This window comes from Somniosus microcephalus, chromosome 1, assembly GCF_052327205.1.
Source record: "Somniosus microcephalus isolate GS21.2 chromosome 1, FLI_Smic_1.0, whole genome shotgun sequence".
NCBI lineage: Eukaryota > Metazoa > Chordata > Chondrichthyes > Squaliformes > Somniosidae > Somniosus > Somniosus microcephalus.
In genome coordinates, this window is record NC_140987.1 from 309,263,209 (window position 1) to 309,335,297 (window position 72,089).

The following is a 72,089-nucleotide window of genomic DNA, read 5'->3' on the forward strand; positions in this document are numbered from 1 at the left end:
ACACCAAACACTCCTAAAAACACTCCAAACACTCCTCCAAACACTCCAAACACTACAAACACTCCAAACACTACTCCAAACACTCCTCAAAACACTCCTCCAAACCCTCCAAACATTCTTCCAAACACTCAACACACTACTTCGAACACTCCAAACACTCCTCCAAACACTCCTCCAAACACTCCTCCAAACACTCCAAACACTCCTCCAAACACACCTCCAAACACTCCTCCAAACACTCCTCCAAACACTCCTCCAAACACTATTCCAAACACTCCAAACAGTCCTCCAAAAACTCCAAACACTCCGCCAAACACTCCTCCAAACACTACTCCAAACACTACTCCATACATTCAAAACACTCCTGCAAACACTCCAAACACTCCTCCAAACACTCCTCCAAGCACTCCTCCAAACACTCCAAGCACTCCTCCAAACACTATTCCAAACAATCCAAACACTCCTCCAAACATGCCTCCAAACACTCCAAAAACTCCTCCAAACACTATTCCAAACACTCCAAACACTCCTCCAAACACTCCAAACACTCTTCCAAACACTACTCCAAAAACTACTCCATACATTCCAAACACTGCTGCAAACACTACAAACACTCCTCCAAACACTCCTCCAAACACTCCAAACATTCCAAACACTACTCCAAACACTCCTCCAAACACTCCTCCTAACAATCCTCCAAACACTCCAAACACTCCTCCAAACACTCCTTCAAACATTCCAAACACGCCAAACACACCTGCAAACACTCCAAACACTCCAAACACACCAAACACACCTCCAAACACTCCAAACACTCCTTCAAACACTCCAAACACTCCTCCAAACACTCCAAACATGCCAAACACTACGCCAAACACTCCTCGAAACACTCCTCCAAACCCTCCAAACACTCCTCCAAACACTATTCCGAACACTCCACATACTACTTCGAACACTCCAAACACTCCTCCAAACACTCGAAACACTCCTCCAAACACTCCAAACAGTCTTCCAAACACTCCTCCAAACACTCCAAACATTCCAAACACTCCTCCAAACATTCCTCCAAAAACTCCTCCAAACACTACTACAACCACTCCTCGAAACACTCCACCAAACACTCCTCCAAACACACGAAACACTCCTGCAAACACTCCTCCAAACACTCCAAACAATCCTCCAAACACTACTCCATACATTCCAAACACTCCGGCAAACACTCCAAACACTCCTCCAAACACTCCTCCAAACACGCCAAACACTACTCCAAACACGCCTCCAAACACTCCTCCAAGCACTCCTCCAAACACTCCTCCAAACACTATTCCAAACAATCCAAACACTCCTCCAAACATGCCTCCAAACACTCCAAAAACTCCTCTAAACACTCCTCCAAACACTATTCCAAAAACTACTCCATACATTCCAAACACTGCTGCAAACACTCCAAACACTCCTCCAAACACTCCTCCAAACACTACTCCAAACACTCCTCCAAACACTCCTCCAAACACTCCTCCAAACACTCCTCCAAACACTCCGCCTAACAATCCTCCAAACACTCCTCCAAACACTCCTCCAAACACTCCAAACACTCCTCCAAACACGCCAAACACACCTGCAAACAGTCCAAACACTCCAAATACACCAAACACTCCTGCAAACACTCCAAACACTCCTTCAAACACTCCAAACACTCCTCCAAACACTCCAAACACCACTCCAAACACCACTCCAAGCACTCCAAACAGACCTCCAAACACTCCAAACACTCCTGCAAACACTCCAAACACACCAAACACTCCTCCATACACTCCAAACACTCCTCCAAACACTACTCCAAACACTCCAAACACTACTCCAAACACTCCTCTAAACACTTCTCCAAACCCTCCAAACACTCCTCCAAACACTATTCCAAACACTCCACACACTACTTCGAAAACTCCAATTACTCCTCCAAACACTCCTCCAAACACTCCAAACACTCCTCCAAACACTCCTCCAAACACTCCTCCAAACACTCCTCCAAACACTCCAAACACTCCTCCAAACACTCCTCCAAACACTCCAAACACTCCAAGCACTACTCCAAACACTCCTCGAAACACTCCACCAAACACTCCTCCAAACATACGAAACAGTCCTGCAAACACTCCTCCAAACAATCCTCCAAACACTCCAAACAATCCTCCAAACACTCCAAAAACTCCAAACACTCCTCCAAACACTATTCCAAACACTCCAAACAGTCCTCCAAACAGTCCTCCAAACACTCCTCCAAACACTACTCCAAACACTACTCCATACATTCCAAACACTCCTCCAAACACTCCTCCAAGCACTCCTCCAAACACTCCAAGCACTCCTCCAAACACTATTCCAAACAATCCAAACACTCCTCCAAACATGCCTCCAAACACTCCAAAAACTCCTCCAAACACTCCTCCAAACACGCCAAACACTACTCCAAACACGCCTCCAAACACTCCTCCAAGCACTCCTCCAAACACTCCTCCAAACACTATTCCAAACAATCCAAACACTCCTCCAAACATGCCTCCAAACACTCCAAAAACTCCTCTAAACACTCCTCCAAACACTATTCCAAAAACTACTCCATACATTCCAAACACTGCTGCAAACACTCCAAACACTCCTCCAAACACTCCTCCAAACACTACTCCAAACACTCCTCCAAACACTCCAAACACTCCTCCAAACACTCCTCCAAACACTCCTCCAAACACTCCGCCTAACAATCCTCCAAACACTCCTCCAAACACTCCTCCAAACACTCCAAACACTCCTCCAAACACGCCAAACACACCTGCAAACAGTCCAAACACTCCAAATACACCAAACACTCCTGCAAACACTCCAAACACTCCTTCAAACACTCCAAACACTCCTCCAAACACTCCAAACACCACTCCAAACACCACTCCAAGCACTCCAAACAGACCTCCAAACACTCCAAACACTCCTGCAAACACTCCAAACACACCAAACACTCCTCCATACACTCCAAACACTCCTCCAAACACTACTCCAAACACTCCAAACACTACTCCAAACACTCCTCTAAACACTTCTCCAAACCCTCCAAACACTCCTCCAAACACTATTCCAAACACTCCACACACTACTTCGAAAACTCCAATTACTCCTCCAAACACTCCTCCAAACACTCCAAACACTCCTCCAAACACTCCTCCAAACACTCCTCCAAACACTCCTCCAAACACTCCAAACACTCCTCCAAACACTCCTCCAAACACTCCAAACACTCCAAGCACTACTCCAAACACTCCTCGAAACACTCCACCAAACACTCCTCCAAACATACGAAACAGTCCTGCAAACACTCCTCCAAACAATCCTCCAAACACTCCAAACAATCCTCCAAACACTCCAAAAACTCCAAACACTCCTCCAAACACTATTCCAAACACTCCAAACAGTCCTCCAAACAGTCCTCCAAACACTCCTCCAAACACTACTCCAAACACTACTCCATACATTCCAAACACTCCTCCAAACACTCCTCCAAGCACTCCTCCAAACACTCCAAGCACTCCTCCAAACACTATTCCAAACAATCCAAACACTCCTCCAAACATGCCTCCAAACACTCCAAAAACTCCTCCAAACACTATTCCAAACACTCCAAACACTCCTCCAAACACTCCAAACACTCTTCCAAACACTACTCCAAAAACTACTCCATACATTCCAAACACTGCTGCAAACACTACAAACACTCCTCCAAACACTCCTCCAAACACTCCAAACACTCCTTCAAACACTCCAAACACTCCTCCAAACACTCCAAACATGCCAAACACTACGCCAAACACTCCTCGAAACACTCCTCCAAACCCTCCAAACACTCCTCCAAACACTATTCCGAACACTCCACATACTACTTCGAACACTCCAAACACTCCTCCAAACACTCGAAACACTCCTCCAAACACTCCAAACAGTCTTCCAAACACTCCTCCAAACACTCCAAACATTCCAAACACTCCTCCAAACATTCCTCCAAAAACTCCTCCAAACACTACTACAACCACTCCTCGAAACACTCCACCAAACACTCCTCCAAACACACGAAACACTCCTGCAAACACTCCTGCAAACAATCCAAACACTCCTTCAAACACTCCAAACGCTCCTCCAAACACTCCAAACACTCCTTCAAACACTCCAAACACTCCTCCAAACACTCCAAACACCACTCCAAACACCAATCCAAACAGACCTCCAAACACTACAAACACTCCTCTAAACACTCCAAACACTCCTGCAAACACTCCAAACACACCAAACACTCCTAAAAACACTCCAAACACTCCTCCAAACACTCCAAACACTACAAACACTCCAAACACTACTCCAAACACTCCTCAAAACACTCCTCCAAACCCTCCAAACATTCTTCCAAACACTCAACACACTACTTCGAACACTCCAAACACTCCTCCAAACACTCCTCCAAACACTCCTCCAAACACTCCAAACACTCCTCCAAACACACCTCCAAACACTCCTCCAAACACTCCTCCAAACACTCCTCCAAACACTATTCCAAACACTCCAAACAGTCCTCCAAAAACTCCAAACACTCCGCCAAACACTCCTCCAAACACTACTCCAAACACTACTCCATACATTCAAAACACTCCTGCAAACACTCCAAACACTCCTCCAAACACTCCTCCAAGCACTCCTCCAAACACTCCAAGCACTCCTCCAAACACTATTCCAAACAATCCAAACACTCCTCCAAACATGCCTCCAAACACTCCAAAAACTCCTCCAAACACTATTCCAAACACTCCAAACACTCCTCCAAACACTCCAAACACTCTTCCAAACACTACTCCAAAAACTACTCCATACATTCCAAACACTGCTGCAAACACTACAAACACTCCTCCAAACACTCCTCCAAACACTCCAAACATTCCAAACACTACTCCAAACACTCCTCCAAACACTCCTCCTAACAATCCTCCAAACACTCCAAACACTCCTCCAAACACTCCTTCAAACATTCCAAACACGCCAAACACACCTGCAAACACTCCAAACACTCCAAACACACCAAACACACCTCCAAACACTCCAAACACTCCTTCAAACACTCCAAACACTCCTCCAAACACTCCAAACATGCCAAACACTACGCCAAACACTCCTCGAAACACTCCTCCAAACCCTCCAAACACTCCTCCAAACACTATTCCGAACACTCCACATACTACTTCGAACACTCCAAACACTCCTCCAAACACTCGAAACACTCCTCCAAACACTCCAAACAGTCTTCCAAACACTCCTCCAAACACTCCAAACATTCCAAACACTCCTCCAAACATTCCTCCAAAAACTCCTCCAAACACTACTACAACCACTCCTCGAAACACTCCACCAAACACTCCTCCAAACACACGAAACACTCCTGCAAACACTCCTCCAAACACTCCAAACAATCCTCCAAACACTACTCCATACATTCCAAACACTCCGGCAAACACTCCAAACACTCCTCCAAACACTCCTCCAAACACGCCAAACACTACTCCAAACACGCCTCCAAACACTCCTCCAAGCACTCCTCCAAACACTCCTCCAAACACTATTCCAAACAATCCAAACACTCCTCCAAACATGCCTCCAAACACTCCAAAAACTCCTCTAAACACTCCTCCAAACACTATTCCAAAAACTACTCCATACATTCCAAACACTGCTGCAAACACTCCAAACACTCCTCCAAACACTCCTCCAAACACTACTCCAAACACTCCTCCAAACACTCCAAACACTCCTCCAAACACTCCTCCAAACACTCCTCCAAACACTCCGCCTAACAATCCTCCAAACACTCCTCCAAACACTCCTCCAAACACTCCAAACACTCCTCCAAACACGCCAAACACACCTGCAAACAGTCCAAACACTCCAAATACACCAAACACTCCTGCAAACACTCCAAACACTCCTTCAAACACTCCAAACACTCCTCCAAGCACTCCAAACACCACTCCAAACACCACTCCAAGCACTCCAAACAGACCTCCAAACACTCCAAACACTCCTGCAAACACTCCAAACACACCAAACACTCCTCCATACACTCCAAACACTCCTCCAAACACTACTCCAAACACTCCAAACACTACTCCAAACACTCCTCTAAACACTTCTCCAAACCCTCCAAACACTCCTCCAAACACTATTCCAAACACTCCACACACTACTTCGAAAACTCCAATTACTCCTCCAAACACTCCTCCAAACACTCCAAACACTCCTCCAAACACTCCTCCAAACACTCCTCCAAACACTCCTCCAAACACTCCAAACACTCCTCCAAACACTCCTCCAAACACTCCAAACACTCCAAGCACTACTCCAAACACTCCTCGAAACACTCCACCAAACACTCCTCCAAACATACGAAACAGTCCTGCAAACACTCCTCCAAACAATCCTCCAAACACTCCAAACAATCCTCCAAACACTCCAAAAACTCCAAACACTCCTCCAAACACTATTCCAAACACTCCAAACAGTCCTCCAAACAGTCCTCCAAACACTCCTCCAAACACTACTCCAAACACTACTCCATACATTCCAAACACTCCTCCAAACACTCCTCCAAGCACTCCTCCAAACACTCCAAGCACTCCTCCAAACACTATTCCAAACAATCCAAACACTCCTCCAAACATGCCTCCAAACACTCCAAAAACTCCTCCAAACACTATTCCAAACACTCCAAACACTCCTCCAAACACTCCAAACACTCTTCCAAACACTACTCCCAAAAACTACTCCATACATTCCAAACACTGCTGCAAACACTACAAACACTCCTCCAAACACTCCTCCAAACACTCCAAACATTCCAAACACTACTCCAAACACTCCTCCAAACACTCCTCCTAACAATCCTCCAAACACTCCAAACACTCCTCCAAACACTCCTTCAAACATTCCAAACACGCCAAACACACCTGCAAAACACTCCAAACACTCCAAACACACCAAACACACCTCCAAACACTCCAAACACTCCTTCAAAACACTCCAAACACTCCTGCAAACACTCCAAACACACCAAACACTCCTAAAAACACTCCAAACACTCCTCCAAACACTCCAAACACTACAAACACTCCAAACACTACTCCAAACACTCCTCAAAACACTCCTCCAAACCCTCCAAACATTCTTCCAAACACTCAACACACTACTTCGAACACTCCAAACACTCCTCCAAACACTCCTCCAAAACACTCCTCCAAACACTACTCCAAACGACTCCTCCAAACACACCTCCAAACACTCCTCCAAACACTCCTCCAAACACTCCTCCAAACACTATTCCAAACACTCCAAACAGTCCTCCAAAAACTCCAAACACTCCGCCAAACACTCCTCCAAACACTACTCCAAACACTACTCCATACATTCAAAACACTCCTGCAAACACTCCAAACACTCCTCCAAACACTCCTCCAAGCACTCCTCCAAACACTCCAAGCACTCCTCCAAAACACTATTCCAAAACAATCCAAACACTCCTCCAAACATGCCTCCAAACACTCACAAAAACTCCTCCAAACACTATTCCAAACACTCCAAACACTCCTCCAAACACTCCAAACACATCTTCCAAACACTACTCCAAAAACTACTCCATACATTCCAAACACTGCTGCAAACACTACAAACACTCCTCCAAACACCTCCTCCAAACACATCAAAACATTCCAAACACTACTCCAAACACTCCTCCAAACACTCCTCCTTAACAATCCTCCAAACACTCCAAACACTCCTCCAAACACTCCTTCAAACATTCCAAACCACGCCAAACACACCTGCAAACCACTCCAAACACTCCAAACACACCCAAACACACCTCCAAACACTCCAAACACTCCCTCCAAACACTCCTCCAAACACTCCAAACATGCCAAACACTACGCCAAACACTCCTCGAAACACTCCTCCAAACCCTCCAAACACTCCTCCAAACACTATTCCGAACACTCCACATACTACTTCGAACACTCCAAACACTCCTCCAAACACTCGAAACACTCCTCCAAACACTCCAAACAGTCTTGCAAACACTCCTCCAAACACTCCAAACATTCCAAACACTCCTCCAAACATTCCTCCAAAAACTCCTCCAAACACTACTACAACCACTCCTCGAAACACTCCACCAAACACTCCTCCAAACACACGAAACACTCCTGCAAACACTCCTCCAAACACTCCAAACAATCCTCCAAACACTACTCCATACATTCCAAACACTCCGGCAAACACTCCAAACACTCCTCCAAACACTCCTCCAAACACGCCAAACACTACTCCAAACACGCCTCCAAACACTCCTCCAAGCACTCCTCCAAACACTCCTCCAAACACTATTCCAAACAATCCAAACACTCCTCCAAACATGCCTCCAAACACTCCAAAAACTCCTCTAAATACTCCTCCAAACACTATTCCAAAAACTACTCCATACATTCCAAACACTGCTGCAAACACTCCAAACACTCCTCCAAACACTCCTCCAAACACTACTCCAAACACTCCTCCAAACACTCCAAACACTCCTCCAAACACTCCTCCAAACACTCCTCCAAACACTCCGCCTAACAATCCTCCAAACACTCCTCCAAACACTCCTCCAAACACTCCAAACACTCCTCCAAACACGCCAAACACACCTGCAAACAGTCCAAACACTCCAAATACACCAAACACTCCTGCAAACACTCCAAACACTCCTTCAAACACTCCAAACACTCCTCCAAACACTCCAAACACCACTCCAAACACCACTCCAAGCACTCCAAACAGACCTCCAAACACTCCAAACACTCCTGCAAACACTCCAAACACACCAAACACTCCTCCATACACTCCAAACACTCCTCCAAACACTACTCCAAACACTCCAAACACTACTCCAAACACTCCTCTAAACACTTCTCCAAACCCTCCAAACACTCCTCCAAACACTATTCCAAACACTCCACACACTACTTCGAAAACTCCAATTACTCCTCCAAACACTCCTCCAAACACTCCTCCAAACACTCCAAACACTCCTCCAAACACTCCTCCAAACACTCCTCCAAACACTCCTCCAAACACTCCAAACACTCCTCCAAACACTCCTCCAAACACTCCAAACACTCCAAGCACTACTCCAAACACTCCTCGAAACACTCCACCAAACACTCCTCCAAACATACGAAACAGTCCTGCAAACACTCCTCCAAACAATCCTCCAAACACTCCAAACAATCCTCCAAACACTCCAAAAACTCCAAACACTCCTCCAAACACTATTCCAAACACTCCAAACAGTCCTCCAAACAGTCCTCCAAACACTCCTCCAAACACTACTCCAAACACTACTCCATACATTCCAAACACTCCTCCAAACACTCCTCCAAGCACTCCTCCAAACACTCCAAGCACTCCTCCAAACACTATTCCAAACAATCCAAACACTCCTCCAAACATGCCTCCAAACACTCCAAAAACTCCTCCAAACACTATTCCAAACACTCCAAACACTCCTCCAAACACTCCAAACACTCTTCCAAACACTACTCCAAAAACTACTCCATACATTCCAAACACTGCTGCAAACACTACAAACACTCCTCCAAACACTCCTCCAAACACTCCAAAGATTCCAAACACTACTCCAAACACTCCTCCAAACACTCCTCCTAACAATCCTCCAAACACTCCAAACACTCCTCCAAACACTCCTTCAAACATTCCAAACACGCCAAACACACCTGCAAACACTCCAAACACTCCAAACACACCAAACACACCTCCAAACACTCCAAACACTCCTTCAAACACTCCAAACACTCCTCCAAACACTCCAAACATGCCAAACACTACGCCAAACACTCCAAACACTCCTCCAAACACTCCAAACACTACAAACACTCCAAACACTACTCCAAACACTCCTCAAAACACTCCTCCAAACCCTCCAAACATTCTTCCAAACACTCAACACACTACTTCGAACACTCCAAACACTCCTCCAAACACTCCTCCAAACACTCCTCCAAACACTCCAAACACTCCTCCAAACACACCTCCAAACACTCCTCCAAACACTCCTCCAAACACTCCTCCAAACACTATTCCAAACACTCCAAACAGTCCTCCAAAAACTCCAAACACTCCGCCAAACACTCCTCCAAACACTACTCCAAACACTACTCCATACATTCAAAACACTCCTGCAAACACTCCAAACAGTCCTCCAAACACTCCTCCAAACACTACTCCAAACACTACTCCATACATTCCAAACACTCCTGCAAACACTCCAAACACTCCTCCAAACACTCCTCCAAGCACTCCTCCAAACACTCCAAGCACTCCTCCAAACACTATTCCAAACAATCCAAACACTCCTCCAAACATGCCTCCAAACACTCCAAAAACTCCTCCAAACACTATTCCAAACACTCCAAACACTCCTCCAAACACTCCAAACACTCTTCCAAACACTACTCCAAAAACTACTCCATACATTCCAAACACTGCTGCAAACACTACAAACACTCCTCCAAACACTCCTCCAAACACTCCAAACATTCCAAACACTACTCCAAACACTCCTCCAAACACTCCTCCTAACAATCCTCCAAACACTCCAAACACTCCTCCAAACACTCCTTCAAACATTCCAAACACGCCAAACACACCTGCAAACACTCCAAACACTCCAAACACACCAAACACACCTCCAAACACTCCAAACACTCCTTCAAACACTCCAAACACTCCTCCAAACACTCCAAACATGCCAAACACTACGCCAAACACTCCTCGAAACACTCCTCCAAACCCTCCAAACACTCCTCCAAACACTATTCCGAACACTCCACATACTACTTCGAACACTCCAAACACTCCTCCAAACACTCGAAACACTCCTCCAAACACTCCAAACAGTCTTCCAAACACTCCTCCAAACACTCCAAACATTCCAAACACTCCTCCAAACATTCCTCCAAAAACTCCTCCAAACACTACTACAACCACTCCTCGAAACACTCCACCAAACACTCCTCCAAACACACGAAACACTCCTGCAAACACTCCTCCAAACACTCCTCAAAACACTCCTCCAAACCCTCCAAACATTCTTCCAAACACTCAACACACTACTTCGAACACTCCAAACACTCCTCCAAACACTCCAAACACTCCTCCAAACACTCCAAACATGCCAAACACTACGCCAAACACTCCTCGAAACACTCCTCCAAACCCTCCAAACACTCCTCCAAACACTATTCCGAACACTCCACATACTACTTCGAACACTCCAAACACTCCTCCAAACACTCGAAACACTCCTCCAAACACTCCAAACAGTCTTCCAAACACTCCTCCAAACACTCCAAACATTCCAAACACTCCTCCAAACATTCCTCCAAAAAGTCCTCCAAACACTCCTCCAAACACTACTACAACCACTCCTCGAAACACTCCACCAAACACTCCTCCAAACACACGAAACACTCCTGCAAACACTCCTGCAAACAATCCAAACACTCCTTCAAACACTCCAAACACTCCTCCAAACACTCCAAACACTCCTTCAAACACTCCAAACACTCCTCCAAACACTCCAAACACCACTCCAAACACCAATCCAAACAGACCTCCAAACACTACAAACACTCCTCTAAACACTCCAAACACTCCTGCAAACACTCCAAACACACCAAACACTCCTAAAATCACTCCAAACACTCCTCCAAACACTACAAACACTCCAAACACTACTCCAAACACTCCTCAAAACACTCCTCCAAACACTCCAAACATTCTTCCAAACACTCAACACACTACTTCGAACACTCCAAACACTCCTCCGAACACTCCTCCAAACACTCCTCCAAACACTCCAAACACTCCTCCAAACACACCTCCAAACACTCCTCCAAACACTCCTCCAAACACTCCTCCAAACACTATTCCAAACACTCCAAACAGTCCTCCAAAAACTCCAAACACTCCGCCAAACACTCCTCCAAACACTACTCCAAACACTACTCCATACATTCAAAACACTCCTGCAAACACTCCAAACACTCCTCCAAACACTCCTCCAAGCACTCCTCCAAACACTCCAAGCACTCCTCCAAACACTATTCCAAACAATCCAAACACTCCTCCAAACATGCCTCCAAACACTCCAAAAACTCCTCCAAACACTATTCCAAACACTCCAAACACTCCTCCAAACACTCCAAACACTCTTCCAAACAGTACTCCAAAAACTACTCCATACATTCCAAACACTGCTGCAAACACTACAAACACTCCTCCAAACACTCCTCCAAACACTCCAAACATTCCAAACACTACTCCAAACACTCCTCCAAACACTCCTCCTAACAATCCTCCAAACACTCCAAACACTCCTCCAAACATTCCAAACACGCCAAACACACCTGCAAACACTCCAAACACTCCAAACACACCAAACACACCTCCAAACACTCCAAACACTCCTTCAAACACTCCAAACACTCCTCCAAACACTCCAAACATGCCAAACACTACGCCAAACACTCCTCGAAACACTCCTCCAAACCCTCCAAACATTCCTCCAAACACTCCTCCAAACACTCCAAACAGTCTTCCAAACACTCCTCCAAACACTCCAAACATTCCAAACACTCCTCCAAACATTCCTCCAAAAACTCCTCCAAACACTACTACAACCACTCCTCGAAACACTCCACCAAACACTCCTCCAAACACACGAAACATTCCTGCAAACACTCCTCCAAACACTCCAAACAATCCTCCAAACACTACTCCATACATTCCAAACACTCCGGCAAACACTCCAAACACTCCTCCAAACACTCCTCCAAACACGCCAAACACTACTCCAAACACGCCTCCAAACACTCCTCCAAGCACTCCTCCAAACACTCCTCCAAACACTATTCCAAACAATCCAAACACTCCTCCAAACATGCCTCCAAACACTCCAAAAACTCCTCCAAACACTCCTCCAAACACTATTCCAAAAACTACTCCATACATTCCAAACACTGCTGCAAACACTCCAAACACTCCTCCAAACACTCCTCCAAACACTACTCCAAACACTCCTCCAAACACTCCAAACACTCCTCCAAACACTCCTCCAAACACTCCTCCAAACACTCCTCCAAACACTCCGCCTAACAATCCTCCAAACACTCCTCCAAACACTCCTCCAAACACTCCAAACACTCCTCCAAACACGCCAAACACACCTGCAAACAGTCCAAACACTCCAAATACACCAAACACTCCTGCAAACACTCCAAACACTCCTTCAAACACTCCAAACACTCCTCCAAACACTCCAAACACCACTCCAAACACCACTCCAAGCACTCCAAACAGACCTCCAAACACTCCAAACACTCCTGCAAACACTCCAAACACACCAAACACTCCTCCATACACTCCAAACACTCCTCCAAACACTACTCCAAACACTCCAAACACTACTCCAAACACTCCTCTAAACACTTCTCCAAACCCTCCAAACACTCCTCCAAACACTATTCCAAACACTCCACACACTACTTCGAAAACTCCAATTACTCCTCCAAACACTCCTCCAAACACTCCTCCAAACACTCCAAACACTCCTCCAAACACTCCTCCAAACACTCCTCCAAACACTCCAAACACTCCTCCAAACACTCCTCCAAACACTCCAAACACTCCAAGCACTACTCCAAACACTCCTCGAAACACTCCACCAAACACTCCTCCAAACATACGAAACAGTCCTGCAAACACTCCTCCAAACAATCCTCCAAACACCCCAAACAATCCTCCAAACACTCCAAAAACTCCAAACACTCCTCCAAACACTATTCCAAACACTCCAAACAGTCCTCCAAACAGTCCTCCAAACACTCCTCCAAACACTACTCCAAACACTACTCCATACATTCCAAACACTCCTGCAAACACTCCAAACACTCCTCCAAACACTCCTCCAAGCACTCCTCCAAACACGCCAAACACTCCTCCAAACACTATTCCAAACAATCCAAACACTCCTCCAAACATGCCTCCAAACACTCCAAAAACTCCTCCAAACACTCCAAACACTCCTCCAAGCACTCCTCCAAACACTCCAAACACTCCTCCAAACACTATTCCAAACACTCCAAACACTCCAAACACTCCTCCAAACACTACTCCAAACACTACTCCATACATTCCAAACACTGCTGCAAACACTCCTCCAAACACTCCTCCAAACACTCCAAACATTCCAAACACTCCTCCAAACACTCCTCCAAACACTCCTCCAAACACTCCGCCTAACAATCCTCCAAACACTCCTCCAAACACTCCAAACACTCCAAACACTCCTCCAAACACTCCTCCAAACACGCCAAACACACATGCAAACACTCCAAACACTCCAAACACACCAAACACTCCTCCAAACACTCCAAACACTCCTTCAAACACTACAAACACTCCTCCAAACATTCCAAACACCACTCCAAAGACCACTCCAAGCACTCAAAACAGACCTCCAAACACTCCAAACACACCAAACACTCCTCCAAACACTCCAAACACTACTCCAAATACACCAAACACTCCTCCAAACACTCCAAGCACTCCAAACACTCCTCCAAACACTCCAAACACTACTCCAAATACACCAAACACTCCTCCAAATACTCCAAACACTCCAAACACTCCTCCAAACACTCCTCCAAACACTCCTCCAAACACTCCTCCAAACACTCCTCCCTACACTCCTCCAAACAATCCTCCAAACACTCCAAACGCTCCAAACGCTCCTCCAAACACTCCTCCAAACACTCCAGACACTCCTCCAAACACTCCTCCAAACACTCCTCCAAACACGCCAAACACTACTACAAACACGCCCCCAAACACTCCTCCAAGCACTCCTCCAAACACTCCAAACACTCCTCCAAACACTATTCCAAACACTGCTCCAAACATGCCTCCAAACACTCCAAAAACTCCTCTAAACACTCCTCCAAACACTATTCCAAACACTCCTCCAAACACTCCAAACACTCCTCCAAACACTACTCCAAAAACTACTCCATACATTCCAAACACTGCTGCAAACACTCCAAACACTCCTCCAAACACTCCTCCAAACACTCCAAACACTACTCCAAACACTTCTCCAAACACTCCAAACACTACTCCATACATTCCAAACACTGCAGCAAATACTCCTCCAAACACTCCTCCAAACACTCCAATCATTCCAAACTCTCCTCCAAACACTCCTCCAAACACTCCTCCAAACACTACTCCAAACACTCCTCCAAACACTCCACTTAACAATCCTCCAAACACTCCTTGAAATACTCCTCCAAACACTCCAAACACTCCAAACACTCCTCCAAACACGCCAAACAAACCTGCAAACACTCCAAACACTCCAAACACACCAAACACTCCTCCAAACACTCCAAACACTCCTTCAAACACTCCAAACACTCCTCCAAACACTCCAAACACCACTCCAAGCACTCCAAACAGACCTCCAAACACTCCAAACACTCCAAACACTCCTGCAAATAGTCCAAACACACCAAACACTCCTCCAAACATTCCAAACACTCCTCCAAACACTCCTCCAAACACTCCTCCAAACCCTCCAAACACTCCAAACACTCCTCCAAACACTATTCCAAACACTCCACACACTACTTCGAAACTCCAAATACTCCTCCAAACACTCCTCCAAACACTCCTCCAAACACTCCTCCAAACACTCCAAACACTCCTCCAAACACTCCTCCATACACTCCAAACACTCCAAGCACTACTCCAAACACTCCTCGAAACACTCCACCAAACACTCCTCCAAACATACGAAACACTCCTGCAAACACTCCTCCAAACAATCCTCCAAACACTCCAAACATTTCTCCAAACACTCCAAAAACTCCAAACACTCCTCCAAACACTATTCCAAACATTCCAAACAGTCCTCCAAACAGTCCTCCAAACACTCCTCCAAACACTACTCCAAACACTACTCCATACATTCCAAACACTCCTGCAAACACTCCAAACACTCCTCCAAACACTCCTCCAAGCACTCCTCCAAACACGCCAAACACTCCTCCAAACACTATTCCAAACAATCCAAACACTCCTCCAAACATGCCTCCAAACACTCCAAAAACTCCTCCAAACACTCCAAACACTCCTCCAAGCACTCCTCCAAACACTCCAAACACTCCTCCAAACACTCCTCCAGACACTCCTCCAAACACTCCTCCAAACACTCCTCCAAACACTCCACTCCTCCAAACACTCCTCCAAACACTCCTTCAAACACTCCAAACATTCCAAACACTCCTCCAAACACTCCTCCAAACACTACTCCAAACACTCCTCCAAGCACTCCTCCAAACACTCCTCCTAACAATCCTCCAAACACTCCAAACACTCCTCCAAACACTCCTTCAAACACTCCAAAAACGCCAAACACATGCAAACAGTCCAAACACTCCAAACACACCAAACACTCCTTCAAACACTCCAAACACTCCTTCAAACACTCCAAACACTCCACCAAACACACCAAACACCACTCCAAGCACTCCAAACAGACCTCCAAACACTCCTGCAAACACTCCAAACACACCAAACACTAATAAAAACACTCCAAACACTCCTCCAAACACTCCAAACTCTCCTCCAAACACTACAAACACTCCAAACACTACTCCAAACACTCCTCAAAACACTCCTCCAAACCCTCCAAACATTCTTCCAAACACTATTCCAAACACTCCACACACTACTTCGAACATTCCAAACACTCCTCCAAACACTGCTCCAAACACTACGCCAAACATTACTCCATACATTCAAAACACTCCTGCAAACACTCCAAACACTCCTCCAAACACTATTCCAAACAATCCAAACACTCCTCCAAACATGCCTCCAAACACTCCAAAAACTCCTCCAAGCACTATAAACACTCCTCCAAGCACTCCTCCAAACTCTCCAAACACTCCTCCAAACACTATTCCAAACACTCCAAACAATCCTCCAAACACTCCAAACGCTCCAAACGCTCCTCCAAACACTCCTCCAAACACTCCAGACACTCCTCCAAACACTCCTCCAAACACTCCTCCAAACACGCCAAACACTACTACAAACACGCCCCCAAACACTCCTCCAAGCACTCCTCCAAACACTCCAAACACTCCTCCAAACACTATTCCAAACACTGCTCCAAACATGCCTCCAAACACTCCAAAAACTCCTCTAAACACTCCTCCAAACACTATTCCAAACACTCCTCCAAACACTCCAAACACTCCTCCAAACACTACTCCAAAAACTACTCCATACATTCCAAACACTGCTGCAAACACTCCAAACACTCCTCCAAACACTCCTCCAAACACTCCAAACACTACTCCAAACACTTCTCCAAACACTCCAAACACTACTCCATACATTCCAAACACTGCAGCAAATACTCCTCCAAACACTCCTCCAAACACTCCAATCATTCCAAACTCTCCTCCAAACACTCCTCCAAACACTCCTCCAAACACTACTCCAAACACTCCTCCAAACACTCCACTTAACAATCCTCCAAACACTCCTTGAAATACTCCTCCAAACACTCCAAACACTCCAAACACTCCTCCAAACACGCCAAACAAACCTGCAAACACTCCAAACACTCCAAACACACCAAACACTCCTCCAAACACTCCAAACACTCCTTCAAACACTCCAAACACTCCTCCAAACACTCCAAACACCACTCCAAGCACTCCAAACAGAACTCCAAACACTCCAAACACTCCAAACACTCCTGCAAATAGTCCAAACACACCAAACACTCCTCCAAACATTCCAAACACTCCTCCAAACACTCCTCCAAACATTCCTCCAAACCCTCCAAACACTCCAAACACTCCTCCAAACACTATTCCAAACACTCCACACACTACTTCGAAAACTCCAAATACTCCTCCAAACACTCCTCCAAACACTCCTCCAAACACTCCTCCAAACACTCCAAACACTCCTCCAAACACTCCTCCATACACTCCAAACACTCCAAGCACTACTCCAAACACTCCTCGAAACACTCCACCAAACACTCCTCCAAACATACGAAACACTCCTGCAAACACTCCTCCAAACAATCCTCCAAACACTCCAAACATTTCTCCAAACACTCCAAAAACTCCAAACACTCCTCCAAACACTATTCCAAACATTCCAAACAGTCCTCCAAACAGTCCTCCAAACACTCCTCCAAACACTACTCCAAACACTACTCCATACATTCCAAACACTCCTGCAAACACTCCAAACACTCCTCCAAACACTCCTCCAAGCACTCCTCCAAACACGCCAAACACTCCTCCAAACACTATTCCAAACAATCCAAACACTCCTCCAAACATGCCTCCAAACACTCCAAAAACTCCTCCAAACACTCCAAACACTCCTCCAAGCACTCCTCCAAACACTCCAAACACTCCTCCAAACACTCCTCCAGACACTCCTCCAAACACTCCTCCAAACACTCCTCCAAACACTCCACTCCTCCAAACACTCCTCCAAACACTCCTTCAAACACTCCAAACATTCCAAACACTCCTCCAAACACTCCTCCAAACACTACTCCAAACACTCCTCCAAGCACTCCTCCAAACACTCCTCCTAACAATCCTCCAAACACTCCAAACACTCCTCCAAACACTCCTTCAAACACTCCAAAAACGCCAAACACATGCAAACAGTCCAAACACTCCAAACACACCAAACACTCCTTCAAACACTCCAAACACTCCTTCAAACACTCCAAACACTCCACCAAACACACCAAACACCACTCCAAGCACTCCAAACAGACCTCCAAACACTCCTGCAAACACTCCAAACACACCAAACACTAATAAAAACACTCCAAACACTCCTCCAAACACTCCAAACTCTCCTCCAAACACTACAAACACTCCAAACACTACTCCAAACACTCCTCAAAACACTCCTCCAAACCCTCCAAACATTCTTCCAAACACTATTCCAAACACTCCACACACTACTTCGAACATTCCAAACACTCCTCCAAACACTGCTCCAAACACTACGCCAAACATTACTCCATACATTCAAAACACTCCTGCAAACACTCCAAACACTCCTCCAAACACTATTCCAAACAATCCAAACACTCCTCCAAACATGCCTCCAAACACTCCAAAAACTCCTCCAAGCACTATAAACACTCCTCCAAGCACTCCTCCAAACTCTCCAAACACTCCTCCAAACACTATTCCAAACACTCCAAACACTCCTCCAAACACTCCAAACACTCCTCCAAACACTACTCCAAAAACTACTCCATACATTCCAAACACTGCTGCAAACACTCCAAACACTCCTCCAAACACTCCAAACATTCCAAACACTCCTCCAAACACTCCTCCAAACATTCCTCCAAACACTACTCCAAACACTCCGCCTAACAATCCTTCAAACACTCCAAACACGCCAAACACACCTGCAAACACTCCAAACACTCCAAACACACCAAACACTCCTCCAAACACTCCAAACACTCCTTCAAACACTCCAAACACTCCTCCAAACACTCCAAACACTCCAAACACTACTCCAAACACTCCTCGAAACACTCCTCCAAACATTCCTCCAAACACTCCTCCAAACACTCCAAACACTCCTCCAAACACTCCTCCAAACACCCCTCCAAACACTACTCCAAACACTACCCCATACATTCCAAACACTCCTGCAAACACTCCAAACACTCCTCCAAACATTCCTCCAAGCACTCCTCCAAACACTCCAAACACTATCCCAAACAATCCAAACACTCCTCCAAACATGCCTCCAAACACTCCAAAAACTCCTCCAAACACTCCTCCAAGCACTCCTCCAAACACTCCAAACGCTCCTCCAAACACTCCTCCAAACACTATTCCAAACACTCCAAACACTCCTCGAAACACTCCTCGAAACACTACTCCAAACACTACTCCATACATTCCAAACAATGCTGCAAACACTCCTTCAAACACTCCTCCAAACACTCCAAACATTCCAAACACTCCTCCATACACTCCTCCATACACTCCTCCAAACACTACTCCAAACACTCCTCCAAACACTCCGCCTAACAATCCTCCAAACACTCCAAACACTCCTCCAAACACTCCTTCAAACACTCCAAACACGCCAAACACACCTGCAAACACTCCAAACACTCATTCAAACACTCCAAACACTCCTCCACACCCTCCAAACACCACTCCAAACACCACTCCATGCGCTCCAAACACTCCTCCAAACACTCCTCCAAACACTCCAAACACTCCAAACACTCCTCCAAACACTATTCCAAACACTCCACACACTACTTCGAACACTCCAAACACTCCTCCAAACACTCCTCCAAACACTCCTCCAAATATTCCTCCAAACACTCCAAACACTCCAAACACTCCTCCAAACACTCCAAACACTCCTCCAAACACTCCAAACACTCCAAGCACTACTCCAAACACTCCTCGAAACACTCCACCAAAAACTCCTCCAAACACACGTAACACTCCTGCAAACACTCCTCCAAACAATACAAACAATCCTCCAAACACTCCAAACAATCCTCCAAACACTCCAAAAACTCCAAACACTCCTCCAAACACTATTCCAAACAGTCCAAACAGTCCTCCAAACACTCCTTCAAACACTCCAAACATTCCAAACACTCCTCCAAACACTCCTCCAAACACTACTCCAAACACTCCTCCAAGCACTCCTCCAAACACTCCTCCTAACAATCCTCCAAACACTCCAAACACTCCTCCAAACACTCCTTCAAACACTCCAAAAACGCCAAACACATGCACAGTCCAAACACTCCAAAAACACCAAACACTCCTTCAAACACTCCAAACACTCCTCCAAACACACCAAACACCACTCCAAGCACTCCAAACAGACCTCCAAACACTCCTGCAAACACTCCAAACACACCAAACACTAATAAAAACACTCCAAACACTCCTCCAAACACTCCAAACTCTCCTCCAAACACTACAAACACTCCAAACACTACTCCAAACACTCCTCAAAACACTCCTCCAAACCCTCCAAACATTCTTCCAAACACTATTCCAAACACTCCACACACTACTTCGAACATTCCAAACACTCCTCCAAACACTGCTCCAAACACTCCTCCAAACACTCCTCCAAACACTCCAAACACTTCTCCAAACACTCCTCCAAACACTATTCCAAACACTCCAAACAGTCCTCCAAACACTCCAAACACTCCGCCAAACACTCCTCCAAACACTACGCCAAACACTACTCCATACATTCAAAACACTCCTGCAAACACTCCAAACACTCCTCCAAACACTCCTCCAAACACTATTCCAAACAATCCAAACACTCCTCCAAACATGCCTCCAAACACTCGAAAAACTCCTCCAAACACTATAAACACTCCTCCAAGCACTCCTCCAAACTCTCCAAACACTCCTCCAAACACTGTTCCAAACACTCCAAACACTCCTCCAAACACTCCAAACACTCCTCCAAACACTACTCCAAAAACTACTCCATACATTCCAAACACTCCTCCAAACACTCCTCCAAACACTCCAAACATTCCAAACACTCCTCCAAACACTCCTCCAAACATTCCTCCAAACACTACTCCAAACACTCCGCCTAACAATCCTTCAAACACTCCAAACACGCCAAACACACCTGCAAACACTCCAAACACTCCAAACAAACCAAACACTCCTCCAAACACTCCAAACACTCCTTCAAACACTCCAAACACTCCTCCAAACACTCCAAACACTCCTGCAAACACTCCTTCAAACACTCCAAACACTCCTCCAAACACTCCAAACACTCCAAACACTACTCCAAACACTCCTCGCAACACTCCTCCAAACATTCCTCCAAACACTCCTCCAAACACTCCAAACACTCCTCCAAACACTCCTCCAAACACTCCTCCAAATACCCCATACATTCCAAACACTCCTGCAAACACTCCAAACACTCCTCCAAACATTCCTCCAAGCACTCCTCCAAACACTCCAAACACTCCTCCAAACACTATTCCAAACAATCCAAACACTCCTGCAAACATGCCTCCAAACACTCCAAAAACTCCTCCAAACACTCCTCCAAGCACTCCTCCAAACACTCCAAACACTCCTCCAAACACTCCTCCAAACTCTATTCCAAACACTCCAAACACTCCTCGAAACACTCCTCCAAACACTACTCCAAACACTACTCCATACATTCCAAACAATGCTGCAAACACTCCTCCAAACACTCCTCCAAACACTCCAAACATTCCAAACACTCCTCCATACACTCCTCCATACACACCTCCAAACACTACTCCAAACACTCCTCCAAACACGCCGCCTAACAATCCTCCAAACACTCCAAACACTCCTCCAAACACTCCTTCAAACACTCCAAACACGCCAAACACACCTGCAAACACTCCAAACACTCATTCAAACACTCCAAACACTCCTCCACACCCTCCAAACACCACTCCAAACACCACTCCATGCGCTCCAAACACTCCTCCAAACACTCCAAACACTCCTCCAAACACTCCAAACACTCCTCCAAACACTCCAAACACTACTCCAAACACTCCTCGAAACACTCCTCCAAACACTCCAAACACTCCAAACACTCCTCCAAACACTATTCCAAACACTCCACACACTACTTCGAACACTCCAAACACTCCTCCAAACACTCCTCCAAACACTCCTCCAAACACTCCAAACACTCCAAACACTCCTCCAAACACTCCAAACACTCCTCCAAACACTCCAAACACTCCAAGCACTACTCCAAACAATCCTCGAAACACTCCACCAAAAACTCCTCCAAACACACGTAACACTCCTGCAAACACTCCTCCAAACAATCCAAACAATCCTCCAAACACTCCAAACAATCCTCCAAACACTCCAAAAACTCCAAACACTCCTCCAAACACTATTCCAAACAGTCCAAACAGTCCTCCAAACACTCCTCCAAACACTCCTCCAAACACTACTCCAAACACGACTCCATACATTCCAAACACTCCTGCAAACACTCCAAACACTCCTCCAAACACCCCTCCAAGCACTCCTCCAAACACTATTCCAAACAATCCAAACACTCCTCCAAACATGCCTCCAAACACTCCAAAAACTCTCCAAACACTCCTCCAAACACTACTCAAACACTACTCCATACATTCCAAACACTGCTGCAGACACTCCTCCAAACACTCCTCCAAACACTCCAAACATTCCAAACTCTCCTCGAAACACTCCTCCAAACACTCCTCCAAACACTACTCCAAATACTCCTCCAAACACTCTGCCTAACAATCCTCCAAACACTCCTCCAAACACTCCTCCAAACACGCCAAACACACCTGCAAACACTCCATACACTCCAAACACACCAAACACTCCTTCGAACACTCCAAACACTCCAAACACCACTCCAAACACCAGTCCAAGCACTCCAAACAGACGTACAAACACTCCAAACACTCCTCCAAACACTCCTCCAAACACTCCTCCAAACACTCCTACAAACACTCCAAACACTACTCCAAACACTCCTCAAAACACTCCTCCAAACACTCCAAACACTCCTCCAAACACTATTCCAAAAACTCCACACCTTACTTCGAACCCTCCAAACACTCCTCCAAACACTCCTCCAAACACTCCTCCAAACACTCCTCCAAACACTCCTCCAAACATTCCTCCAAACACTCCTCCAAACACTCCTCCAAACACTCCTCCAAAAACGCCAAACACTCCAAACAATCCTCCAAACACTCCAAAAACTCCAAACACTCCTCCAAACACTATTCCAAACAGTCCAAACAGTCCTCCAAACACTCCTTCAAACACTCCAAACATTCCAAACACTCCTCCAAACACTCCTCCAAACACTACTCCAAACACTCCTCCAAGCACTCCTCCAAACAGTCCTCCTAACAATCCTCCAAACACTCCAAACACTCCTCCAAACACTCCTTCAAACACTCCAAAAACGCCAAACACATGCACAGTCCAAACACTCCAAAAACACCAAACACTCCTTCAAACACTCCAAACACTCCTCCAAACACACCAAACACCACTCCAAGCACTCCAAACAGACCTCCAAACACTCCTGCAAACACTCCAAACACACCAAACACTAATAAAAACACTCCAAACACTCCTCCAAACACTCCAAACTCTCCTCCAAACACTACAAACACTCCAAACACTACTCCAAACACTCCTCAAAACACTCCTCCAAACCCTCCAAACATTCTTCCAAACACTATTCCAAACACTCCACACACTACTTCGAACATTCCAAACACTCCTCCAAACACTGCTCCAAACACTCCTCCAAACACTCCTCCAAACACTCCAAACACTTCTCCAAACACTCCTCCAAACACTATTCCAAACACTCCAAACAGTCCTCCAAACACTCCAAACACTCCGCCAAACACTCCTCCAAACACTACGCCAAACACTACTCCATACATTCAAAACACTCCTGCAAACACTCCAAACACTCCTCCAAACACTCCTCCAAACACTATTCCAAACAATCCAAACACTCCTCCAAACATGCCTCCAAACACTCGAAAAACTCCTCCAAACACTATAAACACTCCTCCAAGCACTCCTCCAAACTCTCCAAACACTCCTCCAAACACTGTTCCAAACACTCCAAACACTCCTCCAAACACTCCAAACACTCCTCCAAACACTACTCCAAAAACTACTCCATACATTCCAAACACTCCTCCAAACACTCCTCCAAACACTCCAAACATTCCAAACACTCCTCCAAACACTCCTCCAAACATTCCTCCAAACACTACTCCAAACACTCCGCCTAACAATCCTTCAAACACTCCAAACACGCCAAACACACCTGCAAACACTCCAAACACTCCAAACAAACCAAACACTCCTCCAAACACTCCAAACACTCCTTCAAACACTCCAAACACTCCTCCAAACACTCCAAACACTCCTGCAAACACTCCTTCAAACACTCCAAACACTCCTCCAAACACTCCAAACACTCCAAACACTACTCCAAACACTCCTCGCAACACTCCTCCAAACATTCCTCCAAACACTCCTCCAAACACTCCAAACACTCCTCCAAACACTCCTCCAAACACTCCTCCAAACACTACTCCAAACACTACCCCATACATTCCAAACACTCCTGCAAACACTCCAAACACTCCTCCAAACATTCCTCCAAGCACTCCTCCAAACACTCCAAACACTCCTCCAAACACTATTCCAAACAATCCAAACACTCCTCCAAACATGCCTCCAAACACTCCAAAAACTCCTCCAAACACTCCTCCAAGCACTCCTCCAAACACTCCAAACACTCCTCCAAACACTCCTCCAAACTCTATTCCAAACACTCCAAACACTCCTCGAAACACTCCTCCAAACACTACTCCAAACACTACTCCATACATTCCAAACAATGCTGCAAACACTCCTCCAAACACTCCTCCAAACACTCCAAACATTCCAAACACTCCTCCATACACTCCTCCATACACACCTCCAAACACTACTCCAAACACTCCTCCAAACACGCCGCCTAACAATCCTCCAAACACTCCAAACACTCCTCCAAACACTCCTTCAAACACTCCAAACACGCCAAACACACCTGCAAACACTCCAAACACTCATTCAAACACTCCAAACACTCCTCCACACCCTCCAAACACCACTCCAAACACCACTCCATGCGCTCCAAACACTCCTCCAAACACTCCAAACACTCCTCCAAACACTCCAAACACTCCTCCAAACACTCCAAACACTACTCCAAACACTCCTCGAAACACTCCTCCAAACACTCCAAACACTCCAAACACTCCTCCAAACACTATTCCAAACACTCCACACACTACTTCGAACACTCCAAACACTCCTCCAAACACTCCTCCAAACACTCCTCCAAACACTCCAAACACTCCAAACACTCCTCCAAACACTCCAAACACTCCTCCAAACACTCCAAACACTCCAAGCACTACTCCAAACACTCCTCGAAACAATCCACCAAAAACTCCTCCAAACACACGTAACACTCCTGCAAACACTCCTCCAAACAATCCAAACAATCCTCCAAACACTCCAAACAATCCTCCAAACACTCCAAAAACTCCAAACACTCCTCCAAACACTATTCCAAACAGTCCAAACAGTCCTCCAAACACTCCTCCAAACACTCCTCCAAACACTACTCCAAACACGACTCCATACATTCCAAACACTCCTGCAAACACTCCAAACACTCCTCCAAACACCCCTCCAAGCACTCCTCCAAACACTATTCCAAACAATCCAAACACTCCTCCAAACATGCCTCCAAACACTCCAAAAACTCCTCCAAACACTCCTCCAAACACTACTCCAAACACTACTCCATACATTCCAAACACTGCTGCAGACACTCCTCCAAACACTCCTCCAAACACTCCAAACATTCCAAACTCTCCTCGAAACACTCCTCCAAACACTCCTCCAAACACTACTCCAAATACTCCTCCAAACACTCTGCCTAACAATCCTCCAAACACTCCTCCAAACACTCCTCCAAACACGCCAAACACACCTGCAAACACTCCATACACTCCAAACACACCAAACACTCCTTCGAACACTCCAAACACTCCAAACACCACTCCAAACACCAGTCCAAGCACTCCAAACAGACGTCCAAACACTCCAAACACTCCTCCAAACACTCCTCCAAACACTCCTCCAAACACTCCTACAAACACTCCAAACACTACTCCAAACACTCCTCAAAACACTCCTCCAAACACTCCAAACACTCCTCCAAACACTATTCCAAAAACTCCACACCTTACTTCGAACCCTCCAAACACTCCTCCAAACACTCCTCCAAACACTCCTCCAAACACTCCTCCAAACATTCCTCCAAACACTCCTCCAAACACTCCTCCAAACACTCCTCCAAAAACGCCAAACACTCCAAACACTCCTCCAAACACTCCTAACACTCCTCCAAACACTCCAAACACTCCAAGCACTACTCCAAACACTCCTCGAAACACTCCAACAAACACTCCTCCAAACACACGAAACACTCCTGCAAACACTCCTCCAAACACTCCAAACAATCCTCCAAACACTACAAACAATCCTCCAAACACTCCAAAAACTCCAAACACTCCTCCAAACACTATTCCAAACACTCCAAACAGTCCTCCAAGCAGTCCTCCAAACACTCCTCCAAACACTCCTCCAAACACTACTCCAAACACTACTCCATACATTCCAAACACTCCTGCAAACACTCCAAACACTCCTCCAAACACTCCTCCAAGCACTCCTCCAAACACGCCAAAAACTCCTCCAAACACTATTCCAAACAATCCAAACACTCCTCCAAACATGCCTCCAAACACTCCAAAAACTCCTCCAAACACTCCAAACACTCCTCCAAGCACTCCTCCAAACACTCCAAACACGCCTCCAAACACTATTCCAAACACTCCAAACACTCCTCCAAACACTCCAAACATTCCTCCAAACACTACTCCAAACACTACTCCATACATTCCAAACACTACTCCACACATTCCAAACACTGCTGCAAACACTCCTCCAAACACTCCTCCAAACATTCCAAACACTCCTCCAAACACTCCTCCAAACACTCCTCCAAACACTCCTCCAAACACTCCAAACTCTCCTGCAAACACTCCTCCAAACACGCCAAACACACCTGCAAACACTCCAAACACTCCAAACACACCAAACACTCCTCCAAACACTCCAAACACTCCTTCAAACACTCCAAACACTCCTCCAAACACTCCAAACACCACTCCAAGCACTCCAAACAGACCTCCAAACACTCCAAACACTCCTGCAAACACTCCAAACACACCAAACACTCCTCCAAACACTCCAAACACTCCTCCAAACACTCCTCCAAACACTCAAAACACTCCTCCAAACACTCCAAACACTCCTCCAAACACTCCTCCAAAAATTCCAAACACTCCTCCAAACACTCCTCCAAACACTCCAAACACTCCAAAAACTCCTCCAAACACTCCTCCAAACACTCCTCCAAACACTCCTCCAAACACTCCTTCAAACAATTCTCCATAGACTCCAAACACTCGAAACACTCCACCAAACATTCCTCCAAACACACGAAACACTCCTGCAAACACTCCTCCAAACACTCCAAACAATCCTCCAAACACTACAAACTATCCTCCAAACACTCCAAAAACTCCAAACACTCCTCCAAACACTATTCCAAACACTCCAAACAGTCCTCCAAACAGTCCTCCAAACACTCCTCCAAACACTACTCCATACATTCCAGCACTCCTGCAAACACTCCAAACACTCCTCCAAACACTCCTCCAAGCACTCCTCCAAACACGCCAAAAACTCCTCCAAACACTATTCCAAACAATCCAAACACTCCTCCAAACATGCCTCCAAACACTCCAAAAACTCCTCCAAACACTCCAAACACTCCTCCAAGCACTCCTCCAAACACTCCAAACACGCCTCCAAACACTATTCCTAACACTCCAAACACTCCTCCAAACGCTTCAAACATTCCTCCAAACACTACTCCAAACACTACTCCATACATTCCAAACACTACTCCATACATTCCAAACACTGCTGCAAACACTCCTCCAAACACTCCTCCAAACATTCCAAACACTCCTCCAAACACTCCTCCAAACACTCCTCTAAACACTCCAAACACTCCTCCAAACACTCCTCCAAACACGCCAAACACACCTGCAAACACTCCAAACACTCCTCCAAACACTCCAAACACTCCTTCAAACACTCCAAACACTCCTCCAAACACTCCAAACACCACTCCAAGCACTCCAAGCAGACCTCCAAACACTCCAAACACTCCAAACACTCTTGCAAACACTCCAAACACACCAAACACTCCTCCAAACACTCCAAACACTCCTCCAAACACTCCTCCAAACACTCAAAACACTCCTCCAAACACTCCAAACACTCCTCCAAACACTATTCCAAAAACTCCACACACTACATCGAACACTCCAAACACTCCTCCAAACACTCCTCCAAATACTCCTCCAAATACTCCAAACACTCCTCCAAACACTCCTCCAAACACTCCAAACACTCCAAAAACTCCTCCAAACACTCCTCCAAACACTCCTTCAAGCAATTCTCCATACACTCCAAACACTCCAAACACTCCTCCAAACACTCCTCCAAACACTCCAAACACTCCTCCAAACACTCCTCCAAACACTCCTCCAAACACTCCAAACACTCCTCCAAACACTCCAAACACTCCTCGAAACACTCCACCAAACACTCCTCCAAACACACGAAACACTCCTGCAAACACTCCTCCAAACACTCCAAACAATCCTCCAAACACCACTCCAAGCACTCCAAGCAGACCTCCAAACACTCCAAACACTCCTGCAAACACTCCAAACACACCAAACACTCCTCCAAACACTCCAAACGCTCCTCCAAACACTCCTCCAAACACTATTCCAAAAACTCCACAAACTACTTCGAACACTCCAAACACTCCTCCAACACTCCTCCAAACACTCCTCCAAACACTCCTCCAAACACTCCAAACACTCCTCCAAACACTCCAAACACTCCTCCAAACACTCCTCCAAACACTCCTCCAAACAATCCTCCAAACACTCCAAATACTCCTCCAAACACTCCTCCAAACACTCCAAACACTCCTCCAAACACTCCTCCAAACACTCCTCCAAACACTCCAAACACTCCTCCAAACACTCCTCGAAACACTCCACCAAACACTCCTCCAAACACACGAAACACTCCTGCAAACACTCCTCCAAACACTTCAAACAATCCTCCAAACACTCCAAACAATCCTCCAAACACTCCAAACACTCCAAACACTCCTCCAAACACAATTCCAAACACTCCAAACAGTCCTCCAAACAGTCCTCCAAACACTCCTGAAAACACTACTCCAATCACTACTCCATACATTCCAAATACTCCTGCAAACACTCCAAACACTCCTCCAAACACTCCTCCAAGCACTCCTCCAAACAGTCCAAACACTCCTCCAAACACTATTCCAAACAATCCAAACACTCCTCCAAACACTCCAAAAACTCCTCCAAACACTCCAAACACTCCTCCAAGCACTCCTCCAAACACTCCAAACACTCCTCCAAACACTATTCCAAACAGTCCAAACACTCCTCCAAACACCCCAAACACTCCTCCAAACACTACTCCAAACACTACTCCATACATTCCAAACACTGCTGCAAACACTCTTCCAAACACTCCTCCAAACACTCCAAACATTCCAAACACTCCTCCAAACACTCCTCCAAACACTCCTCCATACACTACTCCAAACACTCCTCCAAACACTCCTCCTAACAATCCTCCAAACACTCCAAACACTCCTTCAAACACTCCAAACACGCCAAACACACCTGCAAACAGTCCAAACACTCCAAAAACACCAAACACTCCTCCAAACACTCCAAAAACTCCTTCAAACACTCCAAACACTCCTCCAAACACTCCAAACACCACTCCAAACACCACTCCAAGCACTCCAAATAGACCTCCAAACACTCCAAACACTCCAAACACTCCTCCAAACACTCCAAACACCCCTCCAAACACACCTCGAAAAACTCCTCCAAACCCTCCAAACATTCTTCCAAACACTATTCCAAACACTCCACACACTACTTCGAACACTCCAAACACTCCTCCAAACACTCCTCCAAAAACTCCTCCAAACACTCCAAACACTCCTCCAAACACTCCTCCAAACACTCCTCCAATCACTCCAAACACTCCTCCAAACACTGTTCCAAACACTCCAAACAGTCCTCCAAACACTCCAAACACTCCTCCAAACACTACTCCAAACACTACTCCATACATTCAAAACACTCCTGCAAACACTCCAAACTCTCCTCCAAACACTCCTCCAAACACTCCTCCAAACACTACTCCAAACACTCCTCCAAACACTCCGCCTAACAATCCTCCAAACACTCCAAACACTCCTCCAAACACTCCTTCAAACACTCTAAACACGCCAAACACGCCTGGAAACAGTCCAAACACTCCTTCAAACACTCCAAACACTCCTTCAAACACTCCAAACACTCCTCCACACCCTCCAAACACCACTCCAAACACCACTCCAAGCACTCCAAACAGACCTCCAAACACTCCAAACACTCCTCCAAACACTCCAAACACTCCAAGCACTACTCCAAACACTCCTCGAAACACTCCACCAAACACTCCTCCAAACACACGAAACACTCCTGCAAACACCCCTCCAAACACTCCAAACAATCCTCCAAACACTACAAACAATCCTCCAAACACTCCAAAAACTCCAAACACTCCTCCAAACACTCTTCCAAACACTCCAAACAGTCCTCCAAACAGTCCTCCAAACAGTCCTCCAAACTCTCCTCCAAACACTACTCCATACATTCCAAGCACTCCTGCAAACACTCTAAACACTCCTCCAAACACTCCTCCAAGCACTCCTCCAAACACGCCAAAAACTCCTCCAAACACAATTCCAAACAATCCAAACACTCCTCCAAGCACTCCTCCAAACACTCCAAACACGCCTCCAAACACTATTCCAAACACTCCAAACACTCCTCCAAACACTCCAAACATTCCTCCAAACACTACTCCAAACACTACTCCATACATTCCAAACACTACTCCATACATTCCAAACACTGCTGCAAACACTCCTCCAAACACTCCTCCAAACATTCCAAACACTCCTCCAAACACTCCTCCAAACACGCCAAACACACCTGCAAACACTCCAAACACTCCAAACACACCAAACACTCCTCCAAACACTCCAAACACTCCTTCAAACACTCCAAACACTCCTCCAAACACTCCAAACACCACTCCAAGCACTCCAAGCAGACCTCCAAACACTCCAAACACTCCAAACACTCCTGCAAACACTCCAAACACACCACACACTCCTCCAAACACTCCAAACTCTCCTCCAAACACTCCTCCAAGCACTCAAAACACTCCTCCAAACAATCCAAACACTCCTCCAAACACTATTCCAAAAACTCCACACACTACTTCGAACACTCCAAATACTCCTCCAAACATTCCTCCAAATACTCCTCCAAACACTCCAAACACTCCTCCAAACACTCCTCCAAACACTCCAAACACTCCTCCAAACACTCCTCCAAACACTCCTGCAAACACTCCTCCAAACACTCCAAACAATCCTCCAAACACCACTCCAAGCACTCCAAGCAGACCTCCAAACACTCCAAACACTCCAAACGCTCCTGCAAACACACCAAGCACTCCTCCAAACACTCCAAACACTCCTCCAAACACTCCTCCAAACACTATTCCAAAAACTCCACACACTACTTCGAACACTCCAAACACTCCTCCAAACACTCCTCCAAACACTCCTCCAAACACTCCAAACACTCCTCCAAACACTCCAAACACTCCTCCAAACACTCCTCCAAACACTCCTCCAAACAATCCTCCAAACACTCCAAACACTCCTCCAAACACTCCTCCAAACACTCCAAACACTCCTCCAAACACTCCTCCAAACACTCCTCCAAACACTCCTCCAAACACTCCTCCAAACACTCCAAACACTCCTCCAAACACTCCTCGAAACACTCCACCAAACACTCCTCCAAACACACGAAACACTCCTGCAAACACTCCTCCAAACACTCCAAACAATCCTCCAAACACTCCAAACACTCCTCCAAACACAATTCCAAACACTCCAAACAGTCCTCCAAACACTCCTCCAAACACTCCTCCAAAAACTACTCCAATCACTACTCCATACATTCCAAACACTCCTGCAAACACTCCAAACACTCCTCCAAACACTCCTCCAAGCACTCCTCCAAACACTCCAAACACTCCTCCAAACACTATTCCAAACAATCCAAACACTCCTCCAAACACTCCAAAAACTCCTCCAAACACTCCAAACACTCCTCCAAGCACTCCTCCAAACACTCCAAACACTCCTCCAAACACTATTCCAAACAGTCCAAACACTCCTCCAAACACCCCAAACACTCCTCCAAACACTACTCCAAACACTACTTCATACATTCCAAACACTGCTGCAAACACTCTTCCAAACACTCCTCCAAACACTCCAAACATTCCAAACACTCCTCCAAACACTCCTCCAAACACTCCTCCAAACACTCCTCCATACACTACTCCAAACACTCCTCCAAACACTCCTCCTAACAATCCTCCAAACACTCCAAACACTCCTCCAAACACTCCTTCAAATACTCCAAACACGCCAAACACACCTGCAAACAGTCCAAACACTCCAAAAACACCAAACACTCCTCCAAACACTCCAAACACTCCTTCAAACACTCCAAACACTCCTCCAAACACTCCAAATACCACTCCAAACACCACTCCAAGCACTCCAAATAGACCTCCAAACACTCCAAACACTCCAAACACTCCTCCAAAGACTCCAAACACTACTCCAAACACTCCTCCAAACACTCCTCCAAGCACTCCTCCAAACACTCCAAACACTCCTCCAAACACTATTCCAAACAATCCAAACACTCCTCCAAACATGCCTCCAAACACTCCAAAAACTCATCCAAACACTCCTCCAAACACTATTCCAAACACTCCAAACAGTCCTCCAAACACTCCAAACACTCCTCCAAACAGTACTCCAAACACTACTCCATACATTCAAAACACTCCTGCAAACACTCCAAACACTCCTCCAAACACTACTCCAAACACTCCTCCAAACACTCCGCCTAACAATCCTCCAAACACTCCAAACACTACTCCAAACACTCCTTCAAACACTCCAAACACGCCAAACACACCTGGAAACAGTCCAAACACTCCTTCAAACACTCCAAACACTCCTTCAAACACTCCAAACACTCCTCCACACCCTCCAACCACCACTCCAAACACCACTCCAAGCACTCCAAACAGACCTCCAAACACTCCAAACACTCCTCCAAACACTCCTGCAAACACTCCAAACACACCAAACACTCCTCCAAACACTCCAAACACTCCTCCAAACACTCCTCCAAACACTCCTCGAAACACTCCTCCAAACACTCCAAACACTCCAAACACTCCTCCAAACACTATTCCAAACACTCCACATACTACTTCGAACACTCCAAACACTCCTCCAAACACTCCTCCAAACTCTCCTCCAAACACTCCTCCAAACACTCCAAACAATCCTCCAAACACTCCAAACACTCCAAGCACGACTCCAAACACTCCTCGAAACACCCCACCAAACACTCCTCCAAACAAACGAAACACTCCTGCAAACACTCCTCCAAACAATCCAAACAATCCTCCAAAGACTCCAAACACTACTCCAAACACTCCTCCAAACACTCCTCCAAGCACTCCTCCAAACACTCCAAACACTCCTCCAAACACTATTCCAAACAATCCAAACACTCCTCCAAACATGCCTCCAAACACTCCAAAAACTCCTCCAAACACTCCTCCAAACACTATTCCAAACACTCCAAACAGTCCTCCAAACACTCCAAACACTCCTCCAAACAGTACTCCAAACACTACTCCATACATTCAAAACACTCCTGCAAACACTCCAAACACTCCTCCAAACACTCCTCCAAACACTACTCCAAACACTCCTCCAAACACTCCGCCTAACAATCCTCCAAACACTCCAAACACTACTCCAAACACTCCTTCAAACACTCCAAACACGCCAAACACACCTGGAAACAGTCCAAACACTCCTTCAAACACTCCAAACACTCCTTCAAACACTCCAAACACTCCTCCACACCCTCCAACCACCACTCCAAACACCACTCCAAGCACTCCAAACAGACCTCCAAACACTCCAAACACTCCTCCAAACACTCCTGCAAACACTCCAAACACACCAAACACTCCTCCAAAAACTCCAAACACTCCTCCAAACACTCCTCCAAACACTCCTCGAAACACTCCTCCAAACCCTCCAAACACTCCAAACACTCCTCCAAACACTATTCCAAACACTCCACATACTACTTCGAACACTCCAAACACTCCTCCAAACACTCCTCCAAACTCTCCTCCAAACACTCCTCCAAACACTCCAAACACTCCTCCAAACACTCCAAACACTCCAAGCACGACTCCAAACACTCCTCGAAACACCCCACCAAACACTCCTCCAAACAAACGAAACACTCCTGCAAACACTCCTCCAAACAATCCAAACAATCCTCCAAACACTCCAAACAATCCTCCAAACACTCCAAAAACTCCAAACACTCCTCCAAACACTATTCCAAACACTCCAACCAGTCCTCCAAACACTCCTCCAAAAACTCCTCCAAACACTCCTCCAAACACTACTCCAAACACTACTCCATACATTCCAAACACTCCTGCAAACACTCCAAACACTCCTCCAAACTCTCCTCCAAGCACTCCTCCAAACACTCCAAACACTCCTCCAAACACTATTCCAAACAATCCAAACACTCCTCCAAACATGCCTCCAAACACTCCAAACACTCCTCCAAACACTCCAAAAACTCCAAACAGTCCAAACACTCCAATCACTACTCCATACACTAGAAAGACTCCTCCAAACACTCCTCCAAACACTCCAAACACTGTAAACACTCCAAACACTCCAAACACTCCTCTAAACACTCCAAACACTACTCCAAACACTCCAAACACTCCTCCAAACACTCCAAGCACTCCAAAAACTACTCCAAACACTCCTCTAAACACTCCTCCAAACACACCAAACAATCCTCCATACACTCCAAACAGTGCAAGCACTCTATCACTCCAAACACTCCTCCAAACACTCCAAAAACTCCAAACACTCCAAACTCTCCAAAGACTAATTGAAACACTCCAAATACTCCTCCAAACCATCCTCCAAACACTCCTCCAAATACTCCTAACACTCCTCCAAACACTACTAACACTCCTCCAAACACTGCAAACACTCCAAACACTCCAAAATCTACTCCAAACACTCCAAATACTCCTCCAAACATTCCTCCAAACAGTCCTCCAAACACTCCGAACACTCCTCCAAATACTTCTAACACTCCTCCAAACACTCCAAACACTCCTCCAAACACTACTCCAAACACTCCTCCAAACACTCCGCCTAACAATCCTCCAAACACTCAAAACACTACTCCAAACACTCCTTCAAACACTCCAAACACGCCAAACACACCTGGAAACAGTCCAAACACTCCTTCAAACACTCCAAACACTCCTTCAAACACTCCAAACACTCCTCCACACCCTCCAAACACCACTCCAAACACCACTCCAAGCACTCCAAACAGACCTCCAAACACTCCAAACACTCCTCCAAACACTCCAAACACTCCAAGCACTACTCCAAACACTCCTCGAAACACTCCACCAAACACTCCTCCAAACACACGAAACACTCCTGCAAACACCCCTCCAAACACTCCAAACAATCCTCCAAACACTACAAACAATCCTCCAAACACTCCAAAAACTCCAAACACTCCTCCAAACACTCTTCCAAACACTCCAAACAGTCCTCCAAACAGTCCTCCAAACAGTCCTCCAAACTCTCCTCCAAACACTACTCCATACATTCCAAGCACTCCTGCAAACACTCTAAACACTCCTCCAAACACTCCTCCAAGCACTCCTCCAAACACGCCAAAAACTCCTCCAAACACAATTCCAAACAATCCAAACACTCCTCCAAGCACTCCTCCAAACACTCCAAACACGCCTCCAAACACTATTCCAAACACTCCAAACACTCCTCCAAACACTCCAAACATTCCTCCAAACACTACTCCAAACACTACTCCATACATTCCAAACACTACTCCATACATTCCAAACACTGCTGCAAACACTCCTCCAAACACTCCTCCAAACATTCCAAACACTCCTCCAAACACTCCTCCAAACACGCCAAACACACCTGCAAACACTCCAAACACTCCAAACACACCAAACACTCCTCCAAACACTCCAAACACTCCTTCAAACACTCCAAACACTCCTCCAAACACTCCAAACACCACTCCAAGCACTCCAAGCAGACCTCCAAACACTCCAAACACTCCAAACACTCCTGCAAACACTCCAAACACACCACACACTCCTCCAAACACTCCAAACTCTCCTCCAAACACTCCTCCAAGCACTCAAAACACTCCTCCAAACAATCCAAACACTCCTCCAAACACTATTCCAAAAACTCCACACACTACTTCGAACACTCCAAATACTCCTCCAAACATTCCTCCAAATACTCCTCCAAACACTCCAAACACTCCTCCAAACACTCCAAACACTCCTCCAAACACTCCTCCAAACACTCCTGCAAACACTCCTCCAAACACTCCAAACAATCCTCCAAACACCACTCCAAGCACTCCAAGCAGACCTCCAAACACTCCAAACACTCCAAACGCTCCTGCAAACACACCAAGCACTCCTCCAAACACTCCAAACACTCCTCCAAACACTCCTCCAAACACTATTCCAAAAACTCCACACACTACTTCGAACACTCCAAACACTCCTCCAAACACTCCTCCAAACACTCCTCCAAACACTCCAAACACTCCTCCAAACACTCCAAACACTCCTCCAAACACTCCTCCAAACACTCCTCCAAACAATCCTCCAAACACTCCAAACACTCCTCCAAACACTCCTCCAAACACTCCAAACACTCCTCCAAACACTCCTCCAAACACTCCTCCAAACACTCCTCCAAACACTCCTCCAAACACTCCAAACACTCCTCCAAACACTCCTCGAAACACTCCACCAAACACTCCTCCAAACACACGAAACACTCCTGCAAACACTCCTCCAAACACTCCAAACAATCCTCCAAACACTCCAAACACTCCTCCAAACACAATTCCAAACACTCCAAACAGTCCTCCAAACACTCCTCCAAACACTCCTCCAAAAACTACTCCAATCACTACTCCATACATTCCAAACACTCCTGCAAACACTCCAAACACTCCTCCAAACACTCCTCCAAGCACTCCTCCAAACACTCCAAACACTCCTCCAAACACTATTCCAAACAATCCAAACACTCCTCCAAACACTCCAAAAACTCCTCCAAACACTCCAAACACTCCTCCAAGCACTCCTCCAAACACTCCAAACACTCCTCCAAACACTATTCCAAACAGTCCAAACACTCCTCCAAACACCCCAAACACTCCTCCAAACACTACTCCAAACACTACTTCATACATTCCAAACACTGCTGCAAACACTCTTCCAAACACTCCTCCAAACACTCCAAACATTCCAAACACTCCTCCAAACACTCCTCCAAACACTCCTCCAAACACTCCTCCAAACACTCCTCCATACACTACTCCAAACACTCCTCCAAACACTCCTCCTAACAATCCTCCAAACACTCCAAACACTCCTCCAAACACTCCTTCAAATACTCCAAACACGCCAAACACACCTGCAAACAGTCCAAACACTCCAAAAACACCAAACACTCCTCCAAACACTCCAAACACTCCTTCAAACACTCCAAACACTCCTCCAAACACTCCAAATACCACTCCAAACACCACTCCAAGCACTCCAAATAGACCTCCAAACACTCCAAACACTCCAAACACTCCTCCAAAGACTCCAAACACTACTCCAAACACTCCTCCAAACACTCCTCCAAGCACTCCTCCAAACACTCCAAACACTCCTCCAAACACTATTCCAAACAATCCAAACACTCCTCCAAACATGCCTCCAAACACTCCAAAAACTCATCCAAACACTCCTCCAAACACTATTCCAAACACTCCAAACAGTCCTCCAAACACTCCAAACACTCCTCCAAACAGTACTCCAAACATTACTCCATACATTCAAAACACTCCTGCAAACACTCCAAACACTCCTCCAAACACTACTCCAAACACTCCTCCAAACACTCCGCCTAACAATCCTCCAAACACTCCAAACACTACTCCAAACACTCCTTCAAACACTCCAAACACGCCAAACACACATGGAAACAGTCCAAACACTCCTTCAAACACTCCAAACACTCCTTCAAACACTCCAAACACTCCTCCACACCCTCCAACCACCACTCCAAACACCACTCCAAGCACTCCAAACAGACCTCCAAACACTCCAAACACTCCTCCAAACACTCCTGCAAACACTCCAAACACACCAAACACTCCTCCAAACACTCCAAACACTCCTCCAAACACTCCTCCAAACACTCCTCGAAACACTCCTCCAAACACTCCAAACACTCCAAACACTCCTCCAAACACTATTCCAAACACTCCACATACTACTTCGAACACTCCAAACACTCCTCCAAACACTCCTCCAAACTCTCCTCCAAACACTCCTCCAAACACTCCAAACAATCCTCCAAACACTCCAAACACTCCAAGCACGACTCCAAACACTCCTCGAAACACCCCACCAAACACTCCTCCAAACAAACGAAACACTCCTGCAAACACTCCTCCAAACAATCCAAACAATCCTCCAAAGACTCCAAACACTACTCCAAACACTCCTCCAAACACTCCTCCAAGCACTCCTCCAAACACTCCAAACACTCCTCCAAACACTATTCCAAACAATCCAAACACTCCTCCAAACATGCCTCCAAACACTCCAAAAACTCCTCCAAACACTCCTCCAAACACTATTCCAAACACTCCAAACAGTCCTCCAAACACTCCAAACACTCCTCCAAACAGTACTCCAAACACTACTCCATACATTCAAAACACTCCTGCAAACACTCCAAACACTCCTCCAAACACTCCTCCAAACACTACTCCAAACACTCCTCCAAACACTCCGCCTAACAATCCTCCAAACACTCCAAACACTACTCCAAACACTCCTTCAAACACTCCAAACAAGCCAAACACACCTGGAAACAGTCCAAACACTCCTTCAAACACTCCAAACACTCCTTCAAACACTCCAAACACTCCTCCACACCCTCCAACCACCACTCCAAACACCACTCCAAGCACTCCAAACAGACCTCCAAACACTCCAAACACTCCTCCAAACACTCCTGCAAACACTCCAAACACACCAAACACTCCTCCAAAAACTCCAAACACTCCTCCAAACACTCCTCCAAACACTCCTCGAAACACTCCTCCAAACACTCCAAACACTCCAAACACTCCTCCAAACACTATTCCAAACACTCCACATACTACTTCGAACACTCCAAACACTCCTCCAAACACTCCTCCAAACTCTCCTCCAAACACTCCTCCAAACACTCCAAACACTCCTCCAAACACTCCAAACACTCCAAGCACGACTCCAAACACTCCTCGAAACACCCCACCAAACACTCCTCCAAACAAACGAAACACTCCTGCAAACACTCCTCCAAACAATCCAAACAATCCTCCAAACACTCCAAACAATCCTCCAAACACTCCAAAAACTCCAAACACTCCTCCAAACACTATTCCAAACACTCCAACCAGTCCTCCAAACACTCCTCCAAAAACTCCTCCAAACACTCCTCCAAACACTACTCCAAACACTACTCCATACATTCCAAACACTCCTGCAAACACTCCAAACACTCCTCCAAACTCTCCTCCAAGCACTCCTCCAAACACTCCAAACACTCCTCCAAACACTATTCCAAACAATCCAAACACTCCTCCAAACATGCCTCCAAACACTCCAAACACTCCTCCAAACACTCCAAAAACTCCAAACAGTCCAAACACTCCAATCACTACTCCATACACTAGAAAGACTCCTCCAAACACTCCTCCAAACACTCCAAACACTGTAAACACTCCAAACACTCCAAACACTCCTCTAAACACTCCAAACACTACTCCAAACACTCCAAACACTCCTCCAAACACTCCAAGCACTCCAAAAACTACTCCAAACACTCCTCTAAACACTCCTCCAAACACACCAAACAATCCTCCATACACTCCAAACAGTGCAAGCACTCTATCACTCCAAACACTCCTCCAAACACTCCAAAAACTCCAAACACTCCAAACTCTCCAAAGACTAATTGAAACACTCCAAATACTCCTCCAAACCATCCTCCAAACACTCCTCCAAATACTCCTAACACTCCTCCAAACACTACTAACACTCCTCCAAACACTGCAAACACTCCAAACACTCCAAAATCTACTCCAAACACTCCAAATACTCCTCCAAACATTCCTCCAAACAGTCCTCCAAACACTCCTAACACTCCTCCAAATACTTCTAACACTCCTCCAAACACTCCAAACACTCCTCCAAACACTCCTCCAAACACTACTCCAAACACTCCTCCAAACACTCCGCCTAACAATCCTCCAAACACTCAAAACACTACTCCAAACACTCCTTCAAACACTCCAAACACGCCAAACACACCTGGAAACAGTCCAAACACTCCTTCAAACACTCCAAACACTCCTTCAAACACTCCAAGCACTCCTCCACACCCTCCAACCACCACTCCAAACACCACTCCAAGCACTCCAAACAGACCTCCAAACACTCCAAACACTCCTCCAAACACTCCTGCAAACACTCCAAACACACCAAACACTCCTCCAAAAACTCCAAACACTCCTCCAAACACTCCTCGAAACACTCCTCCAAACCCTCCAAACACTCCAAACACTCCTCCAAACACTATTCCAAACACTCCACATACTACTTCGAACACTCCAAACACTCCTCCAAACACTCCTCCAAACTCTCCTCCAAACACTCCTCCAAACACTCCAAACACTCCTCCAAACACTCCAAACACTCCAAGCACGACTCCAAACACTCCTCGAAACACCCCACCAAACACTCCTCCAAACAAACGAAACACTCCTGCAAACACTCCTCCAAAAAATCCAAACAATCCTCCAAACACTCCAAACAATCCTCCAAACACTCCAAAAACTCCAAACACTCCTCCAAACACTATTCCAAACACTCCAACCAGTCCTCCAAACACTCCTCCAAAAACTCCTCCAAACACTCCTCCAAACACTACTCCAAACACTACTCCATACATTCCAAACACTCCTGCAAACACTCCAAACACTCCTCCAAATTCTCCTCCAAGCACTCCTCCAAACACTCCAAACACTCCTCCAAACACTATTCCAAACAATCCAAACACTCCTCCAAACATGCCTCCAAACACTCCAAACACTCCTCCAAACACTCCAAAAACTCCAAACAGTCCAAACACTCCAATCACTACTCCATACACTAGAAAGACTCCTCCAAACACTCCTCCAAACACTCCAAACACTGTAAACACTCCAAACACTCCAAACACTCCTCTAAACACTCCAAACACTACTCCAAACACTCCAAACATTCCTCCAAACACTCCAAGCACTCCAAAAACGACTCCAAACACTCCTCTAAACACTCCTCCAAACACACCAAACAATCCTCCATACACTCCAAACAGTGCAAGCACTCCATCACTCCAAACACTCCTCCAAACACTCCAAAAACTCCAAACACTCCAAACTCTCCAAAGACTAATTGAAACACTCCAAATACTCCTCCAAACCATCCTCCAAACACTCCTCCAAATACTCCTAACACTCCTCCAAACACAACTAACACTCCTCCAAACACTGCAAACACTCCAAACTCTCCAAAGTCTACTCCAAACACTCCAAATACTCCTCCAAACATTCCTCCAAACAGTCCTCCAAACACTCCTAACACTCCTCCAAATACTTCTAACACTCCTCCAAACACTGCAAACACTCCTCCAAACAGTCCAAACACTCCTCCAAACACTCCTCCAAACACTCCTCCAAACACTCCAAACACGACTCCAAACACTCCTCCAAACACTCCAAATATTCCAAATACTCCAAACACTCCAAACACTCCAAGCACCTCTCCAAACACTCCTCCAAACACTCCAACATTCCAAAAACTCCAAATACTCCAAACGCACCTCCAAAAACTCCAAACACTCCAAACACTCCAAGCACTCCTCCACACATTCCTCCAAACACTCCAAACACTCCTCCAAACACTCCAAACACTGCTCCAAACACTCCAAACACTCCAAACACTCCAAGCACTCCTCCAAACACTCCTCCAAACACTCCAAACACTCCTCCAAACACTCCAAACACTCTTCCAAACACTCCAAACACTCCTCCAAACACTCCAAACACTACTCCATACATACCAAACACACCTGCAACCACTCCTCCAACCACTCCTCCAAACACTCCTCCAAACACTCCAAACATTCCAAACACTCCTCCAAACATTCCTCCAAAAACTCCTCCAAACACTCCTCCAAACACTACTACAAACACTCCTCGAAACACTTCTCCAAACAATCCTCCAAACACTCCTCCAAATACTCCTTCAAACACTCCAAACACACCAAACACACCTCCAAACACTCCAAACACTCTAAAAACATAAAACACTCCTCCAAACACTCCAAAAACTCCTTCAAACACTCCAAACACTCCTCCAAACACTCCAAACTGCACTCCAAACACCACTCCAAGCACTCCAAAAAGACCTCCAAACACTCCTAACACTCCTCCAAACACTCCTGCAAACACTCCAAACACACCAGCACTCCTCCAAACACTCCAACCACTCCTCCAAACACTCCAAACACTCCTCCAAACACTCCAAGCACTACTCCAAACACTCCTCGAAACACTCCACCAAACACTCCTCCAAACACACGAAACACTCCTGCAAACAGTCCTCCAAACACTCCAAACAATCCTCCAAACACTCCAAACAATCCTCCAAAGACTCCAAACACTCCTCCAAACACTCCTCCAAACACTACTTCAAACACTACTCCATACATTCCAAACACTCCTGCAAACACTCCAAACACTCCTCCAAACACTCCTCCAAACACTCCAAACACTACTCCAAACACTCCTCCAAGCACTCCTCCAAACACTCCAAACACTCCTCCAAACACTATTCCAAACAATCCAAACACTCCTCCAAACATGCCTGCAAACACTCCAAAAACTCCTCCAAACACTCCTCCAAAAACTATTCCAAACACTCCAAACAGTCCTCCAAACACTCCAAACACTCCTCCAAACACTCCTCCAAACACTACTCCATACATTCAAAACACTCCTGCAAACACTCCAAACAGTCCTCCAAACACTCCTCCAAACACTACTCCAAACACTCCCCCAAACACTCTGCCTAACAATCCTCCAAACACTCCAAACACTCCTCCAAACACTCCTCCAAACACTCCTTCAAACACTCCAAACACGCCAAACACACCTGGAAACAGTCCAAACACTCCTTCAAACACTCCAAACACTCCTTCAAACACTCCAAACACTCCTCCACACCCTCCAAACACCACTCCAAACACCACTCCAAGCACTCCAAACAGACCTCCAAACACTCCAAACACTCCTCCAAACACTCCTGCAAACACTCCAAACACACGAAACACTCCTTCAAACACTCCAAACACTCCTCCAAACACTCCTCGAAACACTCCTCCAAACCCTCCAAACACTCCAAACACTCCTCCAAACACTATTCCAAACACTCCACATACTACTTCGAACACTCCAAACACTCCTCCAAACACTCCTCCAAACACTCCAAACACTCCTCCAATCACTCCAAACACTCCAAGCACTACTCCAAACACTCCTCCAAACACTATTCCAAACACTCCAAACACTATTCCAAACAATCCAAACACTCCTCCAAACATGCCTCCAAACACTCCAAACACTCCTCCAAACACTCCAAAAACTCCAAACAGTCCAAACACTCCAATCACTACTCCATACACTAGAAAGACTCCTCCAAACACTCCTCCAAACACTCCAAACACTGTAAACACTCCAAATACTCCAAACACTCCTCTAAACACTCCAAACACTACTCCAAACACTCCTCCAAACACTCCAAGCACTCCAAAAACTACTCCAAACACTCCTCTAAACACTCCTCCAAACACACCAAACAATCCTCCATACACTCCAAACAGTGCAAGCACTCCATCACTCCAAACAATCCTCCAAACACTCCAAAAACTCCAAACACTCCAAACTCTCCAAAGACTAATTGAAACACTCCAAATACTCCTCAAAACCATCCTCCAAACACTCCTCCAAATATTCCTAACACTCCTCCAAACACTACTAAAACTCCTCCGAACACTGCAAACACTCCAAACACTCCTCCAAACACTCCAAACTCTCCAAAGTCTACTCCAAACACTCCAAATACTCCTCCAAACATTCCTCCAAACAGTCCTCCAAACACTCCTAACACTCCTCCAAATACTTCTAACACTCCTCCAAACACTGCAAACACTCCTCCAAACAGTCCAAACACTCCTCCAAACACTCCTCCAAACACTCCAAACACTACTCCAAACACTCCTCCAAACACTCCAAATATTCCAAATACTCCAAACACTCCAAACACTCCAAGCACCTCTCCAAACACTCCTCCAAACACTCCAAACATTCCAAAAACTCCAAATACTCCAAACGCACCTCCAAAAACTCCAAACACTCCAAGCACTCCTCCAAACACTCCAAACACTCCTCCAAACACTGCTCCAAACACTCCAAACACTCCAAGCACTCCTCCAAACACTCCTCCAAACACTCCAAACGCTCCTCCAAACTCACCAAACACTCTTCCAAACACTCCAAACACTCCTCCAAACACTCCAAACAATACTCCATACATACCAAACACTCCTGCAACCACTCCTCCAACCACTCCTCCAAACACTCCTCCAAACATTCCAAACATTCCAAACAGTCCTCCAAACATTCCTCCAAAAACTCCTCCAAACACTCCTCCAAACACGACTACAAACACTCCTCGAAACACTCCTCCAAACAATGCTCCAAACACTCCAAACACTCCTCCAAATACTCCTTCAAACACTCCAAACACGCCAAACACACCTCCAAACACTCCAAACACTCCAAAAACTCCAAACACTCCTCCAAAAACTCCAAACACTCCTTCAAACACTCCAAACACTCCTCCAAACACTCCAAACTGCACTCCAAACACCACTCCAAGCACTCCAAAAATACCTCCAAACACTCCAAACACCCCTCCAAACACTCCAAACACTCCTCCAAACACTCCAAACACTCCTCCAAACACTCCAAACACTCCAAGCACTACTCCAAACACTCCTCGAAACACTCCACCAAACACTCCTCCAAACACACGAAACACTCCTGCAAACACTCCTCCAAACACTCCAAACAATCCTCCAAACACTCCAAACAATCCTCCAAAGACTCCAAACACTCCTCCAAACACTCCTCCAAACACTACTTCAAACACTACTCCATACATTCCAAACACTCCTGCAAACACTCCAAACACTCCTCCAAACACTCCTCCAAACACTCCAAACACTACTCCAAACACTCCTCCAAGCACTCCTCCAAACACTCCAAACACTCCTCCAAACATTATTCCAAACAATCCAAACACTCCTCCAAACATGCCTGCAAACACTCCAAAAACTCCTCCAAACACTCCTCCAAACACTATTCCAAACACTCCAAACAGTCCTCCAAACACTCCAAACACTCCTCCAAACACTCCTCCAAACACTACTCCATACATTCAAAACACTCCTGCAAACACTCCAAACAGTCCTCCAAACACTCCTCCAAACACTACTCCAAACACTCCTCCAAACACTCCGCCTAACAATCCTCCAAACACTCCAAACACTCCTCCAAACACTCCTCCAAACACTCCTTCAAACACTCCAAACACGCCAAACACACCTGGAAACAGTCCAAACACTCCTTCAAACACTCCAAACACTCCTTCAAACACTCCAAACACTCCTCCACACCCTCCAAACACCACTCCAAACACCACTCCAAGCACTCCAAACAGACCTCCAAACACTCCAAACACTCCAAACACTCCTCCAAACACTCCTGCAAACACTCCAAACACACCAAACACTCCTCCAAACACTCCAAACACTCCTCCAAACACTCCTCGAAACACTCCTCCAAACCCTCCAAACACTCCAAACACTCCTCCAAACACTATTCCAAACACTCCACATACTACTTCGAACACTCCAAACACTCCTCCAAACACTCCTCCAAACACTCCTCCAAACACTCCAAACACTCCTCCAAACACTCCAAACACTCCAAGCACTACTCCAAACACTCCTCGAAACACCCCACCAAACACTCCTCCAAATACACGAAACACTCCTGCAAACATTCCTCCAAACAATCCAAACAATCCTCCAAACACTCCAAACAATCCTCCAAACACTCCAAAAACTCCAAACACTCCTCCAAACACTATTCCAAACACTCCAAACACTAATCCAAACACTCCTCCAAACACTACTCCAAACACTACTCCATACATTCCAAACACTCCTGCAAACACTCCAAACACTCCTCCAAACACTCCTCCAAGCACTGCTCCAAACACTCCAAACACTCCTCCAAACACTATTCCAAACAATCCAAACACTCCTCCAAACATGCCTCCAAACACTCCAAACACTCCTCCAAACACTCCAAAAACTCCAAACAGTCCAAACACTCCAATCACTACTCCATACACTAGAAAGACTCCTCCAAACACTCCTCCAAACACTCCAAACACTGTAAACACTCCAAACACTCCAAACACTCCTCTAAACACTCCAAACACTACTCCAAACACTCCAAACATTCCTCCAAACACTCCAAGCACTCCAAAAACGACTCCAAACACTCCTCTAAACACTCCTCCAAACACACCAAACAATCCTCCATACACTCCAAACAGTGCAAGCACTCCATCACTCCAAACACTCCTCCAAACACTCCAAAAACTCCAAACACTCCAAACTCTCCAAAGACTAATTGAAACACTCCAAATACTCCTCCAAACCATCCTCCAAACACTCCTCCAAATACTCCTAACACTCCTCCAAACACAACTAACACTCCTCCAAACACTGCAAACACTCCAAACTCTCCAAAGTCTACTCCAAACACTCCAAATACTCCTCCAAACATTCCTCCAAACAGTCCTCCAAACACTCCTAACACTCCTCCAAATACTTCTAACACTCCTCCAAACACTGCAAACACTCCTCCAAACAGTCCAAACACTCCTCCAAACACTCCTCCAAACACTCCTCCAAACACTCCAAACACGACTCCAAACACTCCTCCAAACACTCCAAATATTCCAAATACTCCAAACACTCCAAACACTCCAAGCACCTCTCCAAACACTCCTCCAAACACTCCAACATTCCAAAAACTCCAAATACTCCAAACGCACCTCCAAAAACTCCAAACACTCCAAACACTCCAAGCACTCCTCCACACATTCCTCCAAACACTCCAAACACTCCTCCAAACACTCCAAACACTGCTCCAAACACTCCAAACACTCCAAACACTCCAAGCACTCCTCCAAACACTCCTCCAAACACTCCAAACACTCCTCCAAACACTCCAAACACTCTTCCAAACACTCCAAACACTCCTCCAAACACTCCAAACACTACTCCATACATACCAAACACACCTGCAACCACTCCTCCAACCACTCCTCCAAACACTCCTCCAAACACTCCAAACATTCCAAACACTCCTCCAAACATTCCTCCAAAAACTCCTCCAAACACTCCTCCAAACACTACTACAAACACTCCTCGAAACACTTCTCCAAACAATCCTCCAAACACTCCTCCAAATACTCCTTCAAACACTCCAAACACACCAAACACACCTCCAAACACTCCAAACACTCTAAAAACATAAAACACTCCTCCAAACACTCCAAAAACTCCTTCAAACACTCCAAACACTCCTCCAAACACTCCAAACTGCACTCCAAACACCACTCCAAGCACTCCAAAAAGACCTCCAAACACTCCTAACACTCCTCCAAACACTCCTGCAAACACTCCAAACACACCAGCACTCCTCCAAACACTCCAACCACTCCTCCAAACACTCCAAACACTCCTCCAAACACTCCAAGCACTACTCCAAACACTCCTCGAAACACTCCACCAAACACTCCTCCAAACACACGAAACACTCCTGCAAACAGTCCTCCAAACACTCCAAACAATCCTCCAAACACTCCAAACAATCCTCCAAAGACTCCAAACACTCCTCCAAACACTCCTCCAAACACTACTTCAAACACTACTCCATACATTCCAAACACTCCTGCAAACACTCCAAACACTCCTCCAAACACTCCTCCAAACACTCCAAACACTACTCCAAACACTCCTCCAAGCACTCCTCCAAACACTCCAAACACTCCTCCAAACACTATTCCAAACAATCCAAACACTCCTCCAAACATGCCTGCAAACACTCCAAAAACTCCTCCAAACACTCCTCCAAAAACTATTCCAAACACTCCAAACAGTCCTCCAAACACTCCAAACACTCCTCCAAACACTCCTCCAAACACTACTCCATACATTCAAAACACTCCTGCAAACACTCCAAACAGTCCTCCAAACACTCCTCCAAACACTACTCCAAACACTCCCCCAAACACTCTGCCTAACAATCCTCCAAACACTCCAAACACTCCTCCAAACACTCCTCCAAACACTCCTTCAAACACTCCAAACACGCCAAACACACCTGGAAACAGTCCAAACACTCCTTCAAACACTCCAAACACTCCTTCAAACACTCCAAACACTCCTCCACACCCTCCAAACACCACTCCAAACACCACTCCAAGCACTCCAAACAGACCTCCAAACACTCCAAACACTCCTCCAAACACTCCTGCAAACACTCCAAACACACGAAACACTCCTTCAAACACTCCAAACACTCCTCCAAACACTCCTCGAAACACTCCTCCAAACCCTCCAAACACTCCAAACACTCCTCCAAACACTATTCCAAACACTCCACATACTACTTCGAACACTCCAAACACTCCTCCAAACACTCCTCCAAACACTCCAAACACTCCTCCAATCACTCCAAACACTCCAAGCACTACTCCAAACACTCCTCCAAACACTATTCCAAACACTCCAAACACTATTCCAAACAATCCAAACACTCCTCCAAACATGCCTCCAAACACTCCAAACACTCCTCCAAACACTCCAAAAACTCCAAACAGTCCAAACACTCCAATCACTACTCCATACACTAGAAAGACTCCTCCAAACACTCCTCCAAACACTCCAAACACTGTAAACACTCCAAATACTCCAAACACTCCTCTAAACACTCCAAACACTACTCCAAACACTCCTCCAAACACTCCAAGCACTCCAAAAACTACTCCAAACACTCCTCTAAACACTCCTCCAAACACACCAAACAATCCTCCATACACTCCAAACAGTGCAAGCACTCCATCACTCCAAACAATCCTCCAAACACTCCAAAAACTCCAAACACTCCAAACTCTCCAAAGACTAATTGAAACACTCCAAATACTCCTCAAAACCATCCTCCAAACACTCCTCCAAATATTCCTAACACTCCTCCAAACACTACTAAAACTCCTCCGAACACTGCAAACACTCCAAACACTCCTCCAAACACTCCAAACTCTCCAAAGTCTACTCCAAACACTCCAAATACTCCTCCAAACATTCCTCCAAACAGTCCTCCAAACACTCCTAACACTCCTCCAAATACTTCTAACACTCCTCCAAACACTGCAAACACTCCTCCAAACAGTCCAAACACTCCTCCAAACACTCCTCCAAACACTCCAAACACTACTCCAAACACTCCTCCAAACACTCCAAATATTCCAAATACTCCAAACACTCCAAACACTCCAAGCACCTCTCCAAACACTCCTCCAAACACTCCAAACATTCCAAAAACTCCAAATACTCCAAACGCACCTCCAAAAACTCCAAACACTCCAAGCACTCCTCCAAACACTCCAAACACTCCTCCAAACACTGCTCCAAACACTCCAAACACTCCAAGCACTCCTCCAAACACTCCTCCAAACACTCCAAACGCTCCTCCAAACTCACCAAACACTCTTCCAAACACTCCAAACACTCCTCCAAACACTCCAAACAATACTCCATACATACCAAACACTCCTGCAACCACTCCTCCAACCACTCCTCCAAACACTCCTCCAAACATTCCAAACATTCCAAACAGTCCTCCAAACATTCCTCCAAAAACTCCTCCAAACACTCCTCCAAACACGACTACAAACACTCCTCGAAACACTCCTCCAAACAATGCTCCAAACACTCCAAACACTCCTCCAAATACTCCTTCAAACACTCCAAACACGCCAAACACACCTCCAAACACTCCAAACACTCCAAAAACTCCAAACACTCCTCCAAAAACTCCAAACACTCCTTCAAACACTCCAAACACTCCTCCAAACACTCCAAACTGCACTCCAAACACCACTCCAAGCACTCCAAAAATACCTCCAAACACTCCAAACACCCCTCCAAACACTCCAAACACTCCTCCAAACACTCCAAACACTCCTCCAAACACTCCAAACACTCCAAGCACTACTCCAAACACTCCTCGAAACACTCCACCAAACACTCCTCCAAACACACGAAACACTCCTGCAAACACTCCTCCAAACACTCCAAACAATCCTCCAAACACTCCAAACAATCCTCCAAAGACTCCAAACACTCCTCCAAACACTCCTCCAAACACTACTTCAAACACTACTCCATACATTCCAAACACTCCTGCAAACACTCCAAACACTCCTCCAAACACTCCTCCAAACACTCCAAACACTACTCCAAACACTCCTCCAAGCACTCCTCCAAACACTCCAAACACTCCTCCAAACATTATTCCAAACAATCCAAACACTCCTCCAAACATGCCTGCAAACACTCCAAAAACTCCTCCAAACACTCCTCCAAACACTATTCCAAACACTCCAAACAGTCCTCCAAACACTCCAAACACTCCTCCAAACACTCCTCCAAACACTACTCCATACATTCAAAACACTCCTGCAAACACTCCAAACAGTCCTCCAAACACTCCTCCAAACACTACTCCAAACACTCCTCCAAACACTCCGCCTAACAATCCTCCAAACACTCCAAACACTCCTCCAAACACTCCTCCAAACACTCCTTCAAACACTCCAAACACGCCAAACACACCTGGAAACAGTCCAAACACTCCTTCAAACACTCCAAACACTCCTTCAAACACTCCAAACACTCCTCCACACCCTCCAAACACCACTCCAAACACCACTCCAAGCACTCCAAACAGACCTCCAAACACTCCAAACACTCCAAACACTCCTCCAAACACTCCTGCAAACACTCCAAACACACCAAACACTCCTCCAAACACTCCAAACACTCCTCCAAACACTCCTCGAAACACTCCTCCAAACCCTCCAAACACTCCAAACACTCCTCCAAACACTATTCCAAACACTCCACATACTACTTCGAACACTCCAAACACTCCTCCAAACACTCCTCCAAACACTCCTCCAAACACTCCAAACACTCCTCCAAACACTCCAAACACTCCAAGCACTACTCCAAACACTCCTCGAAACACCCCACCAAACACTCCTCCAAATACACGAAACACTCCTGCAAACATTCCTCCAAACAATCCAAACAATCCTCCAAACACTCCAAACAATCCTCCAAACACTCCAAAAACTCCAAACACTCCTCCAAACACTATTCCAAACACTCCAAACACTAATCCAAACACTCCTCCAAACACTACTCCAAACACTACTCCATACATTCCAAACACTCCTGCAAACACTCCAAACACTCCTCCAAACACTCCTCCAAGCACTCCTCCAAACACTCCAAACACTCCTCCAAACACTATTCCAAACAATCCAAACACTCCTCCAAACATGCCTCCAAACACTCCTCCAAACACTCCAAACACTGCAAACACTCTAAACACTCCAAACACTCCAAACACTCCTCTAAACACTCCAAACACTACTCCAAACACTCCAAACACTCCTCCAAACACTCCAAGCACTCCAAAAACTGCTCCAAACACTCCAAACACTCCTCCAAACACTCCAAACTCTCCAAAGTCTACTCCAAACACTCCAAATACTCCTCCAAACATTCCTCCAAACAGTCCTCCAAACACTCCTAACACTCCTCCAAATACTTCTAACACTCCTCCAAACACTGCAAACACTCCTCCAAACAGTCCAAACACTCCTCCAAACACTCCTCCAAACACTCCAAACACTACTCCAAACACTCCTCCAAACACTCCAAATATTCCAAATACTCCAAACACTCCAAACACTCCAAGCACCTCTCCAAACACTCCTCCAAACACTCCAAACATTCCAAAAACTCCAAATACTCCAAACGCACCTCCAAAAACTCCAAACACTCCAAGCACTCCTCCAAACACTCCAAACACTCCTCCAAACACTGCTCCAAACACTCCAAACACTCCAAGCACTCCTCCAAACACTCCTCCAAACACTCCAAACGCTCCTCCAAACTCACCAAACACTCTTCCAAACACTCCAAACACTCCTCCAAACACTCCAAACAATACTCCATACATACCAAACACTCCTGCAACCACTCCTCCAACCACTCCTCCAAACACTCCTCCAAACATTCCAAACATTCCAAACAGTCCTCCAAACATTCCTCCAAAAACTCCTCCAAACACTCCTCCAAACACGACTACAAACACTCCTCGAAACACTCCTCCAAACAATGCTCCAAACACTCCAAACACTCCTCCAAATACTCCTTCAAACACTCCAAACACGCCAAACACACCTCCAAACACTCCAAACACTCCTCCAAAAACTCCAAACACTCCTTCAAACACTCCAAACACTCCTCCAAACACTCCAAACTGCACTCCAAACACCACTCCAAGCACTCCAAAAATACCTCCAAACACTCCAAACACCCCTCCAAACACTCCAAACACTCCTCCAAACACTCCAAACACTCCTCCAAACACTCCAAACACTCCAAGCACTACTCCAAACACTCCTCGAAACACTCCACCAAACACTCCTCCAAACACACGAAACACTCCTGCAAACACTCCTCCAAACACTCCAAACAATCCTCCAAACACTCCAAACAATCCTCCAAAGACTCCAAACACTCCTCCAAACACTCCTCCAAACACTACTTCAAACACTACTCCATACATTCCAAACACTCCTGCAAACACTCCAAACACTCCTCCAAACACTCCTCCAAACACTCCAAACACTACTCCAAACACTCCTCCAAGCACTCCTCCAAACACTCCAAACACTCCTCCAAACATTATTCCAAACAATCCAAACACTCCTCCAAACATGCCTGCAAACACTCCAAAAACTCCTCCAAACACTCCTCCAAACACTATTCCAAACACTCCAAACAGTCCTCCAAACACTCCAAACACTCCTCCAAACACTCCTCCAAACACTACTCCATACATTCAAAACACTCCTGCAAACACTCCAAACAGTCCTCCAAACACTCCTCCAAACACTACTCCAAACACTCCTCCAAACACTCCGCCTAACAATCCTCCAAACACTCCAAACACTCCTCCAAACACTCCTCCAAACACTCCTTCAAACACTCCAAACACGCCAAACACTCCTGGAAACAGTCCAAACACTCCTTCAAACACTCCAAACACTCCTTCAAACACTCCAAACACTCCTCCACACCCTCCAAACACCACTCCAAACACCACTCCAAGCACTCCAAACAGACCTCCAAACACTCCAAACACTCCAAACACTCCTCCAAACACTCCTGCAAACACTCCAAACACACCAAACACTCCTCCAAACACTCCAAACACTCCTCCAAACACTCCTCGAAACACTCCTCCAAACCCTCCAAACACTCCAAACACTCCTCCAAACACTATTCCAAACACTCCACATACTACTTCGAACACTCCAAACACTCCTCCAAACACTCCTCCAAACACTCCTCCAAACACTCCAAACACTCCTCCAAACACTCCAAACACTCCAAGCACTACTCCAAACACTCCTCGAAACACCCCACCAAACACTCCTCCAAATACACGAAACACTCCTGCAAACATTCCTCCAAACAATCCAAACAATCCTCCAAACACTCCAAACAATCCTCCAAACACTCCAAAAACTCCAAACACTCCTCCAAACACTATTCCAAACACTCCAAACACTAATCCAAACACTCCTCCAAACACTACTCCAAACACTACTCCATACATTCCAAACACTCCTGCAAACACTCCAAACACTCCTCCAAACACTCCTCCAAGCACTCCTCCAAACACTCCAAACACTCCTCCAAACACTATTCCAAACAATCCAAACACTCCTCCAAACATGCCTCCAAACACTCCTCCAAACACTCCAAACACTGCAAACACTCTAAACACTCCAAACACTCCAAACACTCCTCTAAACACTCCAAACACTACTCCAAACACTCCAAACACTCCTCCAAACACGCCAAGCACTCCAAAAACTGCTCCAAACACTCCAAACATTCCTCTAAACACTCCTCCAAACACACCAAACAATCCTCCATACACTCCAAACAGTGCAAGCACTCCCTCACTCCAAACACTCATCCAAAAACTCCAAACACTCAAAACTCTCCAAAGACTAATTGAAACACTCCAAATACTCCTCCAAACCTTCCTCCAAACACTCCTCCAAATACTCCTAACACTCCTCCAAACACTACTAACACTCCTCCAAACACTGCAAACACTCCAAACACTCCTCCAAACACTCCAAACTCTCCAAAATCTACTCCAAACACTCCAAATACTCCTCCAAACATTCCTCCAAACAGTCCTCCAAACACTCCTAACACTCCTCCAAATACTTCTAACACTCCTCCAAACACTGCAAACACTCCTCCAAACAGTCCAAACACTCCTCCAAACACTCCTCCAAATACTCCTCCAAACACTACTCCAAACACTCCTCCAAACACTCCAAATATTCCAAATACTCCAAACACTCCAAACACTCCAAGCACCTCTCCAAACACTCCTCCAAACACTCCAAACATTCCAAAAACTCCAAATACTCCAAACGCACCTCCAAAAACTCCAAACACTCCAAACACTCCAAGCACTCCTCCACACATTTCTCCAAACACTCCAAACACTCCTCCAAACACTCCAAACACTGCTCCAAACACTCCAAACACTCCAAACACTCCAAGCACTCCTCCAAACACTCCTCCAAACACTCCAAACACTCCTCCAAACACTCCAAACACTCTTCCAAACACTCCAAACACTCCTCCAAACACTCCAAACACTACTCCATACATACCAAACACACCTGCAACCACTCCTCCAACCACTCCTCCAAAAACTCCTCCAAGCACTCCAAACATTCCAAACACTCCTCCAAACATTCCTCCAAAAACTCCTCCAAACACTCCTCCAAACACTACTACAAACACTCCTCGAAACACTCCTCCAAACAATCCTCCAAACACTCCTCCAAATACTCCTTCAAACACTCCAAACACACCAAACACACCTCCAAACACTCCAAACACTCCAAAAACATAAAACACTCCTCCAAGCACTCCAAAAACTCCTTCAAACACTCCAAACACTCCTCCAAACACTCCAAACTGCACTCCAAACACCACTCCAAGCACTCCAAAAAGACCTCCAAACACTCCAAACACTCCTCCAAACACTCCTGCAAACACTCCAAACACACCAGCACTCCTCCAAACACTCCAAACATTCCTCCAAACACTCCTCCAAACACTCCAAACACTCCAAGCACTACTCCAAACACTCCTCGAAACACTCCACCAAACACTCCTCCAAACACACGAAACACTCCTGCAAACACTCCTCCAAACACTCCAAACAATCCTCCAAACACTCCAAACAATCCTCCAAAGACTCCAAACACTCCTCCAAACACTCCTCCAAACACTACTTCAAACACTACTCCATACATTCCAAACACTCCTGCAAACACTCCAAACACTCCTCCAAACACTCCTCCAAACACTCCAAACACTACTCCAAACACTCCTCCAAGCACTCCTCCAAACACTCCAAACACTCCTCCAAACATTATTCCAAACAATCCAAACACTCCTCCAAACATGCCTGCAAACACTCCAAAAACTCCTCCAAACACTCCTCCAAACACTATTCCAAACACTCCAAACAGTCCTCCAAACACTCCAAACACTCCTCCAAACAGTCCTCCAAACACTACTCCATACATTCAAAACACTCCTGCAAACACTCCAAACAGTCCTCTAAACACTCCTCCAAACACTACTCCAAACACTCCTCCAAACACTCCGCCTAACAATCCTCCAAACACTCCAAACACTCCTCCAAACACTCCTCCAAACACTCCTTCAAACACTCCAAACACGCCAAACACACCTGGAAACAGTCCAAACACTCCTTCAAACACTCCAAACACTCCTTCAAACACTCCAAACACTCCTCCACACCCTCCAAACACCACTCCAAACACCACTCCAAGCACTCCAAACAGACCTCCAAACACTCCAAACACTCCAAACACTCCTCCAAACACTCCTGCAAACACTCCAAACACACCAAACACTCCTCCAAACACTCCAAACACTCCTCCAAACACTCCTCGAAACACTCCTCCAAACCCTCCAAACACTCCAAACACTCCTCCAAACACTATTCCAAACACTCCACATACTACTTCGAACACTCCAAACACTCCTCCAAACACTCCTCCAAACACTCCTCCAAACACTCCTCCAAACACTCCAAACACTCCTCCAAACACTCCAAACACTCCAAGCACTACTCCAAACACTCCTCGAAACACCCCACCAAACACTCCTCCAAACACACGAAACACTCCTGCAAACACTCCTCCAAACAATCCAAACAATCCTCCAAACACTCCAAACAATCCTCCAAACACTCCAAAAACTCCAAACACTCCTCCAAACACTATTCCAAACACTCCAAACACTTCTCCAAACACTCCTCCAAACACTACTCCAAACACTACTCCATACATTCCAAACACTCCTGCAAACACTCCAAACACTCCTCCAAACACTCCTCCAAGCACTCCTCCAAACACTCCAAACACTCCTCCAAACACTATTCCAAACAATCCAAACACTCCTCCAAACATGCCTCCAAACACTCCTCCAAACACTCCAAACACTGCAAACACTCTAAACACTCCAAACACTCCAAACACTCCTCTAAACACTCCAAACACTACTCCAAACACTCCAAACACTCCTCCAAACACTCCAAGCACTCCAAAAACTGCTCCAAACACTCCAAACACTCCTCTAAACACTCCTCCAAACACACCAAACAATCCTCCATACACTCCAAACAGTGCAAGCACTCCATCACTCCAAACACTCCTCCAAAAACTCCAGACACTCCAAACTCTCCAAAGACTAATTGAAACACTCCAAATACTCCTCCAAACCATCCTCCAAACACTCCTCCAAATACTCCTAACACTCCTCCAAACACTACTAACACTCCTCCAAACACTGCAAACACTCCAAACACTCCTCCAAACACTCCAAACTCTCCAAAATCTACTCCAAACACTCCAAATACTCCTCCAAACATTCCTCCAAACAGTCCTCCAAACACTCCTAACACTCCTCCAAATACTTCTAACACTCCTCCAAACACTGCAAACACTCCTCCAAACAGTCAAAACACTCCTCCAAACACTCCTCCAAACACTCCAAACACTACTCCAAACACTCCTCCAAACACTCCAAATATTCCAAATACTCCAAACACTCCAAACACTCCAAGCACCTCTCCAAACACTCCTCCAAACACTCCAAACATTCCAAAAACTCCAAATACTACAAACGCACCTCCAAAAACTCCAAACACTCCAAACACTCCAAGCACTCCTCCACACATTCCTCCAAACACTCCAAACACTCCTCCAAACACTCCAAGCACTCCTCCAAACACTCCTCCAAACACTCCAAACACTCCTCCAAACACTCCAAACACTCCTCCAAACACTCCAAACACTCCTCCAAACACTCCAAACACTACCCCATACATACCAAACACTCCTGCAACCACTCCTCCAACCACTCCTCCAAACACTCCTCCAAACACTCCAAACATTCCAAACACTCCTCCAAACATTCCTCCAAAAACTCCTCCAAACACTCCTCCAAACACGACTACAAACACTCCTCGAAACACTCCTCCAAACAATCCTCCAAACACTCCTCCAAATACTCCTTCAAACACTCCAAGCACACCAAACACACCTCCAAACACTCCAAACACTCCAAAAATATAAAACACTCCTCCAAACACTCCAAAAACTCCTTCAAACACTCCAAACACTCCTCCAAACACTCCAAACTCCACTCCAAACACCACTCCAAGCACTCCAAAAAGACCTCCAAACACTCCAAACACTCCTCCAAACACTCCTGCAAACACTCCAAACACACCAGCACTCCTCCAAACACTCCTCCAAACACTCCAAGCACTACTCCAAACACTCCTCGAAACACTCCACCAAACACTCCTCCAAACACACGAAACACTCCTGCAAACACTCCTCCAAACACTCCAAACAATCCTCCAAACACTCCAAACAATCCTCCAAAGACTCCAAACACTCCTCCAAACACTCCTCCAAACACTACTTCAAACACTATTCCATACATTCCAAACACTCCTGCAAACACTCCAAACACTCCTCCAGACACTCCTCCAAACACTCCAAACACTACTCCAAACACTCCTCCAAACACTCCTCCAAGCACTCCTCCAAACACTCCAAACACTCCTCCAAACACTATTCCAAACAATCCAAACACTCCTCCAAACATGCCTCCAAACACTCCAAAAACTCCTCCAAACACTCCTCCAAACACTATTCCAAACACTCCAAACACTCCTCCAAACACTCCAAACACTCCTCCAAACACTACTCCAAACACTACTCCATACATTCCAAACACTGCTGCAAACACTCCAAACACTCCTCCAAACACTCCTCCAAACACTCCAAACACTCCAAACACTCCTCCAAACACTCCAAACACTCCTCCAAACACTACTCCAAACACTACTCCAAACACTACTCCATACATTCCAAACACTGCTGCAAACACTCCTCCAAACACTACTCCAAACATTCCTCCAAACACTCTGCCTAACAATCCTCCAAACACTCCTGCAAACACTCCAAACACTCCAAACACTCCTCCAAACAATCCTCCAAACACGCTAAACACACCTGCAAGCACTCCAAACACTCCAAACACACCAAACACTCCAAACACTGCTTCAAACACTCCAAACTCTCCTCCAAACACTCCAAACACCACTCCAAGCACTCCAAACAGACCTCGAAACACTCCAAACACTCCAAACACTCCTGCAAACACTCCAAACACTCCAAACACTCCTCCAAACACTCCAAACGCTCCTCCAAACACTCCTCCAAACACTCCAAACACTCCAAATACTACTCCAAACACTCCTCGAAACACTCCTCCAAACACTCCACACACTACTTCGAACACTCCAAACACTCCAAATACTACTCCAAACACTCCTCCAAACACTATTCCAAACACTCCACACACTACTTCGAACACTCCAAACACTCCTCCAAACACTCCTCCAAACACTCCTCCAAACACTCCTCCAAACACTCCAAACACGCCTCCAAACACTCCTCCAAACACTCCTCCAAACACTCCTCCAAACACTCCTCCAAACACTCCAAACACTCCTCCAAACACTCCAAACACTCCTCCAAACACTCCAAGCACTACTCCAAACACTCCTCGAAACACTCCACCAAACACTCCTCCAAACACACGAAACACTCCTGCAAACACTCCTCCAAACACTCCAAACAATCCTCCAAACACTCCTCCAAACACTCCAAACAGTCCTCCAAACATTCCTCCAAACACTACTCCAAACACTACTCCATACATTCCAAACACTCCTCCAAACACTCCTCCAAACACGCCAAACACTCCTACAAACACTATTCCAAACAATCCAAACACTCCTCCAAACATGCCTCCAAACACTCCAAAAGCTCCTCCAAACACTCCAAACACTCCTCCAAGCACTCCTCCAAACACTCCAAACACTCCTCCAAACACTATTCCAAACACTCCAAACACTCCTCCAAACACTCCAAACACTCCTCCAAACACTACTCCAAACACTACTCCATACATTCCAGCACTGCTGCAAACACTCCTCCAAACACTCCTCCAAACACTCCAAACACTCCTCCAAACACTCCTCCAAACACTCCTCCAAACACTCCGCCTAACAATCCTCCAAACACTCCTCCAATCACTCCTCCAAACACGCCAAACACTCCTCCAAACACGCCAAACACACCTAACACTCCAAACACACCAAACACTCCTCCAAACACTCCAAACACTCCTTCAAACACAGCAAACACTCCTCCAAACACTCCAAACACCACTCCAAGCACTCCAAACAGACCTCCAAACACTCCAAACTCTCCTGCAAACTCTCCAAGCACACCAAACACTACTCCAAACACTCCAAACACTCCTCCAAACACTCCTCCAAACACTCCACACACTCCTCCAAACACTACAAACACTACTCCAAACACTCCTCGAAACACTCCTCCAAACCCTCCAAACACTCCAAACACTCCTCCAAACACTATTCCAAAAACTCCACACACTACTTCGAACAATCCAAACACTCCTCCAAACACTCCTCCAAACACTCCAAACACTCCTCCAAACACTCCTCCAAACACTCCTCCAAACACTACTCCAAACACTACCCCATACATTCCAAACACTCCTGCAAACACTCCAAACACACCTCCAAACATTCCTCCAAACACTCCTCCAAACACTACTCCAAACACTACCCCATACATTCCAAACACTCCTCCAAACACTCCAAACACTCCTTCAAACACTCCAAACACTCATCCAAACACTCCAAACACCACTCCAAGCACTCCAATCAGACCTCCAAACACTCCAAACACCACAAACACTCCTTCAAACACTCCAAACACACCAAACACTCCTCCAAACACTCCAAACACTCCTCCAAACACTCCTCCAAGAACTCAAAACACTCCTCCAAACACTCCTCCAAACACTATTCCAATAACTCCACACACTTCTTCGAACACTCCAAACACTCCTCCAAACACTCCTCCAAATACTCCTCCAAACACTCCAAACACTCCTCCAAACACTCCTCCAAACACTCCAAACACTCCAAACACTCCTCCAAACACTCCTCCAAACACTCCTGCAAACACTCCTCCAAACACTCCAAACAATCCTCCAAACACCACTCCAAGCACTCCAAGCAGACCTCCAAACACTCCAAACACTCCAAACACTCCTGCAAACACTCCAAACACACCAAACACTCCTCCAAACACTCCAAACACTCCTCCAAACACTATTTCAAAAACTCCACACACTACTTCGAACACTCCAAACACTCCTCCAAACACTCCTCCAAACACTCCTCCAAACACTCCTCCAAACACTCCAAACACTCCTCCAAACACTCCAAACACTCCTTCAAACACTCCTCCAAACACTCCTCCAAACAATCCTCGAAACACTCCAAACACTCCTCCAAACACTCCTCCAAACACTCCAAACACTCCTCCAAACACTCCTCCAAACACTCCTCCAAACACTACAAACACTCCTCCAAACACTCCTCGAAACACTCCACCAAACACTCCTCCAAACACACGAAACACTCCTGCAAACACTCCTCCAAACACTCCAAACAATCCTCCAAACACTCCAAACACTCCTCCAAACACAATTCCAAACACTCCAAACAGTCCTCCAAACACTCCTCCAAACACTCCTCCAAACAATACTCCAATCACTACTCCATACATTCCAAACACTCCTGCAAACACTCCTCCAAACACTCCTCCAAGCACTCCTACAAACACTCCAAACACTCCTCCAAACACTATTCCAAACAATCCAAACACTCCTCCAAACACTCCAAAAACTCCTCCAAACACTCCAAACACTCCTCCAAGCACTCCTCCAAACACTCCAAACACTCCTCCAAACACTATTCCAAACAGTCCAAACACTCCTCCAAACACCCCAAACACTCCTCCAAACACTCCTTCAAACACTCCAAACACTCCAAACACTGCTGCAAACACTCTTCCAAACACTCCTCCAAACACTGCAAACATTCCAAACACTCCTCCAAACACTCCTCCAAACACTCCTCCAAACACTCCTCCATACACTACTCCAAACACTCCTCCAAACACTCCTCCTAACAATCCTCCAAACACTCCAAACACTCCTCCAAACACTCCTTCAAACACTCCAAACACGCCAAACACACATGCAAACAGTCCAAACACTCCAAACACACCAAACACTCCTCCAAACACACCAAACACTCCTTCAAACACTCCAAACACTCCTCCAAACACTCCTCCAAACACTCCAAACACTCCTCCAAACACTCCTCCAAACACTCCTCCAAACAATCCTCCAAACACTCCAAACACTCCTCCAAACACTCCTCCAAACACTCCAAACACTCCTCCAAACACTCCTCCAAACACTCCTCCAAACACTCCTCCAAACACTCCAAACACTCCTCCAAACACTCCTCGAAACACTCCACCAAACACTCCTCCAAACACACGAAACACTCCTGCAAACACTCCTCCAAACACTCCAAACAATCCTCCAAACACTCCAAACACTCCTCCAAACACAATTCCAAACACTCCAAACAGTCCTCCAAACACTCCTCCAAACACTCCTCCAAACAATACTCCAATCACTACTCCATACATTCCAAACACTCCTGCAAACACTCCAAACACTCCTCCAAACACTCCTCCAAGCACTCCTCCGAACACTCCAAACACTCTTCCAAACACTATTCCAAACAATCCAAACACTCCTCCAAACACTCCAAAAACTCCTCCAAACACTCCTCCAAGCACTCCTCCAAAAACTCCAAACACTCCTCCAAACACTATTCCAAACAGTCCAAACACTCCTCCAAACACCCCAAACACTCCTCCAAACACTACTCCAAACACTACTCCATACATTCCAAACACTGCTGCAAACACTCTTCCAAACACTCCTCCAAACACTCCAAACATTCCAAACACTCCTCCAAACACTCCTCCAAACACTCCTCCAAACACTCCTCCGAACACTCCTCCATACACTACTCCAAACACTCCTCCAAACACTCCTCCTAACAATCCTTCAAACACTCCAAACACGCCAAACACACCTGCAAACAGTCCAAACACTCCCAACACACCAAACACTCCTCCAAACACACCAAACACTCCTTCAAACACTCCAAACACTCCTCCAAACACTCCAAACACCACTCCAAACACCACTCCAAGCACTCCAAATAGACCTCCAAACACTCCAAACACTCCAAACACTCCTCCAAACACTCCAAACACTCCTGCAAACACTCCAAACACACCAAACACTTTTCCAAACACTCTAAACGCTCCTCCAAACACTCCTCCAAACACTCCAAACACCACTCCAAACACTCCTCGAAACACTCCTCCAAACCCTCCAAACATTCTTCCAAACACTTTTCCAAACACTCCACACACTACTTCGAACACTCCAAACACTCCTCCAAAAACTCTTCCAAACACTCCAAACACTCCTCCAAACACTCCTCCAAACACTCCTCCAATCTCTCCTCCAAACACTCCAAACACTCCTCCAAACACTGCTCCAAACACTCCAAACAGTCCTCCAAACACTCCAAACACTCCTCCAAACACTCCTCCAAACACTACTCCAAACACTACTCCATACATTCAAAACACTCCTGCAAACACTCCAAACACTCCTCCAAACACTCCTCCAAACACTACTCCAAACACTCCTCCAAACTCTCCGCCTAACAATCCTCCAAACACTCCAAACACTCCTCCAAACACTCCTTCAAACACTCCAAACACGCCAAACACACCTGGAAACAGTCCAAAACACTCCTTCAAACACTCCAAACACTCCTTCAAACACTCCAAACACTCCTCCACACCCTCCAAACACCACTCCAAACACCACTCCAAGCACTCCAAACAGACCTCCAAACACTCCAAACACTCCAAACACTCCTGCAAACATTCCAAACACACCAAACACTCCTCCAAACACTCCAAACACTCCTCCAAACACTCCTCGAAAGATTCCTCCAAACCCTTCAAACACTCCAAACACTCCTCCAAACACTTCAAACACTCCAAACTCTCCTCCAAACACTCCAAACACTCCAAGCACTACTCCAAACACTCCTCGAAACTCCCCACCAAACACTCCTCCAAACACACGAAACACTCCTGCAAACACTCCTCCAAACAATCCAAACAATCCTCCAAACACTCCAAACAATCCTCCAAACACTCCAAAAACTCCAAACACTTCTCCAAACACTATTCCAAACACTCCAAACAGCCCTCCAAACACTCCTCCAAACACTCCTCCAAACACTCCTCCAAACACTACTCCAAACACTACTCCATACATTCCAAACACTCCTGCAAACACTCCAAACACTCCTCCAAACACTCCTCCAAACACTCCAAATACTCCTCCAAACACTATTCCAAACAATCCAAACACTCCTCCAAACACTCCAAACACCACTCCAAACACCACTCCAAGCACTCCAAATACACCTCCAAACACTCCAAACACTCCAAACACTCCTCCAAACACTCCAAACACTCCTGCAAACACTCCAAACACACCAAACACTTTTCCAAACACTCCTCCAAACACTCCAAACACCACTCCAAACACTCCTCGAAACACTCCTCCAAACCCTCCAAACATTCTTCCAAACACTTTTCCAAACACTCCACACACTACTTCGAACACTCCAAACACTCCTCCAAACACTCCTCCAAACACTCCTCCAATCACTCCTCCAAACACTCCAAACACTCCTCCAAACACTGCTCCAAACACTCCAAACAGTCCTCCAAACACTCCAAACACTCCTCCAAACACTCCTCCAAACACTACTCCAAACACTACTCCATACATTCAAAACACTCCTGCAAACACTCCAAACACTCCTCCAAACACTCCTCCAAACACTACTCCAAACACTCCTCCAAACTCTCCGCCTAACAATCCTCCAAACACTCCTCCAAACACTCCTTCAAACACTCCAAACACGCCAAACACACCTGGAAACAGTCCAAACACTCCTTCAAACACTCCAAACACTCCTTCAAACACTCCAAACACTCCTCCACACCCTCCAAACACCACTCCAAACAGCACTCCAAGCACTCCAAACAGACCTCCAAACACTCCAAACACTCCAAACACTCCTGCAAACATTCCAAACACACCAAACACTCCTCCAAACACTCCAAACACTCCCCCAAACACTCCTCGAAACACTCCTCCAAACCCTCCAAACACTCCAAACACTCCTCCAAACACTCCTCCAAACACTCCTCCAAACACTTCAAACACTCCAAACACTCCTCCAAACACTCCAAACACTCCAAGCACTACTCCAAACACTCCTCGAAACTCCCCACCAAACACTCCTCCAAACACACGAAACACTCCTGCAAACACTCCTCCAAACAATCCAAACAATCCTCCAAACACTCCAAACAATCCTCCAAACACTCCAAAAACTCCAAACACTCCTCCAAACACTTTTCCAAACACTCCAAACAGCCCTCCAAACACTCCTCCAAACACTCCTCCAAACACTCCTCCAAACACTACTCCATACATTCCAAACACTCCTGCAAACACTCCAAACACTCCTCCAAACACTCCAAATACTCCTCCAAACACTATTCCAAACAATCCAAACACTCCTCCAAACATGCCTCCAAACACTCCAAACACTCCTCCAAACACTCCAAGCACTCCAAACACACCAGAACACTCCTCCAAACACCCCAAACACTCCAAACAGTCCAAACACTCCAGTCACTAGAAAGACTCCTCCAAACACTCGTCCAAACACTCCAAACACTGCAAACACTCTAAACACTCCAAACACTCCAAACACTCCTCTAAACACTCCAAACACTGCTCCAAACACTCCAAACACTCCTCCAAACACTCCAAGCACTCCAAAAACTACACCAAACACTCCAAACACTCCTCTAAACACTCCTCCAAACACACCAAACAATCCTCCATACACTCCAAACAGTGCAAGCACTCCATCACTCCAAACACTCCTCCAAACACTCCAAAAACTCCAAACACTCCAAACTCTCCAAAGACTAATTGAAACACTCCAAATACTCCTCCAAACCATCCTCCAAACACTCCTCCAAATACTCCTAACACTCCTCCAAACACTACTAACACTCCTCCAAACACTGCAAACACTCCAAACACTCCAAAGTCTACTCCAAACACTCCAAATACTCATCCAAACATTCCTCCAAACAGTCCTCCAAACACTCCTAACACTCCTCCAAATACTTCTAACACTCCTCCAAACACTGCAAACACTCCTCCAAACAGTCCAAACACTCCTCCAAACACTCCTCCAAACACTCCTCCAAACACTCCAAACACGACTCCAAACACTCCTCCAAACACTCCAAATATTCCAAATACTCCAAACACTCCAAACACTCCAAGCACCTCTCCAAACACTCCTCCAAACACTCCAAACATTCCAAAAACTCCAAATACTCCAAACGCAACTCCAAAAACTCCAAACACTCCAAACACTCCAAGCACTCCTCCAAACACTCCTCCAAACACTCCAAACACTCCTCCAAACACTCCAAACACTCCAAACACTCCAAACACTCCAAGCACTCCTCCAAACACTCCAAACACTCTTCCAAACACTCCAAACACTCCTCCAAACACTCCAAACGCTACTCCATACATACCAAACACTCCTGCAACCACTCCTCCAACCACTCCTCCAAACACTCCTCCAAACACTCCAAACATTCCAAACACTCCTCCAAACATTCCTCCAAAAACTCCTCCAAACACTCCTCCAAACACTCCTCCAAACATGCCAAACACACCTGCAAACACTCCAAACACTCCAAACACACCAAACACTCCTCCAAACACTCCAAACACTCCTTCAAACACTCCAAACACTCCTCCAAACACTCCAAACACCACTCCAAGCACTCCAAGCAGACCTCCAAACACTCCAAACACTCCAAACACTCCTGCAAACACTCCAAACACACCAAACACTCCTCCAAACACTCCAAACACTCCTCCAAACACTCCTCCAAGAACTCAAAACACTCCTCCAAACACTCCAAACACTCCTCCAAACACTATTCCAATAACTCCACACACTACTTCGAACACTCCAAACACTTCTCCAAACACTCCTCCAAATACTCCTCCAAACTCTCCAAACACTCCTCCAAACACTCCTCCAAACACTCCAAACACTCCAAACACTCCTCCAAACACACCTCCAAACACTCCTGCAAACACTCCTCCAAACACTCCAAACAATCCTCCAAACACCACTCCAAGCACTCCAAGCAGACCTCCAAACACCCCAAACACTCCAAACACTCCTGCAAACACTCCAAACACACCAAACACTCCTCCAAACACTCCAAACACTCCTCCAAACACTCCTCCAAACACTATTTCAAAAACTCCACACACTACTTCGAACACTCCAAACACTCCTCCAAACACTCCTCCAAACACTCCTCCAAACACTCCTCCAAACACTCCAAACACTCCTCCAAACACTCCAAACACTCCTCCAAACACTCCTCCAAACACTCCTCCAAACAATCCTCCAAACACTCCAAACACTCCTCCAAACACTCCTCCAAACACTCCAAACACTCCTCCAAACACTCCTCCAAACACTCCTCCAAACACTCCAAACACTCCTCCAAACACTCCTCGAAACACTCCACCAAACACTCCTCCAAACACACGAAACACTCCTGCAAACACTCCTCCAAACACTCCAAACAATCCTCCAAACACTCCAAACATTCCTCCAAACACAATTCCAAACACTCCAAACAGTCCTCCAAACACTCCTCCAAACACTCCTCCAAACACTACTCCAATCACTACTCCATACACTACTCCAAACACTACTCCATACATTCCAAACACTGCTGCAAACACTCTTCCAAACACTCCTCCAAACACTCCAAACATTCCAAACACTCCTCCAAACACTCCTCCAAACACTCCTCCAAACACTCCTCCATACACTACTCCAAACACTCCTCCAAACACTCCTCCTAACAATCCTCCAAGCACTCCAAACAGTCCTCCAAACACTCCTTCAAACACTCCAAACACGCCAAACACACCTGCAAACAGTCCAAACACTCCAAACACACCAAACACTCCTCCAAACACACCAAACATTCCTTCAAACACTCCAAACACTCCTCCAAACACTCCAAACACCACTCCAACCACCACTCCAAGCACTCCAAATAGACCTCCAAAAACTCCAAACATTCCAAACACTCCTCCAAACACTCCTGCAAACACTCCAAACACTTTTCCAAACACTCCAAACGCTCCTCCAAACACTCCTCCAAACACTCCAAACACCACTCCAAACACTCCTCGAAACACTCCTCCAAACCCTCCAAACATTCTTCCAAACACTTTTCCAGCACTCCACACACTACTTCGAACACTCCAAACACTCCTCCAAAAACTCTTCCAAACACTCCAAACACTCCTCCAAACACTCCTCCAAACACTCCTCCAATCACTCCTCCAAACACTCCAAACACTCCTCCAAACACTGCTCCAAACACTCCAAACAGTCCTCCAAACACTCCAAACACTCCTCCAAACACTCCTCCAAACACTACTCCAAACACTACTCCATACATTCAAAACACTCCTGCAAACACTCCAAACACTCCTCCAAACACTCCTCCAAACACTACTCCAAACACTCCTCCAAACTCTCCGCCTAACAATCCTCCAAACACTCCAAACACTCCTCCAAACACTCCTTCAAACACTCCAAACACGCCAAACACACCTGGAAACAGTCCAAACACTCCTTCAAACACTCCAAACACTCCTTCAAACACTCCAAACACTCCTCCACACCCTCCAAACACCACTCCAAACACCACTCCAAGCACTCCAAACAGACCTCCAAACACTCCAAACACTCCATACACTCCTGCAAACATTCCAAACACACCAAACACTCCTCCAAACACTCCAAACACTCCTCCAAACACTCCTCGAAACACTCCTCCAAACCCTCCAAACACTCCAAGCACTCCTCCAAACACTCCTCCAAACACTTCAAACACTCCAAACACTCCTCCAAACACTCCAAACACTCCAAGCACTACTCCAAACACTCCTCGAAACTCCCCACCAAACACTCCTCCAAACACACGAAACTCTCCTGCAAACACTCATCCAAACAATCCAAACAATCCTCCAAACACTCCAAACAATCCTCCAAACACTCCAAAAACTCCAAACACTCCTCCAAACACTATTCCAAACACTCCAAACAGCCCTCCAAACACTCCTCCAAACACTCCTCCAAACACTACTCCAAACACTACTCCATACATTCCAAACACTCCTGCAAACACTCCAAACACTCCTCCAAACACTCCTCCAAACACTCCAAATACTCCTCCAAACACTATTCCAAACAATCCAAACACTCCTCCAAACATGCCACCAAACACTCCAAACACTCCTCCAATCACTCCAAGCACTCCAAACACACCAGAACACTCCTCCAAACACCCCAAACACTCCAAACAGTCCAAACACTCCAGTCACTAGAAAGACTCCTCCAAACACTCGTCCAAACACTCCAAACACTGCAAACACTCTAAACACTCCAAACACTCCTCTAAACACTCCAAACACTGCTCCAAACACTCCAAACACTCCTCCAAACACTCCAAGCACTCCAAAAACTACTCCAAACACTCCAAACACTCCTCTAAACACTCCTCCAAACACACCAAACAATCCTTCATACACTCCAAACAGTGCAAGCACTCCATCACTCCAAACACTCCTCCAAACACTCCAAAAACTCCAAACACTCCAAACTCTCCAAAGACTAATTGAAACACTACAAATACTCCTCCAAACCATCCTCCAAACACTCCTCCAAATACTCCTAACACTCCTCCAAACACTACTAACACTCCTCCAAACACTGCAAACACTCCAAACACTCCAAAGTCTACTCCAAACACTCCAAATACTCCTCCAAACATTCCTCCAAACAGTCCTCCAAACACTCCTAACACTCCTCCAAATAGAGTCATAGAGTCATAGAGTTTTACAGCACAGAAAGAGGCCCATCGGCCCATCGTGTCTGCACCGCCCATCCATCCCTGTCCAGTCTAATCCCATTTTCCAGCATTTGGTCCATAGCCTTGTATGCAATGGCATTTCAAGTGCTCATCCAAATGCTTCTTGAATGTTGTGAGGGTTCCTGCCTCTACCACCCTTTCAGGCATTGAGTTCCACATTCCAACCACCCTCTGGGTGAAAAAGTTCCTCCTCAAATCCCCTCTAAATCTCCTGCCCCTTACCCTGAATCTATGCCCCCTTGTTATTGACCCCCC